The 67,677-nt window shown below is 57.2% G+C and overlaps 3 protein-coding genes and 1 pseudogene across 3 annotated transcripts in view; all 4 read left to right on the top strand.

Moving 5' to 3' along the window:
• The window catches only part of THEG (theg spermatid protein), a 12,556-nt gene extending 183 nt beyond the window's left edge, over positions 1-12,373 (top strand). The window contains exons 1-8 of the mRNA XM_032847003.1: positions 1-110; positions 947-1,060; positions 1,342-1,413; positions 1,910-1,971; positions 2,854-2,923; positions 5,694-5,811; positions 8,679-8,838; positions 12,037-12,373. The exon at positions 1-110 is cut by the window's left edge and continues 183 nt beyond it. Coding sequence (XP_032702894.1) covers positions 1-110; positions 947-1,060; positions 1,342-1,413; positions 1,910-1,971; positions 2,854-2,923; positions 5,694-5,811; positions 8,679-8,838; positions 12,037-12,275 — 945 coding nt within the window. The 3' untranslated portion in view covers positions 12,276-12,373. The remainder of the gene's footprint in view (positions 111-946; positions 1,061-1,341; positions 1,414-1,909; positions 1,972-2,853; positions 2,924-5,693; positions 5,812-8,678; positions 8,839-12,036) is intronic.
• A 9,021-nt stretch (positions 12,374-21,394) lies between these two features.
• Positions 21,395-37,715, top strand: MIER2 (MIER family member 2). Its single transcript, XM_032847011.1, has 14 exons — positions 21,395-21,444; positions 21,753-21,843; positions 22,973-23,115; positions 27,485-27,610; positions 28,015-28,138; positions 28,709-28,800; positions 29,122-29,191; positions 31,737-31,888; positions 32,776-32,857; positions 32,947-33,041; positions 35,098-35,222; positions 35,321-35,448; positions 36,256-36,685; positions 37,117-37,715. Exons 3-14 carry the CDS (start codon positions 22,981-22,983, stop codon positions 37,136-37,138), a joined length of 1,581 nt encoding a protein of 526 aa, XP_032702902.1. The 5' UTR covers positions 21,395-21,444; positions 21,753-21,843; positions 22,973-22,980; the 3' UTR covers positions 37,139-37,715.
• Positions 37,716-42,759: 5,044 nt separating this feature from the next.
• PLPP2 (phospholipid phosphatase 2) lies at positions 42,760-51,086 on the top strand. Its single transcript, XM_032847069.1, has 6 exons — positions 42,760-42,898; positions 45,674-45,825; positions 46,043-46,320; positions 50,170-50,227; positions 50,425-50,601; positions 50,748-51,086. Exons 1-6 carry the CDS (start codon positions 42,847-42,849, stop codon positions 50,895-50,897), a joined length of 867 nt encoding a protein of 288 aa, XP_032702960.1. The 5' UTR covers positions 42,760-42,846; the 3' UTR covers positions 50,898-51,086.
• Positions 51,087-54,204: 3,118 nt separating this feature from the next.
• LOC116860822 lies at positions 54,205-64,045 on the top strand (annotated as a pseudogene).
• The last annotated feature ends 3,632 nt before the right edge of the window (positions 64,046-67,677 follow it).

Genomic DNA, 67,677 nt, shown 5'->3' with positions numbered 1-67,677 from the left:
GAGGAGATGACTGGGGGAGAAGTCCCTAGCTCCCAGAAGCTAGATGTGGCCCTTGTGCAGCTGGACGGGGGTCCGGAGAAGGACATGGACGAGGGTGTCTCTGAGATGAGGTGGGTCTGCCCAGCTGGGGCGGGGGAAGTGGGGGGAGATCAGCGATCCCAGCATGGCCCCGGGGGTGTGCGTGGCCCCGTGTGTCCTTGTGAGGGACTAGGGTGCCCCGAGTGTGAGCTGTGCAGGAAGAGAGGGCAGCCCCTCACTGGCCTCTAAGGCAGAAGTGGGCAAATACATCTCTGTCCAGGGCATGGGGGTCAGGACTGGAAACCTTCCAAAGGCACCAATTTGGGGAGGTGGGCAGGCAGGGTTCAGATGCCAGAGCTGGGAAGTCAGGACCAGAGGCCCTCAGTCAGAGAGAAAGAGAAATGGGGAGAAACTTCCAACTCAAAGCCAAAACCATCCTAAGTCCCTCAGATTCCCCCAAGTGTCTGAGGCGGCCTGGCCGACAGGCCCCGGGCCTGGAGGGAACTGGTGATGGTCGATGGACCTGGGGGTAACCGAGGAGTCCTGGGGAAGCAGGTGCTCTCACTCCCCTGCGGGCCCCTGACCTGGGTTCCTCCGCTGGAACTGTGTCTGTCCCACCGACCCCACACTGGGTCCACCCTCGGGGTTCACTTGGTCAGTTTTGGCAGAAGAGCCTTTCCCCCTTGGCCCCTCCCCCCACACTGCAGAGGAACCCCCCCCAACTCACAGAGCCTGTGTCTCACACGCGCACGCGCGCGCACACACACACACACACACACACACGCATGATCAGTGTGGCGGGGGGTGGCCGGCACCATCCGCTGTGGGGGAAAAAGCACTGGCCGGCGAGAGGGGCAGACGGCACCCCCGAGAGGCCCCTTTTCACTGGGCAGGGCCCTGACCCACTCACCACCCACCTCTCCCAAAGCCGGCTGTCCATCTCCCAGAGGTTCCCCAGCGTCTCCTCCGTCGGAGGGAGGAAGAGGAGGAGGCTCTTGGAGCTGGCAAAGCCCAAGACCAACTGGCAAGTCTTGAAAGACAGGTGAGGCCTGTGGGTGGCGTCGCTGGAGGCTGGGGTGGGGCCCACGGGGAGGAGGACAGCCCCTGGGGGTCTGTCCGTGTCCCCCACCCCCTCACTGCTCGGCTCCCTTGTCCCATCTGTCACCCACACTATGAGCTGGGGACAGCTACAGAGGGAGGCGAGAAGTCAGGGTTCCAGAGGCAGGCCTGGGGTGGCTTCTGGGTGCTGGTGAAAGACAGTGAGGCCTTTGAGCAAACGGGGCCACAGAGCAAAGTCAGGGGCTCGGGCCTGTCTCATCGCAGGATGGGGTGCTGCTGTAAGGGCTATGCCTGGGTGTCCCCATGCAAGAGGAACTTGCAGTTCTGTGTCTACTGGTAAGTCCGAGGGGGCCCCTCCATCTCCTGCCGTGGTGGGGACAGGCCCCAGGGGATCCCTCCTCCTCACCAGGGCCAAGGACTGGAAGAAAGGGCTGCCCTGTGACGGGGACCTCCTGGCCTTGAGGCGCTTTCCCAGCTCCACCCTGGTGCTCTGGCCGTCGGCCCACCCAGCTGAGAAGTGGGTCTGCTCCCGTGATAGGACCCTGGGTCCTGCTCTTAGCTGTGCCTTTTTTTCCCAGCTCCCCCCTCTCTGAACCTCAGCCCTGCTCAAAATCATCTACGTTTCCCCACATGCCTCTCTGACCTACCCCTCTCCACGTTCTTTCAACATGTCTCTCCTTCCTCCTTCCTCAGCTGCCCTGACCCTACCTCACTATCTCCCTCCTGAGTATGTCTGTGTTTGTAAGGTGCCCTGAGCTCTGTTTCAGACCAGGGCACAGGAAGCCTGTGCCCCAGCGTCCTTGACCCCAAGCCACTCCTTGGTGTGTTCCAGGCCTTCTGTGTACTGGACAGAGAGGTTTCTCGAAGACACCACCCTCACCATCACAGTGCCGGGTAGGTGGCGCCCACCCACCACCCCCACTTCTCCATCAAGGGGTTGCCTAGCTCATGGGTGGGCCGGAGGTGGCCCTTGTCCCAGCTCTGGTGCTGGGTGACTCCCGTTCCACTCCGATCTGTATCCCAGATCCAACCGAGGAGATCAAGCTGGGGTCTCCCCTAGCCCTAACCTCACCAGGATTCCCTATTGCTGCCCCCCCACCCCCATCTCCCAGATATCTTATCTCTGGCCTGTGTCTCCTGAGGAGCCAGAAATGCCAGATGCTTGTCCTGGGGTGAGGGTTGTGGGACACACTCTCCTGGGGAAATCCCAATTAGCACTACAGCCAAGATGGGGGTTAGTATTTTATTATTTATTATTTATTAAATGACTCTTTTCCTTCCCTTCTGCAATGGTTTCTACACTTTTTGAGAGCAGTGGATTCCTTCAAATAAAACATTTCAAGAAATCTCTTCCTGGAGAGAAGTAATAGGGCAGGTTTTCTTGTGGGGGTTTTAGACCTTCCTGAGTGGACTCTAAGCTCCTGTAAACCCTAGGCGTGTACTAACTGCAGGCCAAAATCCACTTTCCCAACCAGTGGGTTCTTGGAGCCACACTGAGCTCTCTTGAGGAACTGATGGGCCTGAGATCCCATTCCAGCCCTGCTGCTCCTGCCCTCTGTGCCCTGAGTAAGGGACTTCAGGCCCCTGAGACCACTGTCCCCAGAGTGGGGATAGCGAAAGTCACTCCTCTGTAAGGTAACAGGTGCTCAGTGCTCTAGGCCCTCAGTGCCTCACACTGGGGCTCTCACTCTAGTTAGTGGAGCCCTGAATTAAGGCAGAGGGAAACCCCTTTGGTGGGCAGGTTTTTCAGCCAGGGCTGTTTCCTGTTTCGCGTAGAGGTGTCCCGCCGAGTGGAGGAACTGTCTCGACCTAAAAGGTTCTACTCGGAGTATTACAACAACAACAGGTAAAGGAAGGAGTCCTGGAAAGGCACTCTGAAGGAGGAGCTGGCAGAAAACCTCTCCCTGCCATTCCTTGACAGAGGGTGTCCTGGGGAGAGTCCAGGCCCTGGGAGTAGATGAGCTGACCTCCAGCTGGGCTGGGCTACTCCCCGACCGGATGCCTGTGGGCAGGCCCTTGGCCCTGTGAGCTCCAGCTCCCCCTGTGGGGTGCGTGGAGGTGGAGATCACACTCAGAAGGAACTCAGCACAGTGCCGGACCTAGCAGGTGCTCAGTAAACGTTACTGACCACCATTCTGGATTTTGTTGGCCCTAAAAAGCCAGCAATCCTAGGACCTTATTTTATGTACAACTTTTAACACAATACCTTCTTATCACTTTGAACTTTCCTGCTTGTAAATAGCGATCTATAGAGTTATTTAGACACAGATTTTAATTACCTATTTTTATGCACATAAAAGGGAAAATAATAACCGAGATATGTTAGCTAAACTGTGTCTGAATGTTTTGAATCATGTCTTGACTCAGACGCTGACAAGTCTCCTCACACTGTTTTCCTTGCCTGTCTTTGGGACGGGAACTTTTCCTTTCATTCTTGAGTCATTGTGCAATCTGAAGATGACTTAAACTGCAGTTAGACTGCATCCGTAGGTCCAGGAACTGCATTCAGACTTAACGTCTGTACGTCCAGGAACTGCTGTCAGGCTGACATCCGCAGATCCGGGAGCTGCCATCAGACTGATGTCCGTAGGTCTGGGGACTGCCATCAGACTGACGTCCGTAGGTCCAGTGACTGCATTCAGACTTGCGTCCGTATGTCCAGGAACTGCTGTCAGATTGCCATCTGCAGATCCGGAAGCTGCCATCAGACTGACGTCCGTAGGTCTGGGAGCTGCCGTCAGACTGACGTCTGTAGGTCTGGGGACTGCGGTCAGACTGACATTTGTAGGTCCAGGAACTGCATTTAGACTTGCGTCCGTATGTCCAGGAACTGCCATCAGACTGACATCCGCAGATCCGGGAGCTGCTGTCAGACTGACATCCCCAGGTCTGGGGAATGCCGTCAGACTGACGTCCATAGCTCCGGGAGCTGCCATCAGACTGACATCAGAAGATCTGGGAAGTGCCGTCAGACTGACGTCTGTAGGTCTGGGGGCTGCCATCAGACTGACATCCATAGGTCCGGGGACTGCATTCAGACTTGCGTCCGTATGTCCAGGAACTGCTGTCAGGCTGACATCCGCAGATCCGGAAGCTGCCATCAGACTGACGTCCGTAGGTCTGGGGACTGCCGTCAGACTGACGTCCATAGCTCCGGGAGCTGCTATCAGACTGACATCAGAAGATCTGGGAAGTGCCGTCAGACTGACGTCTGTAGGTCTGGGGGCTGCCATCAGACTGACATCCATAGGTCTGGGGACTGCATTCAGACTTGTGTCCGTATGTCCAGGAACTGCTGTCAGACTGACATCCGCAGATCCGGGAGCTGCTGTCAGGCTGATGTCTGTAGGTCCAGGGACTGCCATTAGACTGATGTCCATAGGTCCGGGGGCTTCGTTCAGACTGACGTCTGTAGATCCAGGGACTGCGGTCAGAATGACGTCCCCAGGTCCGGGAGCTGCCGTCAGACTGACGTCTCTAGGTTTGGGGACTGCGGTCAGACTGACATTTGTAGGGCCAGGAACTGCATTCAGACTTGCGTCCATACGTCCAGGAACTGACGTCAGACTGACATCTGCAGATCTGGGAGCTGCCGTCAGACTGATGTCTGTAGATCTGGGAGCTGCTGTCAGACTGATGTCCGTAGGTCCAGGAGCTGCTGTCAAAGTGACGTCCGTAGGTCCAGTGACTGCATTCAGACTGACGTCCGTAAGTCCAGGGACTGCTGTCAGACTGATGTCCGTAGATAGGAACTGCCATCAGACTGACGTCTGTAGATAGGAACTGCTGTCAGACTGACATCCATCTGTAGGTCTGAGAACTGCAGTCAGACTGATGTCCGTAGATCCAGGAACCTCCATCAGACTGACGTCCATAGGTCCAGGAACTGCCATCAGACTGATATCTGTAGACAGGAACTGCGATCAGACTGACGTCCGTAGACCCGGCAACTACATTCAGACTGATGTCTGTAGACAGGAACTGCCGTCAGGCTGATTGTCCGTAGGTCCGGGAACTGCTGTCAGACTGACGTCCGTAGATCCAAGAATGCATCAGATTCAGCTGAGGCCATTTCAGTGCCAACACGCACCCCAGAGTGCGCGCAGCGAGGGCGGCCATGGGTCCTCTGACGTTCGGCTGACAGCATTTACAAGCTGCATTCCAACCTCAGAGTTGTGAAAATAGGAACCGTCTGCCTCAGATCAATGAAACGTGGCTTTCTTTCATGGGCAGAGGGAGACATGGCATCTGCTTTCAGGAGATGTGGGCATGCACCCTCTTATCCTTACATCCAATCCTGACCCTGGTCCCAAAGGGGTGTGGACGAGAGGCCCTGGGAGCCACTGTCACCACAGAGGGGGACAGGGAAGCACCGAACAGGAAGATTGCCTTTGCACCCTGAGCTGGGACAACCTTGGGAGAGGGTAGCTCTGTCCTCGAGGGGCTCTCTTTTAGGGACTCTTACCTGAATCCCTTCCTGGAGGTGTTTTCAAAACACTCCACTGTCCCAGGTGTCTCTTATCCCTGGACTCTGAGATGGGCTGAGAGAACACAACATAGGCAGGAGACAGCCACACCCCGGCTGAGCTGCCGTGTCAACTGTGGCTGTCCCCTAGGATCACCCCCATCTGGCCCATTTCCCGGTCTTCCCTGGAGCACCACGCTTCCAGTCGCCTGAGGGAACTGGCCGCCCCGAGGATCCGGAATAACATTTGGAGCATACACATGTCTGAGGTAGGTGCCTTGCTGGCGTCTGCTCCCCTGGGGGCGGCTTCGGAGGGCACAGACTCCAGGGCTGTGGACGCATTGCAGCATTGCAGCTCTCCGAGCGAGCGAGCAGGAGTCGGGGTCTGTCTGCTGGGGATGGAGCTGGATTTCCTCTCCACACTGCCTTGAAGCCGCTCAGGGAGCCCCCTTCCCTGCCCATTTCAGAGCTCCCCGCCCAGGCTCGGGGCAACCGTGTCCGGTCCCCGTTCCCATGTGCTCCTGTTTCCTGAGTGCCGTGAGAAGGGTCAGATTCTCGAGCATCTCAGCAGCCATGCTTTTGGGGCACTGCTGGGTCACGGGGGGACTGCTCGGCCCCTGAAGGACGCTGGAGTTGTTTCCAGGTTTTGGATCTTACGAATGAGTCTGCTGCGAAGCTGGCATCTCGTTGTGGTTTTAATCTGCACTAAATACGTTGATGGGGTTTTTCACAGGCTGTTTCCCAGAACCCCCACTTCAAAAGTTTTTAAAAGTCAATCCAGACATCACGCCATTTCTCTTCTAACTCCTTCAGGATGCATTTTTAACTGACATCCATAATATCAACAATCACACTAAAACCTGTAACATGAACACTTTAATACCCAAATACCCACTTTTCCCTTGTCCCTCCAAAAGCCTTTTATGGCCAGTTTGGTTGAATCGGGATCCAAAGGAGGGCGCTGTCCTCGACTTGTCCCACCTCTTACTGGAGAGGCACCTGCTGTTTTCTGGGCTGCCTGCCTTGCCTTTGCCAGTTCAAGCCTGCCCCTTTGCCTCCTCCCTTCTGTGCACAAAAACCTTCCATGGTTCCCAGTCCCTGGGAAAGTCCAGATTCCCAAGCCAAGAACTGAAGGCTCTTTCTGACCTCTCCTCCTTCACCTACCTGCTTTGCTGGGCTACATGTGGGACCCTCGATGAGCCTCCAGACCTTTGCCCACACAGGGCCCGCTCCCTGGAATGCCTCTTCCCTCTCTGTCTAGCCCCTTTGCACTCAAGAACCCTCCTTCTCTTGCCCGACCCTCCCACTCCCAGCCAGGCTGGTGGGAGTCCCATCTCCAGCCTCCCAAATCCTGCGTGCTCCTTTGCCCTTTCCCAGCCCCTAGCACAGTTTCTGGATGGACGGTCGATTCTCCCACCAGACTGGGAGCAGCCCGAGGATGGGACCGCATCTTTCTTGCTCTGTGGAAATATTCCTGAGCTTATCCTACCCTGTGCGAAGCACAGAGCGGCCATCGGTATTAGCCGAAAGCATGGACAGGTGAATGCTTACCTGCCCTCCCAGCCCTCCAGGCAGGACGGATGTCAGGCTCACATCCACCCCAGGGGTCGAGGATGAGCTGGTCAGTGGTGGGGAGAGAAAGGAGGAGAAGAGAGGAGAAGGAAGGAGGAAATGCAGGGCTGAGTGGGATGTGACATTATAAACACCAAGATGTCTTTGATAAGAGGAACACCTGTGGTTTTCAGGGAAGACAATTTTTAGAGGAAAGGGACTCAAATTTCAGACTGACCCCTGGAGGTCATTTCAGCCAAGCCCTGCTTCCAAGAAGCCTCCTGCTAAAACTGCTGTGCAGAGTTCTTATGACTGGAAACGTTTCAAATACACCGGCACCATTCATGGCCCTGGACCTCCCCCAGCATCTCCACGGAGATGCAGACGGGCTCCTCCTCTTCAAGGAATAAAGCATTTCAACATCTAGCCTGGCTCCCTCCTTCCCTGTCCAGAAGCATCAGGAATGGCCAGCTCATCGTCCCCTCGTCACAGTCCCAGACGTTCAGAATGTGGCTCTGCCCGGTCCGATTCATCTCCAGGAGGCCTGCTGGCACACGTGGAGGGTGGGCGGGTCAGGGAAAGAAGGTGGACAGGACTCAGGCTAAAGAGGGGGCAGCCTGGGAAGAGTGGGTCTTGGGTGCACTTTTCTAGGGTGGGGAGACGATGATTAGCAGGCCTCTAACAGAGCTCTGTCTAGGTGCTGCCTTTGGCACAAGCATCAAAGTAGACAATTTTGGCAGTGCTTGGGTTCTCCAGAAAATGCGAAGCAGTTATCCATGGAGCAAGTGGTCACGTTTCTCAGTGAAATGTCATGAGGGCTCCCCTCCCCGTTTTGAGCAGCTTGGCCTCATTGCCATCACTTTAAGCTTTATTAGTATCTAGAGCCACCAACTATAATCATAGCATTTTGTGTCTTCACTACACATAGGTTCATGCTCTTGTTTTCCCCTCAATATCGGAGTTCTCGAGCACTGCATGTTTTCCCGACTGGACTGCATCCCACCAGATGAATATGCTCTGACTGGTCTCCCCAGTCCCTGCCTGACGGACAGCCTGGCTGTGTCCAAGCCTTTGCCATGATAGTCAAGTGACAGTGACTGTCACTGCTGTCATTTCCTTCTGCTTCAGGGCCGGGGGCTTCTCTATATGGTGGTCTTCAAGTGTCCACATATCCAGCTTGAGGACAACTGCTTTCCAATGTGTTTGTACTAATTTACTCTCCTACCTGTCATGCAGGAGGGTTGTCTCTCCTCCCTTGTTCTTGCCACGGCTTGATCATTTTTTCAGACTTTTCCATTTTTGCCAGATTTGTTGGCATGGAGTGATATTTTGTCATTTTAATTGATATTTCCATGGTCAACAGAGGATTATTGATCCTTTAGGTTTACTCGCCTATGGTTTTTGGGTTATTGATTTAGAAGAACTCTTTATATATGATAGCTATTAGTCCTTTGCTGAACCCATAGCAAATTAACTTCTTCGCAGTGAGTCCTGTGTCTCTTACTGTTGCTTATGGGGTCTTTCCGATCCAGGCGCCTATGAGGAATCATGGACGGTAGTACTCTTTCCCTGTAATTGTTTCCAGGTGTCCCAGGTCTCCAGGGCAGCCCAGATGGCCATCCCCAGCCCGAGGATCCTAAGGCTGGCAGAGCCCAGGTCCCCAGCCACCCTGTTGGAAGAGTGGGACCCCATTCCCAAACCCAAGCCGCACGTGTCAGATTACAATCGCCTCCTTCACTTAGCCAGTAAGTAGTTCCGTTGGGGTTTGGGTCCTCAGTAGGCTCTTGTGTCCTTCCCCACTGGCCACGGGTCTCAGGCTGGGATACAGCTGAAAAGACCTGGAGCCAAGGGGGCTGTTCCTGCTGAGCAGAGCTGACAGGGGAGTGGTGCGAGTGCATCTCCTGGTTAGGGCACGTGGATGCTGGAGAGCAAGGTGGGGTGCGGGCCAGGCTGCAGCCCTGGGGGCTGAGCCAAGAGGTCCTGAGAGGGACCTAAGAGGGCAGCCTGAATGCGGCAACGAGCGAGACCGTGATGAAAGTAATGCACCGACTGTAGAGACTTGGGCAGCAGGGAAGGGCATGGGAAGGGGGGTCTGGCCCAGAGACCATGCAGCTGGGTGTGCTCCCTTCTGGGCAGGCACACACCATGTGTACACAGATCCGCCAAGTCCTGGGGCCCTGGGTCTGTGTGCCCGCGCCCACCTTCCTGACGCTCCCCAGTCCGGCATTCCTGTGGCACCCTCCACGTATGCGGGACCCCTGTGGCCTGTGCCTTTGGAGTGCGCCTGCCACTGCCCCGCGTCCCTCCCCCCGCAGTCCCCTGGGGCCCATCATCTGTCCCTGGACCAGAGTTGTGACCTCTGCCCTGATCCTGGCACCACCTTCATCTGTCCCTGTGGAGCCATCAGAGGCATCCTGCTGGGCACAGCCCAGATTCCCCCTTCCTCTGCTCATGACCCTCCCCCCTGGGCTCCTGCCTCTATCACGTGGCCCATGGGACCAGGTGGTTTGTGCCCTGGCCACCTTGACCTGCCTCCCTTCTGCTTGGGCCTCCCCACCAGCCCTTCCCATGGCCTGGAATGCACTCCAGCTCTGTCCTCTGCCCCCTTGACGAGGCTCCTCCGTGCCCTATTTCACTCTGCAGCCCTCGCCCACCTTGGGGCACCTGTGAGCCCCATCACTGTTCCTGCTCCTTCCTCAGAGCACCTGCCCCTGCTAACATGCCCTACGGGGATGCATTTCTGGGTCTGCTTCTCGTGTGTGTGTGTGTGTGTGAGATGTGCCAGGCCCCAAGTGTCGGAGGCCCTGTGTCAGGCACAGTGCAAAATAACCTCTTCCCGGTGTCTCTCTTCTTAACGTGCTTATGGGATCCTTGGTTTGTTTGCTCACTTACCTGTCTCCCTCACCTTCCCTGACGAAGCGTCCAGTGGAAGGAAGCACGGAGCACACGTGTGCGTCTGCATCGGGCCGTCGTGTCCCTCTCACACTCACACATCGGACGCACACGCATGCGTGCCTCGTGTCCCAGATGCACACGTACACGCGTAGACCATGCTTGTCAGGGCGCTGTGAGGTGGTCTCCCTCACACAGCAGGCTTGTGCCCCCCGTGGCCGTGACCACCGCTTTCAGGGGAGATAGCCCACGGAAGGCTGTGCAGGCGTGGGAAGGGTCCACGGTGCTCGCCGCTTGGCGTGTATCCACAGTGTGCTGGGGGAGGGGGACTGTCACCACCCCGCTGTTAAGTCGTTATTGGCACAGTGTTTTTTTTTTTTTAATTAATCTAGTTGAGAAAGAGAGAATCGCCGACCGACAGACTCCACTCTGAGCATGGAGCCCGACACTGGGCTCGGTCTCAGGACCCTGAGATCACAGCCCAAGCCTAAACCAAGAGCTGGGTGCTTAATGGACTGTGCCCACAGGTGTCCTGTCATTGGCAGTGGTTTAAAGCCGGATGTCACGATGGTGGGAGTGCTCCTGAATTCTCGGAGCAAGTCAAAGAAGTCGGGAGTCAGGGCGTGGTCCTCCTGGCCCAAGGGGCCACCCCCCCCGCTTGGCCCCTTCTCTTTGGGCATGTCACCTCACATCTCTGTCCATCCCTGATGGCTTCCTCCCCCAGGCCCTGTGTAGATGGGTGCCTGCCTGGTGAGAGGGACCCTGTTTCCCTTACTCTGGGGTCTCTCCACGGAGGGCTTACCTGCTGAGAAGGGGATCAGCCTTTTCTGTCTGCACAGAAGCTCTGGACAAATGGGGCTTGGAAAGAAGACTGTAGCCTCCCTCCATCCCCAGGGTCCTGAAGCTCCCAGAGCCTGAAGGCTAAGGCAGTGACCACTGCTGTCTAACCCTCTTCCAGTCCCCAGACAGGCCACGTGCTGCCAGGGGTTGTGGGGGTAACAGAGGAGGGGCAGACCAGCATAAGCGGCCTGGGGGTGCCAGCAGTGAGAAGAGGGAGCCTGGCTGAGCCACAGGCCTCTGTTCCCGAGAGCGGTCAGTCCCCAACAGTAGCCAATGGGCCTATGTGGCTATTTCAATGACATTAAAACCAATCAATCAGTAGATCTGAATGAGTTAATCAATTTCATTAAAATTGAATCAAATAAAACTCCAGCCCATATCAGGTACTCTCATCACACATGGCTGGTGGCAGGCAGGCCACCCGGTACGGAAAGCTAGGACCCAGAGGAGCCAGGACAGCCTCAACCAAGAAGTAGGCACCGAGTCCTAGAGGGGCCCCGGCCTGGGAGCTGCCCCGTGGTCCCAGCCCAGGAGAGGATGTGCCTCCCACACCCGTCCGCTCGCCCCCTCCCCGCTGTAGCTTTTGAACAGGGAGGGGAGGAGGGGTAGGGGCGGATCAGGCCCTTGGCCACGGACTGACCCCTCTGTGTCCCCCTGTCTGGGACCTGTGGCCATTGGAAAGAGCCTTTTGTTTACAATTCACCCCTTTAAAGTGTGCAGTAGCGACAGTAAGAGAATGAAGTCCACAGTGTGGTGGTTCTCACTCCGTTCACGGGGCTGTGCTCCTGTCACCACAATCAGTTTTAGAGCTTTCATCTCCCCGAAAAGAAACCCCACCTCTGTTCTCCGTTGGTCATCACTCCTCGTCTCCCCCTCCCCAGCCCCGCCCCCACGGGCCCCCTTCCCATCCATGGAGGAGCCTGGTCTGGGCGTGTTACACGTGTGGACTCACACCCCGTGTGGCCTCCTGTGTCTGGTTCCCTCCCTGAGCGTCGTGGGCTCGGGGTCCGTTCCCAGGACTGCATGTGGGGGCCTCGCTCTTGTCCGCGGCCGGGGACGCTCCCACGCGTGGGGGACCATGTGTTTGTCTCCATCCTCCCGCCAGTGGGCATCCCACTGGACCTGGGAGCTTTGACCTCCATAGGCCTGGGCAGCCACACGTCTGAGGCCCCAGCGACTGACGCGGTCCCCCGCTCTCCTGCCCTTTCCAGCACCCAAGGCCCAGTCCAACCAGTGTGTTCCTGACCGAGATCCGCGCTGGGAGGTGCTGGACGTCACCAAGAAGGCAGTGGCCAGTCCCCGGATCATCTCCCTGGCCAAGCCCAAAGTGCGCAAGGACCTCAACGAGGGCTACGACCCCTATTACATTTCCCCGGCGTCCCTGGTGGCTCGGGCATCCCCTCGCCTGTATGAGCTCGCCACCCCCAAGAGCGTCACCAAGAAAGTGTGAGCGACCCAGGCCCGGCCTCTGAGACCCCATTCCCAGTAAACACCCAAGTGCATCGTAACCCTGTGTGGTCGGCTCTGAGTGTTTTGGCCTGAAGGTGGGAGGGCGGGCTGGACGGCCAAGTGGAGGAAGAGGAGGAAAATAATAATTATGTTTGCATCAGACCCGTGGTGTGTACGGGCCGTTATTTTCCACACCACTGTCTCCGGGCCCCTCCCACCCCTCAGGTGCCCGACTTCCGCCTCCCTCGACTCCAGAACTTTCCTTCTGAATCTCCTGAGCCCATACTTGCTTCTCCAACGACATCCTGGGTGTCTTCTGCACCTCAAACTGAGCGACCTCCGTGATAGAACCAGCCGATGCCTATTGCACGAGTTCTTGGTCTTTACAGTGAGCCGGTGAGGAGTCTGTAGACGCGCTGCCTCTACAGAGTGGGACACTGAAGCTCAGAAGTTGGGAAAGAGCGTCGTCCGCGCCTCCCAGGGCTGCTGGTGCAGAGGACCTCTCACACAGATTCTCTCACGGTTCTGGGCTCGGAAGTCTTAAAACCCCAGCGCGGGCAGGCTCGCGGTGTCGGAGGCTGCGCTGCTGGGGTGGCCCAGAACCCAGGCCCTCAGGGGCCCCTGTCAGACCCGGGGCGCCGCACACTCCCCATCAGACTTGGGCAGATGAGACCCAAGAGAGGCTGCACGGGCCCAGGCGCCCACACCCCTCAGGCCCGCAGGCCCCTTCCTTTGCTGTCCCTGCTGCCTGGGGTGCCCTCCCGGTCTCTCTCCCCTCCTTTAAGCCTCAGCTGAGGACACTGCTTTTTGTGTTCTTAGCTTTATTTCTTCTACTTTTTATTTTGAGGCCCATTCCGGTTTACAGGAGAAAGAAAGCTCACACGCCCTTTCCCAGATTCGGACTGAACGTTTCGCCCCATTGGCTTTACCCTTCGCTTTCCACACGTGTGTTTTGTGCATACAGATGACGCTTTTCTTTGGGATGCACTGTGGAGAGTGCCCCGGGCCAGGTGGGTTATGAACACCAGAAATGCATTTTTCACAGCTCCAGAGGCCGGGAAGCCCCAGATTGAAGCGCTTGCACACTTGGCGTCTGGCGAGAACTTGGCTGTCTTTCCGCGGCCGGCTCGTGGGCAGAGAGGCACGTGCGCTGCCTGCGGTCTCTGTTCCAGGGTCGCGGGTCCCGCTCCTGTGGGTTTCACCTCGTGACCTCCTGAAGGTCCCACTGCCAAATATGGCCATACAGGGGACGAGATTTCAATACACGAATTCTGGGGGGACACATTCAGTCTGTATCAACCCCTAAATATATCAGTGTAAGTCTTTTACAGAACCACAGGCCAGTCATCAATTTCAGTAAACTTGACATGGATGTAATACATTTATCTAATCCACATCTGAATCCCAGTTTTTAAAATTTAACTGTTTAAAGATGTTATTTATTTATTTGCTGGAGAGAGAGAGCACCCAAGCAGGGGGAGAGACAGGCAGAGGGAGAGGGAGAAGCAGGCTCCCCACCAAGCAAAGAGCCCGATGCGGGGCTCGCCCCCAGGACCCTGAGCTGAAGGCTGAGGCTCAACCCCTAGGCGGCCCTGGATTCCAGTTTTGTCAACTGACCCCATAATGCTCTTTATAGCCTCTCCCTCTGCACTGCTAGATCCGGGAGCCGTCTTGTCTGAAAGGCTGGTTTTTAACAGCATCAGTATTTCTGAAGAATACAGTCCTTCTTTGTTCCTGATTTGGGGTTTGTCTGCAGTTTTCTCAAATACAGATACAGGCTGTGCATTCCTGGCCGGGTTAAGTGGTGTAGTGTCCTTCTCAGGGCATCTTGTTGGGAGGACATGGTGTCCATCTGCCCCTCACTACGAAGCTCGTCTTTTCTCACTGGGTAAATGTCTCATTTCTACACTGTAACTAACAGTCTGTGGAGAGAGACTTTCAGATCTTAAAAAGGTCCTTCTCTTCATTAGGGCACCTGCCCTCCCCCTTCACATCTCTCTGATGAGTCTCGTCAAAGCCCTCTCCAAGAAGTCTTGTCTGGTTAGCCCAGGCTGAGTCAAACCCTTTTCCCGAGTTTCTGCCATGTGTTACAACACAGACACCCCCTCTCATTGTATCTTTTGGTCATCTCCCTGCCTCGCTGGACCCCAGCAACCCAGCACCTAGTCGAGGGCTGAAGGGGACAGATGCTTTGTTCATTGATTGACTAAATGAGCGGAGGCCCGCTGCTGTGTGATCAGTGAGGACGCTCCAACAGAAGCAGCAGGGAGCTCGGGGACTCGAGTTACCATGAAGGGCAGAACTTTCAAGGGCGGTTCTCCCTCCTGAGCAGAGGATTCTCAGGGGCTGGGATGATGGGGCTCAACATCTCAGTGCCCCACCGCCCACAGCGGGCGTGCAGGGGTGGTGGTGGGCGTGGGGGTGTGGTGGTGGAGAAGGACCAGGCTCTAGAGCTCCCCCTTCCCCAGTCTCGGTAGGAACCACCATCTACTCATTTGTGCGAGCCAGACACTTGGGACCTGGGCTCACAGCCCGTCCACCTTCACTACATCTGGGGTCCACCTTCCCAGCCTGTCCACCTCTGGCCCGTCCCCCCTCCACCCTCGTCAGCAGCTGACCTCTCTGCGGGCGGACGGCCTCCCCCCTGGCCTCCCTGCGTCCTCTCTTGCTTTCTTTGCAACCCTTGCGACCCTCTCGGGACACCTTGTGCCCTGATGCTCACAGGCCTTGTCAGTCTGAAATCTGAGATGCGCCGAGCCTTTCACGAAATTTAAGAAGTGAGCGCGGTCAGGTGCAAAGTTTCCCCCAGTGCCCGGCACCGGTTCGACTTTCGCCGATACACTGGAGACAAGGAACTTCAGAGCCAGATGGCCCGGGTTCCGTTGCTCCCCGGCCGCGGGACCTGCCCCGAGCCCCGGGTGGCCACCCCTCCAAGCCCGTCCTCAGGCGCATTTCCGCCAGCCGCCCACGAGACGGGTCCTCGCGGGGGCAGAAGTGCGGAAAGTTCCAGAAGCTCCCCGCCTGCCACTCCGGCTCCAGCACTTGCGGCCGGCGGCCCTGCGTCCCCAAGCCGGGGCTCCCCGTGCAGGTGCGGCCGTCCGCGGCCCGCGCCTGCCGTCGCCGCCGCCGCCTCGACCCGCGCCCGCCCGCGCCCCCGGGAAGCCCCGTCCGCGTGCCCGCTCCGCGCGCCCCGCACCGCCAGCTCCGCGCACCTACTACGCGCCCCCCGGCCCCGCCCCGGCCCCGCCCCGGCCCCGCCCGGAGGCCCCGCCTTCCCGGGCGCGGCGGCCAATGAGCGCGCGGCCCCGCATCCGGGGATCCCGGCGCGGCCGCCGCCTCCCGCGCACACACGGCCATGGCGGAGGTGAGTGAGCGGGCCGGGGGAGCCGGCCCCCCGCCCCTGCGCGCCCGCGGCCCCCGCCGCAGGGCCCGGCCGCGTCGCGGCTCCGGGCGCGGAGACCCCCGCCCCGGGGCGCGGAGGCTGGGCCCGGGGCGCCGCGCACGTCGGGGCCCGAGGGGCGCGGAGCTCCGTCGGCGGCCGCCCCCGGGCACCCCCCCCCGCCGGCTGCCACATCGCGGGGTGCAGTGCGCATGTGCGGGCGGGGGGCGGGAGCGCGGGGCGGGGTGCGGAGGGGTGCAGAGGGGCGGGGCGGGGGCGGGCTGGGGCGCGCGCCCCGCTGCCCCGGCGGCTCCCCGGGGCTCCGGCCCTGGACCCCCGCCCCCGGCGCGGCCGTCCCCGTGCTCCCGCCAACTTCGCGGAGTGCGCTCCTGGGGCGCGGGCTGGGGGCGCCGCGCTAACCCGCCGGGACCCCGCTCGCGAGCCCCCGCGGTGCAGACTCCCGGCGGACGGAGCCCTGAGCGCAGCGGCCGGGGCGTGGGGGCTTCCTCGGGGCGGCCGGCCGGCCTTGCTGCTCGGAGCCCCCCTGGGCCCGGGGAGCAGGCCCGAGACCCCTCACCCGAGACCCTGGGGGCCGGAGGGTGCCTGGTCTGCGGGCGCGTGGGGCTCGGGACTGCGACGCGCCGTCGGGCTCGCTGGGACCGTCCGGGCGGCTGCGCGTCACGTCAGACCCGGACGGAAAACTTTCACTCCGAGGTGGGCTTGCTCTCCCCGGTTTTCTCTTCCGACTTTGTTGGATGAGACAGGGCGGACCGCTCTCACCTCCGTAGGGCCCCGGCGGGGACTGGGGACGGTGCACCTGCCAGGGCCCAGGCACCGGGACTCTTAGGACGTGGCGTTTCAGTCTGGGCTCGCCAAGTTAGGGCCCACAGACTCCGCACGGGGTCCTGCCGAAACGGGCGGGGCCCCTGAGGCCGGAGAGGACAGGGTGCCCCCCAGACAGGCACAGCAGGCGCGGGGCGTGTTCTGCATGGTTCCGGAGCTGTGTGTGGGGTTAGGGTTTAGCACAACACGGTGGGAATGGCCGTTCTCCCGCACGAGTGAGGGGCAGCGGCAGGTCTGCATTTGCGCCGAAGAGGGTGTGGGTGTCTGGGTGCAGGGCTAGATCTCAGCAGCCAGTTGTGCTGGGTGGCTGGTTGCAAAGGGTCCTTAGACAGTTCTCCTTCCTTAGGGGGCGTTTAGGGAAACAGAGGCCTCCTGGGGGTGGTGGCTGACCTGGGAGATCAGAGGCAGAAGCCAGGTGGGTGTGTGGGCGCTCCTGGCTCAGGGGCACGGGGTTGTGTGGGCAGCACGCTTGCCCGCCTGAGCAGTGGGTTGTGGGTCTTGACTCTGCCTTGCAGGGGGCAAAGCCCCTGAAACCTGCAGAGCCAGCCCGCTGCCCAGGGTGTCCCTTTCCCACCTGTTGACTGTGTGCGCTGGTGCCCCGTAGGGTGAGTTTGTGTTGGTTTCCCAGGAGGAGGTCCGTGTGTGAGCTCCACGTGTGCCTGGCTCTTTGCGAGGCCCGGGGCTCTGGCTGTGAGCGCAGGTCCCACAGTGCCTGTCCTAAAGGGCCTGAGAGGCTGGTCACTAAAGGGTCGGCCGGTCTGGAGATGTCCGAAGTGATGAGCCACAGTCAGCCTCTGCCCAGGACGCCTGTGGCGGTGCCGGAGCCTCCCATGTTTTGTGACCTTGGGCAGGTGACTCAGTGTCCACAGCTTTAGTGCCCCCATCTCTGAAATGGGAAATGGGAGTGTCCTGGAGGCAGGCGGTCTCCTGATACCTTGGCCGAGTGTCTGATCCTTAGAAAGTCACTGGTAACGAGCGGTCTCTCACCGGTGAGGACGATGGTTTGTAAGCTGCCAGCACGTGCCCGACTTTTCTCATCGCTGGAGTCGCCGTCAGCGCCACGCGGGAAGGCGGGAGAGCTGCGTGTTGTCTGCCTCACGGTTCCAGTTGAGTGTCTGAAAGGCCCGCCGGCACTGTCTTGGTCTTGGACTTAAAATCCTGCAGGGCTTTCTTTCGTCCTCCCCGGGACCCTCGGCTCAGTGATGCGGTCCCCGCCATCTCCCCCGCCGCCGCTCTTGGGTTCCCTTCCATCTCCGCCTCGGAGGGACTCCTCTGTCTCGTCTCTGTGCTGTGTCTGCCTGCGCCCGCTTGTTTGTTCTCTGTGTTCTGCTGAGACTGGTGACTCGCGTGGGTGGGGACAGGCAGAACCTGTTTCCCCATGGACCGCGGGGCACCCAGGGCCTGTCTCCTCACCTGGCCCGGCGTAGGTGTTCCATGGACTGTGGGGCTCTTCCTCTTAGCTGTCGTTGTGTATCGCTGTCAGACTCGTGGTGTCAGAGCAATGACTGGCCTCACTCAGGCCCCTCACGCCATGGCCGCCATGGCCCTCGGTTGCTGGCTGGGGCTGGAGCCGGCCCCGGCGAAGGAAGCGTCCCTGCTCACATGTGGCTGGGACCCCTCCCCATGGCCTCTCTGTGTGGCTTGGGCTTCCTCACAGCGTGGCGGCTGGTGACTGTCCCAGACAATACCCGATGGAGACTGAGCTGCATTTTAAGTCACAGGGAGCCCCTGCCCCAAGTCCCAGGCCCATCTGGGTCTCCAGGGAGGGGGCCCAGAACTCTGCTTCTGGAAGGGGGAGGCATGCCCGGGTCCCAGTGGGAGGAGAGCACGTGGGGCCGCCATGGCGTCGCTATGGGCTATGCTGGGAAGGGCAGTGGGAGGAGGTGGACGCTGCCAGAAGAAAGGCCCTGCATTCCAGTGTCCTGCTGAGCCGTCGGGGTCCCGCGGGGTCCCACGTGGCGGGGCTGAGGAGCTCACTTGTCCTTGCGGAGACCTGGGTCCCCCACTCCCCTGGGGCCCCATCTCTACCGTTCCTTTTCTCCTTCCTCCCTTACCTTTTTTTTCCTAACCTGAAATTCCTTTAGCCCGCTCCCCGTCCTGTTTTTTCTTCCATTTTAGCAAAGCGGGTGGCTTTGGCTCTGCTGGAAACACCCGCAGTGTCCTGGACAAAGGCCGCAGAGGGCCTGGGAATCCCACTGTTGAGGGTGGGCTTATGTCTAGAGATCAGATGTTGGGGCAGGGGAGCGAAGAGAATCATGAAGTCAGTGTTCCTTGGTGAGTGTCGAGGAACCCCGAGTCATCTGGGAACGAACCTGGAGATCTGAGGCCACGGGGTGCTCCGAGCAGCACCCCCACCCCTGCCCCTGGGGACGGACCCCTGTCGTAGGGACGGAGCCCTGCTCCTGCTCTTCCTGTCACTCCCAGCTGTTTCTCTGCTTGAGCCTCCGTGCCAGATAAGGGCCTCGTCCTCTGCAGACCCTGCTGGGGACCGCAGACTTCCACACCTGAGGTCCTCCTGGGGGTGCCCGGCATGGGAGCAGGGGCAGCTCCCCCTAGACAACAGGCCGTCCAGACTCTGCCCTCGCTCCGTGTCCCCTGTTAGAGCTCTGGTGGCTAGAGACAGAAAGCCCGCCCTGGCTGAGGTGGGAGAGGGAGCCCAGGAAGGCTGCGGCTCAGCATTCTGGAGGGTTAGAGAGGGCCTGGGTGATTTCAGAGGACACGTAGGGTGCTGGCCCCGTGGGTGCACACTGTGTGGACTGATGACAGCCCCCCCTTCCCTGGGAGACGAGGCCGCCCGCAGCAGACCCCTGTGCTCCACTCCATGCCTGTTTCCAGCCCCTCCTGCCAGGTCCCAGCTCCACACCCCCCGACGGGCTCAGCCACCCTGCGGCTGCGCTTTCCAGGACCTGCCTGCTCAGAGCTCGGAGCTGCGTGTGCTCCTGGCAGAGGTTGCGCACACGCGCACACACGCGCACACGCACACGTACATACGCCACACGCACGCACACACGTGCTCACACTCCTCACCCCCAGGGAAGCGGGGCTCATTCCTTCCCGGCCTCGTGGTCCTTGCCTTTGTCGCGCGGTCCTCATCGGCCTCTGCCGGCCCTGCTTGCCCGCCCGTGGCTGGGCTCTGCCTCCCCGCTGCGGGCTGTGCCGTTGTCTGTGCAGCGGCGTCTGCAGAGGGTCTCTGAGTCAGCACCTGAGGGACGCGGCTTCTGTGCCGTGTGAGCTGGGTTAGTGACCTGATCTCTCTGAGCTGTGGCTCCTCGTTTCTCCTGGGAGGAGAAGGATCACTCGAGGGCTGGAGGTTCTCTCGAGGATCCAGTGAGGGCCTCCTGAGAAAGCTTTCTGCATGTCCTTAACTTGACTTCATTATTCAGATCTCGTGCGCGTGTGCACGTCCGTGTGTGCGTGTCCGTGTGCGCGCGTGTGTGCAGGTAGCTTAGCTGAGGTTTATTTGTACGGTTCCCTCGTTTTCGTGTGCAGAGTTCAGTGGTTTCTCAGCACATTTGGAGCTGTGTGACCATCAGCGGTCACCTTTGGAACATGAAATATCCCCAGAGCAGCCCCGTCCCATCAGCCATCCCCTCCCCCATCCCCGGCCCCCGCGAGCCCCCTTCCTGTCCGTGGACGAGCCTGGTCTGGACGTGTCGCACGCGTGGACTCACACTCCACGTGGCCTCCTGTGTCTGGTTCCCTCCCTGCGCACTGTGGGCTCGGGGTCCGTCCCTAGAGCAGTGCCTGGGGGCCTCGCTCCTGGTGGCGGCTGGGGACACTCATGGTTCTGCTTGTCTTCCTCAGCTGGTGGACATTTGTGTCCTTTCCATCTCTGGCTCTTGTGAAGGTCCCACCGTGGACGTCCACATGAGAGCTTTAGTGGACCCGTGTGTCCCTTCTCCCTTGGACATCCCTCCCCTCCTTGGTGTCCGGGTGGGTGCCTGGGGAGTTAGACTGACAAGGGCAGATGATCGAGAGAGAAGTAAGCGCAGTTGAGGGACGCACATAGCACATGTCCTGCAGGAGCAGCACAGGGCGTCACCCGGGGGTGGGCAGGGCTCGGGCTCCTGTGGCCATCTCTACAGAAGCGCAGCCCCCGTGGACTGTCATGACGCAGAAGGACTAGGAGTCTGTCTGGGCCCCAGGTCATGGGAAGCCGGATGCGCGGGAGCTGGTGGAAGGCCAGGCTGGTCAGTCAGGTGGGTCTGTGCAGGTGAGCTCAGTGCTGAGCTGCTCCCCACCTGGTTTGGGGGCGGGAGGGGGGCACCCACTCGGGGACCTACGCCTGCCTTGAAGTGGGCCAGGCCAACACAGACCCCATCCTGGGTCTCTTTGCTTGGTTGACTTTGTTTCTTGGTGACCCGTGTGCTGGGCTGACCCCTCGTGTCTGGCGAGTGGTGGATGTGCCCGGGTGGTCCATCACCGTGCTGGCCTTCTGCGGGGCCGCCGAGCGCCTGCCCGCCTTGCGTGCCCTCCTTTGCTTGGCTTCCTTCCGAGGAGCCCTTCTCCGTGTGCTCACGGGCCACCGAGTGTGTCTCTGGGGAAGTTGGGATCCTTTCCCCATTTTGCCTTTCCATTAGTGAGTCATAGCGGGTCCCTTTCCGTGATCCGCGGACCCTGACTGCCTCTGAGGGCTGTCTTCTCACCTCCTCGTTGATGTCCTGTCCGGTGGAAACTCTGTTGATGTGCTTTTCCTCTCGTTGCCTGTGCTTTTGGTGCTCTGAGAAACCGTGGTGTGTGTCCAGGGAGACAGGGTTATTCCTTTGTTTTCCTCTAAGAGCTCCGTGGTTTTAGCTCTCACCCTGAAGGTCTTGGGTCCATTCTGAGCTCACTTGTGTGCAGTGCGAGCAAGCACGTGGCCCTCCTGTCGTCCCAGCACCATGTGTCACAGACTCTTCTCCACGGAGCCGTTCTGTCCCCTTGTCGAGATTCAGTCGGAAGTGAGACGGTGGGTTTGTTTCTGGGTTCTCAAGTCTGTCCTCTTGATTCGTCTGTCCCCTTCATGTCAGCACCACGCTGTTCTGATCCCTCTAGCTTTGTTGTACTTTCAAACCAGGAACTGTTCTACCTCAAGATTGTTTTGGCTTATCTGGGTCCCTTGACTTTTCCTATGAAGTTTGGGATCTGTTCGTCAGTTTCTGCATGGAAGCCAAGGGGGCTCTCCCCGCTGAGGCCTCTTCCTGGGGCTGCCCGGGCCGTGGGGCTCTGCGCTGTACGTGCTCCCAGGTGTCCAACTTTGCTTCTCTTCCTCCGCAGGCCTCCTCACTGGAAAGGCAGAGCCCTGGTGTGGCCTCCTGCCTCGCTCACAGCCTGTGCCCTGGGGAGCCCAGCCTGCAGACAGCAGCAGGTACCCTCCTTGCCCTTCCCCTCCCCCGCCCAGGGCCACCAGGGCCTCTGGGTGTGAGAGACTGCATCTCGCCCAGCTGGGCAGAGCCGGACACAGTGTGCTGGCTCCCAGAGTCCAAGGACGGGTGTGAGCCGAGCGGCTGGGGCTCTCCCCTCATCCTCTGGTGGCGGCAGGACAGCCTAGGAGAGGACCAGAGGGCCTCCGTCCTGGGGTGGCCTGCTGGCCTGGCGGGCACTTACCTTAGCCAAGGCAGGAAGATGGGGTTTTGGTGCTGGGTGGGTACTCTTCCCGGGTGCTCTGCACCCCCCACCGCAGCTGGCCCCTGGCAGCTACTCCTCCTCCCGTGTGTGGCCCCGGGTGGAGGGAGGAGGCCAGCCTTGGCCTTCACGGCTCCCTGGCCTGGGTGGACAGAGCCCTTGCCATTCCCTTTTGTCTTTGTTTTCCTTAACGGTGACTTACCGAAGACCAGAATGGAGAGAGAGACGAGCACATCCTGGTTCTTTTGGGAAAACCAATAATCTGGTCACGTCTGCCACCCATTGGCCCGTGCCGCGGCTTGTGGCTGTGGCTCTGCTGAGCAGGAGGGAGGATGGGCGCTTGTCGGGCCTTCTGTGTGTCCCCCGCACCCTGCTGCCCCTGCGGTGGTGCGCGGGCGTGCCCGTGTTCCCAGAGCTGGAGGCCCCGCCCGACGGGGAACCGGGGCGGCCTTCTGCGGTTTGGGCCTCGCTGCCCCAGAACTCGTCTCTGCCTGGTCTGTGGGCTCCTCTCCGCACTGCCATAGGGGTCTGTGGTGATGGAGACCGAGAGGCTCCCCACACGTCCCGCATGTGTGTGTGCGGTCAGCCGGCCGTGCTCTTCCCTCCGCGGCCCTGCTGTCCCTCCCTCATGACTGCGTGATGCTGACCAGTGTGCAGCACCCACATGGGCAGCCGTGCACACGCACCTCACGGACACACAGCCCTTCCCCTGTGTATGCGTGAGCACACGAGTGCCCACGGCCGCAGGCTGTGGGGCTTGGCCCTGGTGACAGCCTGGCCACTGGCGTGTCCACTCTCCGGCCGTCCCCTGGCCTGTGCGATGGTTGGGGCGCGTGGGGCGAGCAGCTCACGCCGGTGCCGTCTCCTCGCAGTGGTGTCCATGGGCTCTGCGGACCATCAGTTCAACCTCGTGGAGATCCTGTCCCAGAACTACGGCCTCCAGGAGCCGTGCGAGCCGGCCGCGGGAGACCCAGAGAAGCCTGAGGGGGAGCTGGAGAAGGACTTCATCGCCCAGGTACTCGGCTGAGCGGGTCCCTCTGCCCTCGTGTGGGTGGGGCCTCCTGGGCCAGACCCCGTTGCTGCCTTTGGTGGAACCAGTCCCCCAGCTGTTCAGATCTCACTGCCTCTGTGTCTGTTTGGGAAGCACGAGGCGCTGTGCTAGGAGCTGAGGTCATGGGGGGTCAGGCCAGACCCGGTCGTGCCCCTGGGGCTTTAGGGCTCTAGGCATTAAACCCACTGTTGTTTTTTGGCCTCAGAATCCTCTTTATGTTCTTAAAAATTCTTGAGGATTTCAAAGAGCTTCGTAAAGGTTATACAGTAAATGTAGTGTTGATAGAAATACCAGATGTTTATGAAAATGAAAAAAGAAATCGGGATGATTGGGCGGTGTGGTTGGTGACGTCTCTGAGTCTCGGTTTCGGCTCGGGTCCTGATCTCAGGGTCCTGGGATCCAGCCCCGCATCGGGCTCCCTGCTTAGCAGGGAGTCTGCTTCTCCCTCTGTTTCTGCCCCTCCTCCTGCTTTCTCTTTTTCTCTCTCTCTCAAATAAACAAATAAATCTTTAAAAAATAAAAAATAGCTTTTCTAAAATAAAAACAGGTTGGGGATGCCTGGGTGGTGTGGTCGGATTTGAGTGTCTGACTCTTGGTTTCAGCTCAGGTCCTGATCTCGTGGTGGGATCGAGTCCCATGTCGGGCTTTGCACTCAACGGGGAGTCTGCTTGGGATTCTCTCTCTCCCTCTCCCCCTCTCCCTTGTGTTCTCTCTCTCTGGAGTCAATGAACTATTGGGACTTCATCAAGATCGAAGGCTTTTGCACAGCAAAGGAAACAGTGGACAAAACCAAAAAAACCCCAACAGAATGGGAGAGGATATTTGCAAATGTTTTATCACATAAAGGGCGAGTATCCAAAATCTATAAAGAACTTACCAAACTCAACACCCAAAGAACAAATAATCCAATCAAGAAATGGGCAGAAGACATGAACAGACATTTCTGCAAAGAAGACATCCGATGGCCAACAGACACATGAGAAAGTGCTCCACGTCACTCGGCATCAGGGAAATACAAATCAAGAGCATGATGAGATCCCACCTCACACCGGTCAGAATGGCTAAAATTAACCAGTCAGGAAACGACAGGTGCTGGCGAGGATGCGGAGAAAGGGGAGCCCTCCTACACTGTTGGTGGGAATGCAAGCCGGTGCGGCCACTCTGGAAAACAGTGTGGAGGTTCCTCAAGAAGTTAAAAATAGAGGACCCGGCAATCGCACTATGGGGTATTTACCCCAAAGATTCAAATGTAGTGATCCGAAGGGGCCCGTGCACCTGAGTGTTCATAGCAGCGACGTCCACAACAGCCAAACTATGGAAAGAGCTGAGATGCTGTTCCGCAGATGAACGGATAAAGGAGATGTGGTCCACAGATACAGTGGAATACTATGCAGCCATCAAAACCCCCCAAATCTTGCCATTTGCGACGACGTGGATGGAACTAGAGGGTATTATGCAGGTGAAATAAGTCAATCAGAGAAAGATGGTTATCATATGATCTCACTTGTGTGGAGTTCAAGAAACAAAACAGTATCATAGGGGAAGCGAGGAAAAAATAAAAATCAGAGAGGGAGGCAAACCATGAGCGACTCTAACGCGAGGAAATGAACCGAGGGGTGGGGGGATGGGTTAGCCCAGTGACCGGCACCAAGGAGGCCCATGATGTGGTGGGCAGTGGGCGTTCTATGCAGCTGAGGAGTCGTTAAACTCGGCTTCTGAAACTAAAATGCACTGTATGTTAACTAAAGTGAATTTAAATTTAAAAAGTACTGAAGATGGAATAAATAAATAAATCTTTAAAAAAAGAAAACCCCAAAACAGGTTGGGGGGAGGAGTGGAATAGCTTTCTATTTCTGTAAATGCAGAAGCAGATGTGAGACCCCAGCTGCTGTCTTTAAGGCAGACACGTTCATCTGTTGTCCTTTTGGTTGAAGTGTGAATCTGGCCCTTCCTAGATGAGGGGAGATAGTCACCCACCTTCTCAGACAGGGTGGGTCCACGTCCAGTAAGTGGTGCGGTGGTTGCAGAGGGCTTTCTGCAACCGTGTCCTGTGAGCTTTCTGGATGTGGGTGCGTTGGAACCCAGTGGTGGTGAACTTGGGGTGGCTCTTCCCCCGTGTGATCCTGTTACCTCCTGCATGGGGAGAGGTCTGCCCCATACGGGCTCTCCAGCCTGCCCTTCTTGCAAACGTAAGCTCACGCTACAAAATCTAGGAAACCACTTGTTAGTACCGTGGATGGGGGGGCTTTAAACCACGTAGCTATGGAGGCCAGCAGTCCGCGTTCATGTCTGGCAGGGCTGTTTCTGATGAGGGCCCTCTTCTTGGCTTACACGTGGCTGCCTTCCCTCTGTGTCCTCACGTGGCGGAGAGTGAGCACAGTACGCTGTCCGGGGTCTCTTCAAGGACCAACCCTGCTGGATCAGAGGCCCATCCTCACATCCGATGGCACTAATTCTTCCTGCGAAGGTCTGTCTCCAGATACAGTCACATTGGGGTTAGTGGCTTAGCACGTGACTTCTCAGTTCATGGCGATGTCAGCACTGATTTCACCAAACGGGTCCCAAGCGCTGGGAGCTTTTTATTAGCAGTAATCACGGGGTCGTCCTGGTCTGGAGCCACGTATTGCTTGGTGCCACTCGTCCTATAACCAAAGACAGAAGTCTTCTCTTAGAAAAAAAAAAAAAAAACAATTTAAAAAGTTTAAAATGAATTTAAAACGTCTCAAAATTCACCAAAAACTAAAGCTAGCCACATATTAAGTACATCTCCTAGGTTTTCTTCAGATAGAATTTTAAAAAACTGATTAAAATCAGAAAAAGATAAATGCTGCGTCACTCATATGTGGAATTTAAGAAACAAAACAGATGAACATAGGGGAAGGGAAGGAAAAAGAAAGTCAGATGAAAGCAGGAGACAAACCATGAGAGACGCCCAACTCCAGGAAACGAGCAGGGCTGCTGGCAGGGAGGGCAGGGCGAGTGGACCGTGAGCGCTCGGTGTCCCGTGCAGCTGACGGAATCTGAATTCTGCCCTGAAACCAAGGCTACACTATGTGTTAACGGAGTTGATTTTAAATGAAAAAAAACCAAAACCTGATTAAGAAAGAATATAATTTCCAAGATAAAGGCAGAAACACTGCTGTCCTCTATCAGCTTAAACGATACTGCAGGTTTACCAAGCTCCTGGTGTCAGATCCAGATTTTCCAAAATTCAAGTTTTTTACTCAGAAGCCCGAGTTTTGCTGTTACAGGAGGCACAGGTGGTCGTCTGGAGGAGACGCCTGTGTGGGGCCAGACAGGAGGCCCGTTGCCCCCGCATCACCCCCTTCCAGCCCGTGTGTCCTGTGAGAGCGGGGCTGCTGCCCCGGGAACCCTCGGGCCCTCTGGGCCGTGGCTGGCACCCCCGAGTGCCCCCTTTGCTCACGTGGGAAAGGAGAATGGCGTCCGGGGAGCACATGAGTGAGATCCGGAGCGAGGCCCAGGGCCCCTGGGAGGAGGGGACGCCCACCTGGACTGTGGGGTGCTGCGCCCCGGGACTCGCTCTGTCAGCCCGTGTGCAAGCTGGAGAACTGGAATAATGCTGTCCGGTCCCCGGAGCGTTGCTGCGGAAGGGTCCCAGGCACCCGCTGGGATCCCTGGGCCCCCGTTCTCCCCCAGCAGAAGCACAGAGAGCAGGAGGCGTCAGGAACGTCCCCGTCAGTGGGGTCCTGTGAAGGTGGGAGGGGTGAGGATGTCGGGGGACTGACGGGGTCCCGCGGGGGAGGACACAGTGCGGCCGGACGGCACCAGCTCAGGAGAGGAAGGTGACGGTCATGCCCGTCCTCCTTCCCAGTGGGCTTCGTGGGTCCCCGGAGCCTCACCCGTGTCCGTGCCCTGTGGTGGGCCGCAGCCTCATTCGTCGTTCAGCTGGGCTGGGGGTGCTGGGGGGGCAGGCCCGCCACGTCTCTGTTTTGTCGGTGTGGCCAGACCACTCCCTGCTTATGCTGAGGGCTTCTTTTAACCCGACGTGGCTGTGGGGTTTTACCAGCTGTCCCTTTCCCGTTGGTCAGGACGTCGGTCACGTTTCCCTTCTGAAGGAGTGACGTCCCGCGTCATGCTGGCTTTGCAGACGTCTGGGGTTAAGCCTGGGCCGGACCCTGTGGAGTGGGGAGGCCTGCCCTGGACCCGCCCCTTGCGTCTGGGGACCGGGGGCACAGGGCAGGGCTCTTGGGGAGCAGGCGTCTGGTCCCTGCTTCTCCACGGGCCGGGGGTCTCTGGCTGCGGGACCGGAGTCTGGCTGGGGTGGCTGCTGGGACCTTGAGCAGCCCCTCCTGACGCAGCCCCGACCCCGCAGAGCAGTGACATGCCCCTGGATGAGCTGCTCGCCCTCTACGGCTACGAGGCCTCGGACCCCGTCTCGGAGCGGGAGAGCGAGGGCAGCGACACCGCCGCCAACCTCCCAGACATGACTCTGGACAAGGTGAGCGGACGGGGGCAGGGCTGGGAGGACAGGTCAGAGCGGCCTTGGGCTGGGGCCGGGGGGAGGCGTGGAGACCAGCGAGGAGGAGGAGGGGGCGGCTCTGCTCTCCGGGTCCCGACAGGGCAGGGCACAGTGGGGTGGGCTTCGTCCCCGGGGGGGAAGACCCCCTGCTCCGTGGGGAGAGCTGGGACTCTCGTTCCCAGCCCGCAAGGCTCGCAGGGGCCCCTCGCTGGCGCCCGGTGCCCGGCCTCTCTGTTGGCAGAGGGGAAGGATGGCCCAGGCACACGGGTGTCCGGAGGGGGCCCGTGGTGTCGGTCCCCGTGTTTGTGCCATTGCTCGCTGTGACTGCTTTCTGGGGGCTGTGGAAACAAGCCACGGCCGGTTTTCTGCTTTCTCGTTACAAGGAACAGATAGCGAGGGACCTGCTTTCCGGGGAAGAAGAGGCAGAGACACAGTCATCGGCTGACGACCTGACCCCGTCCGTGACCTCCCACGGGGCCTCCGACCTTTTTCCCGGCCAGAGCGGATGTAGGTGTCTCTCTGCCCTGCCCTTGGCCAGGCGGGGCTCAGGGGCTGCAGGCGGGAGGGGGCCCCGAGCTGGGCCCGTGTGCCCAGACGCGTTGGACCCTGAGGGCGCCCTGGCCTCAGTGGGCGCTCCCTGGGGCTTGCTGCCTCCCCCTGACCTGTGAGCAGAGCCATAGGGGTGGTGGCTGACCTGAGGAGGGGGCAGGTTGGTTCCTGACACTGCAAGTCTGTTGGATCCGGGGCAGCGCCTGGAGACCGTCCTCCCCTTGGCCCTGGCCGCCGGCGCCGCCTGCGTGGCTGGCCGCGGAAGGTGCCGTGGTTTAGGACCCGGTGGGGTGGCCCCTGCCGTGGGGTGGCCCCTGCCGTGGGGTGGCCTCCCGGGTCCCCAGTCCCGTGCCCGTTGCACAGTCCTCTCTGGCCAGGGGTGGGCCATGCTCTGTCTCAGGAAGGGCACAGTGCGGGGGTCGGGGAACGGAGAGCTGGGGGGAGGTAGGGAGATGCGCCAGGGCCCGCTAGCCTGGGTGGGCCACCCAGGACCACGGGCGCAGCTCAGCTGCTCTCCTCTCCTGGAAGCCGGCTTCCTGGCCAATGCAGACGAAGAGCGTGGCTCCCCCACGTCGTCCGACACGGAGGAGGACCCCCTTCCTGCCAACAAATGTAAGAAGGTGAGTGGCTCTGACCCCCGAGCTGGGCTGGGGACTTGGGACTTCCGCAGCAGCTGTGGCCCTGTGCTGCGGCCCGAGCTCCCGTCTTGCGGCCTTTGGGCTGGACCTCAGCAAACTGGGGTCCTCAGGCCTCACCCTCCCTTGCCCTGAGACTGGCCATACCAGATAGACACTGTCACACCCACCCATGTTCTCCTCTGCCTCTCATGCTCAGGACCCCAGGACTGGTCTGTGGGCAGATGGCACAGAGGAGCCCTGGGCTCTGGCGGCCACCCTGGGGCCCCCATCAGCCCAGACTCTCTCGGGCCTTTGCCTTCATAGGAGATCATGGTTGGGCCTCAGTTCCAAGCCGATCTCAGCAGCCTGCAGTTGGACCGCCATGGTGAGAAGTGTAAGTGGGGCCTGGTGGTTGTGGGAGACGGGGAGGAGGAGACACGAGAGCCCCATTAGCCAGGAAGGGACTGGCTGCCTGCCTCCTGGAGCATTTCCCAATCCTTGGAGGGAATCTGAGGGGCGGGAGGACCTGGCGGCATCCCCTCCCTGCTCCCTGTTCCTCAGCTCAGCTGTGTGGTCCTGCCACCAAGTGCAGCCAGCACCCCAGTCCCCTGTCCTCGGCTCCCCTTGCCCCCGGCTCCGTCCACCCCATCCTGCCCAAGCCCCTGTCCTCGCCTCTGCGGGCATGCTCACCTTTCCCCGCTCGGGTCTTGCCACATCTGGGCCTTGTCCCAGGTGTCCTTCAGAGATGGGTGTCCCCCTGCCGTGTGCTGTCCTTAGGGGGCTTGCATCCCCAACCTCATGTCCCCGCTGGAACGTGGAGCGAGGCCTGTTGTCCTTTGAGATAGGCACTGCCGTGTTTGCTTACAGGCGAAGAGACGGGGAGTGAGGTCACCTGGCCGTTGAGCCGAGTCTTGTCTTCTGGCCCCACAGGCCCTGCGGGCTGGGGCCGGCACCCGGGGCTCAGGAGTCTCCCAGGATGATTCAGCCACTGAGACTGGCAGTGAGGGGGGGCAGATGGAGGAGACGGGGCCTCTCAGCAGAGACGCGGAGGCCCTGGGCTGGAAGCTGGGACGTGGTCTTGGTGGCATGTGCTTGCTGGGCCGTAAGCGGTGGTGGGGGGAGGCAGGACGGGGCCGGTCAGCCGGGTCGTGGAACCGTGGGGTGAGTCTCTATGAATTGAGGACGTGTGACACCCTCCCCCAGAAAAGGGCAGCCGTGCACACTTCCTAGCCTCTTTCTCAGAGAGTCCTGAGCACGTGCAAACCTCCTTCTGGAGCCCCAGCCTCTGGGCCTCTGCCTCTTCCAGGGAATGGGCAGCCCTTGGTCCCGAGGTGTCCCTCTGCCCCCCAGCAGAGGTTAAATCCATCTGTGTGGCACATGGGTCTCGTGGCCGTGGCGTGCTGTGTCCTGGAGTGTCTGTTGTGCTGGTGGTTGGTCGCACGGGTGTTTCTGTGCGGCTCCGAGTGGTCCGCGCTCCTTCTGGGATGGGTGATGGGACTTGTGGCCCTGTGGGTGCACGTCCCACACGTGCTGCGGGGTCTGTAGCTGAGGAAGGGAGACTCGTTGTGGCTTTAACTGGCGAGTCTCTGGGACTAGGTTGACCAGCTGCTGCAGACGTCTGCTCGGGCCCCTGCTCCAGGCTCTTTCTGCAGCTTTAAGTGGAATCGCCTTTCTCCTCCTGATCTGTGTGTGTCCCTCTGGCGTTCTGGACACGAAGCCGCCATGGGCTGTGGGCACTGCTGTCTGGTCGTTAGCGTTTGCTCCGGCCGTGCCGTGTGTGTGGGCCGTGAGGGCGTCCTCGCAGAGACCGTTGCCGCCACCTTCCCCGCTGCGCGGGAAGCAGTGGCCTCGCTTGCACGTCGAGTGTGTGGTTGGGGCGCGGGTCAGGAGGCCTCCAGCCTGTGCTTTGCTCCGGCCCCGCGCCGAGTGGCCCGTCGCACGTGCGTATGTTGGGCTTCTGCCCGCTGGTCTCTCGTGGGACCTGGCTGTCCCCGCGCTGTCTTTGTCATCGTGAGTGGCGTTGGAGACGATGTCTGTCCTCCAGCCTCGCGCCTGGTCGTGCGTCCGTACAAGCCCCTCGTGAGCTTGTCGGTGGCTCGATTTCGATGAGGGCTGTGCCGAACCCCGAGGTTACTTGTGGGTCGTCCTTATGGGGACGCCGTCGACCCCTGCAGATCCCGCGTGCCGTTCCCCTCCTGAAACTGGCGGTGGTGTTTCTGCCGCAGGCCTGCACGCGCCTCATGGCCCGTCTGTGCTGGTGCGAACCATCTTCGGAAAAATGTCACGTCGGTCGGTTTCTCTTAGTAGAGATGCGGTTTGTTGTTGCGGTTGTCCTGTGCTCGTGAATTTGCTGATCTCGCTTTTCCACGTGGGTGCTCCGCAGGTCCTTTTGTGTTTTCCTACGTCTGTGACCGCGTGACTTGTGAACGATGGCTTTACGTCGTTTCTTTGCAGTCTTCCCGTCTTTGATCTCCTTTCCTGGCCGTGTCATGCTGGTGACACCCCCGGACGGAGCGAGAAGAGAGGAGAGACTGCATTGTCTCGTCCCGGACTTGGGGGACGTGTCTGTGTCCCACATAGTACGTCCTTGGCTGTAGGCTGCTCGGGGCGCCCTTTATTGGACGAGAGCGTTTCCTTCTGTTGGCGGTGGGCGGTTTGAGTGCTTCTCTGTGCTCTGGCGCTGGTTGTTTTCTTCTCCTTCCCCCTCGTGTTGATGGGCTTTCAGATCCTAAACCAGCCCTGGGTTCTGGAGCGGACGACGCTACCTGGGCACGAAGTGCCGTCATCGGTGGTCCGGGTGTCCTCCTTCTCTGCCAACGTGGGAACCAGGAGGGCCCCCCGGGGGTGCCCTGGCAGGCGCTTCTGACACAGCTGTCCCCGGGGGAGCGGGAGAGCCCCAGCCGTGCCCGTGACGTGACCCCGGCCCTCCCTGTCCGCAGTCTATGAGAATGATGACCAGCTTCTCTGGGACCCCAACGTCCTTCCTGAGAGGGAGGTGGAGGAGTTCCTGTACCGGGCGGTGAAACGGAGGTGGCACGAGATGGCGGGGTCGCAGCTCCCAGAGGGAGAAGCTGTGAAGGACAGTGAGCAGGTGGGGCTGTCACCCAGGTGCGCAGCACCAGAGCGTCCCAGGTTGAAGGGCAACGGCTCACATGTCTGCGGGGACCGTGCAGGGGCAGGAGGGGAGGGGGTCAGGCACGAAGGGGCACGGGGAATGCAGGGCCACCCCAGGAGGGCGGTGGGGAGGACTGCCATGAAGGTCCTGCCCAGTGTGGTCATGTGATGGTGGCAAATGCAGATGAGAAATCCTCATTATGGGGGAAATGATGGTATGAGCACCCCAGTGTCCCCACCCCTGAGACTGGTGTGAACCCTCCCGACATTGCCGCCCCCGAGAGTGGTATGAACCCTCCTGATGTCCCAGCCCAACAGTGGTGTGAACCCTCTTGACCTCCTCGCCCCTGGGAATGGTGTGAACCCTCCCGACGTCCTTACCCCTGAGACTGGTGTGAACCCTCCTGACATCTCCACCCCTGAGAGTGGTGTGAACCCTCTTGATGTCCTCACCTGAGATTGGTGTGAACCCTCCTGGCATCCCTGCCTGACAGTGGTGTGAACCCTAACCCGACATCCCCACCCTGGGACTTGTGTGAACCCTCCCGCCGTCCTTACTCCTGACGCTGTTGTGAACCCTCCGGATGTCCTCACCTTGAGAGTGGTGTGAACCCTCCCATCGCCCCAGCCTGACAGTGGTGTGAACCTTCCCGATGTCCCCGTCCCTAAGATTGGCTGGAACGCCCCCATCCCCGCCCCTGTAGTGTGACCACCCTGTGACATCCCTGTCCCCGGAGGGTGCTGTGACTGCCCCCTGGTGTCCCTGCCCCACAGGGTGGTGTGAACACCTCTGGCTGTTTTTCTGGGGTGGGTGGGGTGGGTGGGGTGAGGTGGACAGGCGGGAAGTCTGTGGCTTCTCCTCAGGCGCTCTATGAGCTGGTGAAATGCAATTTCAACGCAGAGGAGGCCCTGCGGAGATTGCGGTTCAACGTGAAGGTGATCCGAGGTGAGCGTGTGGCCGCGGCCCTCCCTGCCCTTCGCTGTCACCGCGTTCCGGCTGCCGCTGACGCCCCGGTGCCCTGCCTCTGCTTGCAGATGGGTTCTGTGCTTGGAGCGAGGAGGAGTGCAGGAACTTCGAGCATGGCTTCCGAGTGCACGGGAAGAACTTCCACCTGATCCAGGCCAACAAGGTGCGGACACTGCCCACCCTCCTCCCGCCAGGTCTCCCAGGGGCGCTCTGGGGCTGGGCGGGGTTCAGGAGACCAGGCACCCGTCACCCCCCACCGTGGGTGCAGCTCACCTTGCCGGCCTCAGGGCAGGCTCCCCGGAGCTGTGGCTGAGCCCCAGTGCCCACCTCTACTCTCCCCATGCCCTTGGATGTCTTGTTCTGGTCTCTGCTGATGCCTGCTGGGCTACCTTCCCGTCCCCAAAACAAGGGCTCCAGATACTGCTTTGGGGGTGAATGTCAGTAGTCTTTTCTGTTTGAGGTCCTTTGGCCTGGCCTTGCCATCTCCTCGGTGCGGGGCCTAGGGCCCATGCCGCAGGGCTGACCCCTTAACTGTGACCCTACTCGCAGCCCCCGATCTCCTGATTTCCTCCAAGGACATGGTCCTTCTGCCATCTGCCGCAGACTGATGACAGGGGGCGCTGCTGACCGCAGGTTCTCCTGCCTTACCCTAGACCTGGGTCACCGTTGGCATCTGCACGTCCCATGGTGAGGCCGTTTGCCTGTGGCTCCGTGCATGATGCCCAGAGCCCTGGCCCCTCAGCTGTGCGGTATGGGACGTGTGCCTGGCGTGTTCCTGTGGCTCTGTCTCAGTTTCTCTCTGTCCCTCTCCCTGGGGCTCCCCCACCACACCTCTCCTCTCATTCTGTCATCCTGTCCTGGGGTCCGTCGCCCGGGCTCCTTCTCACAGCTCCCGGCAGTGTAGGGAGTTGGGAAGGCCCTGGCAGAAAGCGGGCTCACGTGTGGGCCTCAGTGCCTTCTCTCAGGAGCTTGGGGGTGATGGAGGGGCCTGCTTGGGGCTGCTGTGGGGACAGATCATGCTCAGCAGTCTGGGCCCAGCGCGGCATTGGCTCTGTGCCTCGTGGCCTTACGTGGTTCCCTGCGTGCTGTTTCCGCCACGGCCCTGGCCACTTCTGTGTCATTGGCACAATGCCTTTGTTCCCTTTGTGCCCACCCACCCTGGTGATGGCTGTGGCCTCCCTGTCCATGCATTTCAGGCTCTGCTGGAGCCAGCCCCGGGGAGACCACAGAGGACTGGACTGGCAGGACACGTGTGTTGAGGGGGCTCACTGAGCAGATAGATCATATGTGGGCCTTGTTCCTGCTGTGCTGCAGGCCCTCCCTGGGCCCCAGCGTCCTGTCCCTCATTCTGGCAAACAGTGCGGGGACTCCAGTGCCGTTGCCGGCCAGGTGGGGGGGATCCTCCAAAGTGGGAAGATGCCCCGAATCATTAGATTTCTACGAGTTTCTTCTGATTGAAGTGGGGTTGGCACACAGGTCCCGTTCGTGTCAGACCTGCATCAGGTGTGCGGGGTCGGGCTGGATGGCTCCCGGTGTCAGCAGGCAGCACGATGGGTGTGGTCACCCTCTGTGGCGTGCGACACTGTCACAGAGTCACCGAGTGTGTTCCCTGTGGTGGTCATTGGGTCTCCGTGATTTATATTCTGCCCTAAGAGGTTTGGCATGTGGGGTCCGGCTGCACGCTGGGCACGTGTTTGTGGCCACTTTTCCAGGGTACTTCACGCATGAGGAGTTTTTTTGGTTTTCTGTGTCATGTAAATATGATCTTGAGTTGGGTTCCCAAAAGCATAGTGTGTCCTCTCATGGCTTGTTCGCCCGCGTGAGCAGCTCTCCCGCAGACTGTCAGTGCGAAGCGTGGGCTCACACGCTGTCCCCTCTGGGCAGGGGGGCTGTCCTGGGGTCTGCACCGGGGTTGTCTCTCCCCGTCTGCTGCCTGTGAGGGGCGGGGTGATGCCGCTGTCTCCGGGACCTTGTGGTCAGGGGCAAGGAGGGTGGATACCGGACACTTGGGCCTGAAGTGAAGGACAGGGTGCCAGGTCCACGCCAGTAGGTGGGGGGGTCTCTGAGACAGGTGCCGTCCTGCTTTAGGTGAGGGGATGTGCCTCGGGCGGGTTGGAAGCCGGTGGCGGGGGCTGTAGGCGGAGTCTTGACTTGACCAAGCGCGGTGGTGCTGGGACCATCCCCACTTGTCTGGAGGTGACGCATCTCCTGTCCCGCAGGTGCGCACACGGTCTGTGGGGGAGTGTGTGGAGTACTACTACCTGTGGAAGAAGTCGGAGCGCTACGACTACTTCTCCCAGCAGACGCGGCTGGGCCGGAGGAAATACGGCCCGTCGGGAGCCACGTGCGTGCGGCAGGCTCCCAGGGCCCTGGGGTGGGGAGGGTGGGGAGGTTGGGCGTCCCGGGCAGGTGTCTCCCCTTCACATCGCGCTCTCCCCACAGGGACGCAGAGCAGGACCTGGACAGCAGTGACCCTGATGGCACTGGCCGCCCCCGCTCCTCACCACCCCTGGCCCCTGCAGCTGACGGCCTGGGCTCCGAGCAGGACCCCTTGGCACGGATGCACACAGGTGAGAATGTGGGGCAGGTCCCTGCCTGTGGGGGTGTCCTCTTCTCCTTGGTACCCTCATCTGGGCCCCTGGGCTCTACCCCAGAGAGTGGTCCATGCGGTGTCGTACGTGAGTGGCCACGGGGACTTGCTGGCTTATTGTGTGGCAGGGTACTTACTACATGTGACCTGTGGCCCTGGGTGCCACGTGGGAGGGCACGGGGGTGTCAGAGGCTCCCTGGCATCTGGGTTCAGGGCCACATAGGAGCAAGACAGGGCCGGCTCGGCACTGGAGTTTGTGCCCATGAGCATGGAGGTAAGCCTCAGGACTGCAGCTCTGAGTCTGCCGCGCGCTGGGGTTTCGATTGTGCCAGAACCTGGTCAGTTCAGTGGTTTGCTTAAAGGGGGCCACACCTGCCTACTTGTGGCTTTGCGTATCGCACGTGCGTGCAGAAGCGTCTGACGTCTCACTCACATTCACGTGCGTTTTGCCTTCAAGCTTCCCTTACTCTGTTTTGTTTGAATTTCTTTGAACCCTGCTGTGTTCTGGTCACGATACCCTCCCAGTTCGGGGCCGGTAGCCTAGGCGCACTGTGTCTGTATGACGGGTTTCTTCGGTGTGTGTGTGACGCCTGGTGATGGCACCTCCGTGTGGAGGGTCCTCAGGCTTGGCCGGACCCGTAGAGGTCGGGTCGGAGCCCGGTGCCGGTGGCAGCCTGAAGGCATGAGTGTGATTTTAGCCGGGCACGCTTCAGTTGGGAAGGCTGGGTCCCCGGGGAGCTGGCGTGGGTGCTCTGAGGGTCCAGCCTCAGCTGTGTTCTCCTCGCAGAGCTGCTCAGTGTGGCCAGCGAGGCCAGCAGTGTCGGTGAGCCTGGGGAGAGTTCCGACAGCCTCCTGCCCTCGGATCCGGGGCCTTGTCCGTTCCAGCAGCTGGATGCGCCCCCAGCCGTGCCCCTGCCCAGGCGGCCCCCTGGCCTGGTGGAGCCAGCCTTCTACCCCCCGGCCACAGCGCCTCCGGAGCCCGGCAGCAGCCCGAGACTGGCTGTGGACTTGGCCCTGCCTGGGGCCCTCCCTGAGGAGCTGCCCCTCATCGCCAGCCGCGTGGATGTGAACGGAGAGGCCGAGGAGGTCGTCGCTCCCGCCCAGGTGGCCTTGTCTGTCACCGAGTTTGGACTCATCGGCATTGGGGATGTGAATCCCTTCCTGGCCGCCCACCCAGCGTGCCCAGGCCCCGGGCTGCACTCGGAGCCCCTGTCACAGTGAGTGCGGCCCCTGCCCTGGGTCCCCCTGCCGCGGGTCCCCCTCAGCCTCGGGCTGCTCTGTGGAGAGGGAGGGCTGTGCCCCGAGGACGGCTTGGCCACATGCAGCATCCTCGGTTGGTTTCTTTACTTTTATTTTCTACTTTTAATTTGGCTTATTTATTTTTTTGACTAGGTAATACATTCATATGGTTCAAAATCCAAAAAGGTACAAGTGGGGCCAGTGCCAGGCTCCTCCCACCCCTGTCCCCACCACCAGCCCTCCCCAGGCGCCCAGGACAGTGCTGCCTCCGGGGAGCTTGTCCACCAGCACTAGTGAAAACATGGTCTGCTGGGGGGGCGAGGTCGGGAGCCACGGTTTCAGCCTCCGGCACCCAGGCTGTGCCGTCCGTGGGACCGCACTGACCCTTTCTCGGTCTCTCCCCCTGCAGCTGTAACGTGATGACCTGTTGATCCCTGGCCGCAGGCGGGCGTGCGTGGCCCGGACTGGACGTGGGGCCGCCGCGGGGCCTGCCTCCGCCAGTCTTCCCGACCCTTCCCCTCCTCGTGGGCCTCGGGTAGCTCCTCCTCTGCTCCAGAACGCAGCAAGGACATGGCGCGCGGCGGCCGGGCCTGCCCTGCCCTCACACACAGCCTGGTGCCCTCGGTGCCCGGCCCCACTGTCCGTGCTGTCCAGGCTGCTGCCCCCGGCGCAGTACCCGGTGGGCGGCCAGAGGTGGAGGGCCCGGCCCCATGTAGCCAGCAGAGGTGAGGACGGTGTCCCTGCTCCCTCAGGGAGGTGGGGAGATGGGGCAGGGTGCTGCCCCCACCAGCAGCCTCCGCCCGGGCGCCCTCAGCACTCCGCTTGACTCCATCTCCCTGCCCCTGGCGGGGTCATGGGCTGCCCCAGCCCGGGGGTCGTGGGCAGCTGCTACTCCGTGCCAAACCCCGTGGGGCACAGAGCCATATACCTCGACGTCGGCCACGCCCGCCCTCGACCTCCACCCTGCTCTCCACTTCAGGAAACGCCGCACTTTACGCCCCGCCCTCTGCCCCCCCTCCGCCCGCCTCCCTCTCCCCAGCCCGGAGCAGCCTCAGGTGTGGGGTCGAGGAGACAGGTGACCTCCACCCCCCTTGGTACCAAGGCACCGTTGCCTGCAGCCCCGAGCGGCTGGCTCCAGCCCGTTCCCCTGACCCTGTGGGTCGTTCTTCTGTTGAAGCTCCCCAGCACGATGGTTTGGGGCCCTGGTCCTTCTCTTTCCCAGCTTCCCCCATTTTATTTATGTTTCTGTTTACAAATTGGAGTGGGGTCCTCCACGGGGCCAGGGCAGCGCTCCCCAACCCCGGTGTCGCCAGGAGAGGGTTTTGGATCGAGCGCATCTGCAGTCGGCCTCGACCTTCCCTCACCCCACCAAGGACCACACTGTGAAGTGAGAACTGCCTTGAATCCCTTGCTGTTTTATTTATTAAACTTGATTTGAAACCCATGGGTGCCTCGTGGTAGATGGGGGGGACAGGGTGTGAGGAGGTGCTGGGGGCTCGTCACTTGGTGGACCCTGTGATCTGGGCTGAGTTGTGGCCGAGATGGCACAGGGCTGTAGGGGGCTGGTCATGATGCTGCTTTGATGTGAGGTGGGCCAAGCCACAGCCAGTGCAGGGGTGGGGAGAGCCTTGGGTCCCATGGAGGAGGCCCAGGATAGAGGCTCCCACTGCCTGCGGCCCCTCCAGCACTCGCCGGCGTCCGTGGTCCGGATTTCGGCCACTCAACACGAGCATGGTGGGAGCTCTTCTGTGGCCGTGGCTTTTGAAGATGGCTGTGTGCGCCTGGTGCTCGCTTCTCCTCGGGGCTGTGGGGCCACGGCCGAGCTGGTCTGTCCCTGGATGGCTCCATGGCCGCCGTGTTCCTGCTCTGCCGGCCGGAGAAGGCCCCGCTCCTGCACGTGTTGTTTGTCTTAGGGTGGCTGGATTGAGGACTCCTGGTTGATGTTTGGTCCTGTGTCTGTTGTGTTTGCGGGGGGCAGGGCGGGTCTGTCCCCAAGGGTAGGCAGGTTGGCACGGATCCCCTTGTTCCTTTCCTGAGCCTGGGGCATCCTGGCTGCCATTGTCCCAATGTCTCTGCTGCCCCTAGTGTCCAGCTGCCCAAGGGGATGCCAGCCTGACGTGCGCCCGTCCCCCACGTTCTCTTACTCACTGCTGGTATATTTTGGTTCTAGTACGTGTACTTGGCTTTTTCCATTTCTCTACTGAAATTCTTCATTTTCCACTTTTTCCTGTAGACACTTTACCTGAATCTTTGTTCTTTTTGCCTGGGGGTCATTTCTGGATACTCCTCTTAACTGTTGCTTCTGGATGGTGGGTCCCCCTTTCTCTGGTTTTGCTGGTTGCCGTAAACGAGTCATTTTCCTCGTGTTGATGCGCACACACGAGGGCCCCGGCCGGGCTGTCCCGTGACTGGCTGCTGTGACAGTTGGCTTCTAGCTTCCTCGTGCTGAGATGGCAGCTGTGGCACCGGAAGCTGCAGCTCGCCTGTGCCCTCCCCAGGAAGCACGGGTCTTTCCAGCAGCTCCAGTGGGAGCCCTGGAGTGAGACTCGTGCCTGGGACTGAACGAGTGACCAGCCAGGCCTGGGTCAGCTGCCCACCTGCAGGTGCAGAACCTGCCTCCCTGGGAGGGGACGGGCTGCCAGGGACGAGAGCCGGGAGCGTGGGAGCGCGGAGGCCTGGGGCCGTGTGGGCAGATGCTGGGAGGCATGTTTGGGAAGAAGAAGGAGCGGAGTTGTGCTTGAGGGAGACTGACTGGGGCTGGACATGGCGGGGTGGGGGCGCCGTAGGGGAGCCCTCGCTGCGAGGACTGGCCTGTAAAGGAGTAAGTAGCTCATGTTCTCTGGCTGTGACTCCGGGCCCAAGCTGGCCTGGAGGGTCCCCGGCGCAGGCTGTGGGTGCTCAGCCATTCTTCAGTCACTAGGCCGTGTCACTGCCTGGTATCTGCCGGGTGCTGGCCCTGCCCCTGGAGCTCAGGGCTGGGGAGGGGGATGATAAGCAGACACAGAAATGGTGCTGGAACTCAGAGGAGGTGGTGGACACGGGGGTGTGGGGCAGGGGGAGGACTGTGTCCGAGGTGGCAGCTCAGCCCGAGATCCAGATTCGCCGATGCTGGCTTCTGACTCCAAGGTGACCCCAGGTGCCTGCTGCACCGTCTCCTGTTCCGTTAACCCTCCAGGTGCTTCCTAGGGAGTTGGGCTCCTGGTTGGGCAGGTCAGTCCCATCTCAGGGCCTAGGTGCGTTCCGTGCCTGTGACGCACACAGCCAGGCTGAGGCGGTGTCCATGCAGATGTCAGAGCCCCCCAGGGGTGCAGGCTCGACCCCAGGGGCAAAGCCCCAAGTCTGGGAGAGCTCCCGTTGCGGCCTCTCTGAGCCACGAGAGCATACTTTCAAGTAATCTCTGCACCCAACACAGGGCTCAAACTTAGCCCCCGGAGAAGCACAGAGAGGCCGGGAGCGGTGCCCTCGGGGCACCTGCTCTGTGCCAGGCACCCTTCTGCCCACCTCCCAGGCATCTCTCCCTTATCCCCATGGCACTTCAGGACACCCGGGGGCCCATCACTTTGATGAGAGCTGACCACCTGAGCTCCACTCCCTGGGGGGTCACCAGGCACCCAGGACTTGGCTCCGTCTCTAGGGGACACAGATGAGTCCCTGGGATCCAGCTGGGGCCTCATTCTGCCACCTGCAGGTCGGGGAGGAGCTGTCCACGTCCGGCTCCCAGCCCGGGTTCTGTCCCTCAAGCAGGCCTCACTGGCGTCGGGTTCTCTCTGTAAAGGGTTAAAGCAGATTCCAAGTATGAGGACTCCTTGCATGGGGAGGCCCCCAGCTAGCAGGGATGGGATCCCTGACCCCGATCCTAACCTTAATCCTAATCCTTGCTGCCCTCATTAGATTTTAATCCTGACTCTGCCCAGGTGTTTTAAGGACAGTGTGATGGGTCAGCAGGGAGGGTTTTTACTCCAGACCATGCAGGCCCTCGAGCACGGGAACAGCCCACGCTCCTTCCTGCCCACGGTCTCTGTGCCCTAGAGACCACCTGGGTCCCACCTCCCCTAGAGACCTCCTGGGTCCCACCTGTGCGCAGCCCAGACTCAGCCATCCCCAGCACCACACCTCCTCTGGCAGGCTCCTCCCAGCCAGGTCCCCACCCCACACCCAGCAGGTGCTCCGTGAAGAACCCCTCCTCCTCTCCACTCCAGTTCTCGGCTTCACTTTCTCTGCCCTGAGAATGAGCAGTCATCCCAGGGGACAGTGAGCAAAGCTCAGTAATGAGGAGGTCCGGTAACATTTCTGGAACGTTTTGCCGGGCGTCGTGGGTCCTGTTCACATATAACTAACTCACCAGGTGATTCTCACAAAAACGATGATCTGTTACGCACAGCGTGACCGTGTGAACCAGAGTGAAGGAGCTGGAGCTCCCCCCCTGGGGTCCGCCCTGCTCCGTGAGAGGCAGCGGGAAAGCCAGTGAGCAGAGCCAGAGCCCACCTGGCGTGAAGTGCTGGATCCAGCTGAGCCTGAATGTGGACCCTGCAGCAGACCCCGCCCCCTGAAAACCCTCCTTGGAGGAGGTCTGGGGACGAGGAGGAAGCTGCATTTTTTTAGGATGTGTGTCCGCCTCCCCCCCCCCCCGCCCCCGGCCCCCCATCCCCTCTCTGCAGGCGGTTGGAAAGCTGGTGGTTACTGGGAATGTGCCTCCCACACACCGTCTCCCCGCCACACCGCAGATGGAAAATCCGAGTCCAGGAGTTTCCATGCCGGCCGTTGTCATGCCCTGGCGGCGAGGAGGGGGGAGGTTTGTGGGGGAGGGCCTCCGCCTGCTCCTCGGAGCAGGGAAAATTGTCTGGGGCACAGAGGAGCTGGCCCTCAGACATCCCACCCCCCCAACCCTAATGGCCAAAGAGCTTGAGATCTGCTGTGCACTGTCCCCCAACTTCCAACAGCTTGGCTCCCTCCTGGAACCCCCTGCACCCCACAAATGCCGATTCCAGTCACCCTCCCAGGGAGCAGGGTCAGTGGGGCTCTGCGTAGAGGTCCCAGCTGCCTGACCTTGGGTCAGGGGCTTCCTGTCTCTGGGTCTGACTCCCTTAATCCCTAGAAAGGGCTGAGAAACATCCTGTTTCATGATGGCTGGAGGAGCTGGGCTGGTGAATGTGTGTTCAAGGTCAAGAGAGCAGACCCTGGGGCCCCCCTGGGTTCAAGGCCCAGCTCTGCTTCTTTCCACTGTGAGACCTTGGAAGAGGGATAGAACCTCACGTGCCTGGGTTTCCTGCCAGGTCGGGGCAGGGCTCTCTCCAAGGGTTCTCAGACGGATTCGGCCCAAAGGGTCTAGTCATGGCCCCTTGAGCCTCCTTGCCCCGGTTGGGAGCTCCTGACTGTTGGGCACGTCCCAGCTCAGGGCTCCCTAGGACCTAGCGAGGGTGAGGGGCGCGCACTCTTCACTCGTCTCGTTGTGAAGCTGGGACAGTGAGTGTGCTCCACGGGAGCGGGGCCGGGTGCCGACAGTCGCCAGGGTGGGTGTCGAGGGACCCGACCTTCCGAAATGCCGCGCTTCCCAGGAACGCCGGGGTTTGCAGCACTAGGCGTGGAGAAATCCCCTGCACTGAAGCCAGGACACAGCAGGTTTTGGGCCCTTCCAGACCCAAAGGTATCAGATGTATCCAGCCCCTGGGTACGAGGAGACCTGGGGACACGTCCTGCCGGGTCTGCCCTCCCGCGCGCTCCCCCCGACTGTGCGTGGGGCCCTTCCTCCCTTCTCGCCACCCGCCCCTCCCCGACTCAGCCGACCCGCTCTGCGGGGGCGCCCTGGACCGCTCTGGGGGAGCGCCGGCCGCAGACGACCCCTCTCGCCTCCAGACCCGCGTGGGGTCTCCCGCCGTCCCGCGGACAAACCCTCCACCCGGCTCCTCCCGACTCGCGGCGGCCGGGCGGGGCGGGGCCGGGGCAGAGTCCGCCCCCTGCCCTCGGGCTGCTCCGCCTCCGCCCCGCCGCGCCCCTGCCTTCCCCTCCACGCCCCGCCCCGCCCTGGCAGAGCCTGGCTCCGCGGCCATGTGACCCCGCGGCCGGGCCCGGGCGCGACGGGACGCGTAGGGGACCGGCGTCGGGGGTCGCGGGCGCGGCCCGGGGCGGGGGCGGGGGCGGCATGGAGCGGAGGTGGGTCTTCGTGCTGCTCGACGTGCTGTGCGTGCTGGTCGGTAAGAGCCGCGGGGACCCGTGTGTTTGGGAAGGACCCCGCCCCCGGCGGTTCCGCGCCGCGGGCCCCCGAAGGTTGGCTTGTGGGGGCGGGTCCGGGAGGCCCCCTGGGGGCGGGTGACCCCTCGGACGGCCCGCGCGCCCCGGTGCCTTGCGTGCGCCCTCCCGGGCCTCGGTTTCTCCTGGCCGTGCCAGGACCCCCGCCCGCGGCAGCAGGAAGCCCCAGCCGAGGGGTTGCACGCGCCTCCGGCCGCGCCCGGCCGGGCCAGTGATTCACGAGGGCGGCGGCCGGGGTTTGGGGCGCGGCCTGGATCGCCCGCGAGGACCTCCATCCCCTGTCCCGGGATCGACGTCCCCAGCGGGCACACAGCTGGTCGGTGGGAGGCGGACCCCCTTCTCGGGCGGGGGAGAGAAGGAGAGAAAGTCTGGGCCCCCGGCTACCCGCGCACCTGGCGCCTCGGGCGGCGCGCGCCAAACCTGTCGGGCGGGTTTGAGGGCCAGGCTGGGGGAGGGGGCGGCCCGAGGCCCCCTCCCCGCCCCTCCCCCAGGGTCCCGGGAACAAAGGCCGAGTGTTTGCTCTGGGGCCGTGCGGACAATGGCCTCAGAATTCTACCCCTGGCGCAGGGAGGGACACCTCGGGCCTAAATCGCACCCCGCCCCTCTCCCTCCCCGTCCCCAGATGGGGTTCCTGCTTTCCGCCGGGGTCGGAGGGGTAATCCTGGGTGGGTTGCAAAGGCCAGGCTCTCCTCCTGAGCGCCAGACCCCTATACCTGACCCCTTTGGAGTGGGCTGGTGGGCAGCAGGAAGAAGTGCCGGGGGGCGTCTGGCCCTAGGCGTCATTTATTGAATGCCTGTTACTATATTTAAACGTCTGCGTGGCACCTACTGTATGCCAGACCAGAAGTGTCAGGCGCACAATGAAACTGTTCCCACCAAGCACTCGGTCAGGGAGGCTCCGCTTGTCCAGAGAGGTTCCGGTGCCTGCGGGAGGTCACACAGCAGCTGCCGGTGGTGCTGAGATGAGCTTGTGTGTTGGCTGCTTCTTGCTGCTGGGTGCTAGAGGCCCAGGCAGACCTGGTCCCATTCTTGAAGCTTCCACCCATAAAAAGTTGAGTTCCATGGGGTGACCACGGGGCCCGGATGAAGATACGGGGTGTGTGTCGGGGTGGGGGTTGTAGAGGCAGGGAGGTTCTGCAGGTGTCTGCCATGAGGGCATGAGCCAGTGTCTCAGGCAGAGAAGAGGCCCCAAATCCAGTGCTGGGAGCTGTGCTTCCTGAATCCACAGCTCCGGTTCCAGGCCGGGGTGACAGTCTCCAGTGGGAGGGGCTGGGGCTGGGGCTGGGTGGGGTGGCAGGAGCTGGGAGGCGGACCTCGCTGCCCAGGCCCCTTGTGCCAGCCGCTGCCCTGCTCCAGCTGCAGGGATGAGGCTTGACTTGCTGGCTCAGCGTATTGTGGCTCTGCCCTTCCTCAACCCCCAGCGTTGGGGGTTCTCCTCTCTGGCTTTTCTGCCTCCCGCCTTGCGCTCACTCAGGGCAACCAGAGGGACCCTACGAAACATGCTCCGTTCCTTTGCTCCAAACTGTCTGGTGTGTCCCGCTCACTAACTGCACCATTCCCAATCTTAGCATACCCTCCCCGCCCCCGCCACCCCCACTTCCGCCCTCCAGCCCTCCAGGCGTGGGCCCACCTCCCGACCTTTGCACAGGCTGGTGCTGCTGCCTGGCTTTCTTCCCCAGATCTGCCCTGACCTTCCTTAGCTCCTTCAAGCCACCGTCTGTGTGTGGCCCACCTGACAAGCCCGCAGCCCCCGATCCCAGTCGCCATCCCTCACTGTCACGGCTCCATGGGCAGACCTCTGCGTTTCCCCACACTCAGCGCTAAGTTTGGTCTTTGGGGAGGAGGACTTGGCCTTGCCCCCGCCTCCTGTGGTATTCAGGCCACGGAAGAGTCAAACCCTTTCCTACTTGTCCACCTGTCGTGCTGGGGGCAAAGGGCACTCTGCCCGTGTTTGTCACCCTCAGCTCAGCAGGGCCCTGGGACCCCAGAGCCACAGCAGTGCCTGTCATTATTCTGCCATGCTTGTGGCTCCTGAAAGTGTCTTTGGACCGAGATGTGGAGGCCCTTGGTCTGCCCAGCGGTCTTCAGGCATCTCAGCTCAGGGCCTTAACTATGGTGTGTCCTGGGCTCTCCCGCTGGCCTTAGAGCGGAGGGAGGGAGGTCTCTCTAAGCGGTGCTTGTGAAACACCTGCCCAGGCTGAGCCCCGGGAAGGCTCCGGGGACAGCCCTGAGCATGGTGGAGCCTGCTCAGTGCTCAGGGGACTCAGGTGTCACGCGGTGCACACACATGAACGGTGCCAAGGGACACACAGAACAGACGTTTCATTCTGGGAGAGTGGGGCCAGGGCGGGCGCTCAGGAAGGCCGGATGGAGCTCAGGTTGGAAGGACGGCTGTCAGAGCGGTTTTGGGTGGTGAGGACGTGTGCCGGGTTTCTGGTGCCGGGAAGGAGACAGGATGCCGGAGAGAAGTGAAGAAGGGGAGGGGGTGGGATAAGTGGGGTGGGGGCTGCGCGATGGGCCTGGGAGGACTTGGGTGTTTATCTGAGGATGATGGGGAATCACGAGGGGCTTTTGAGGGGCCAGCGGCCTCCCAAGTGTCAGGTTGGTGCGGAGGTGAGAAACCAGGGGTCCCAGGCGGTGGCCAGGGCCATGCGAGGGATGCTGGGGTCATGTCACTGGGGGGAACCGCATGGCCACTGGCTTCTCTCCCCTGCCCCCAGCCTCTCTGCCTTTTGCCATCCTGACGCTTGTGAGCGCCCCGTATAAGCGAGGGTTCTACTGTGGAGATGACTCCATCCAGTACCCCTACCGTCCAGACACCATCACACATGGGCTCATGGCTGGGGTCACCATCACGGCCACCGTCATCCTTGTAAGGCAGGAGAGGCTTGGAGGCTGGGGGGCGGGCTGGTCTTCGGGGAAGAGGACCCCTTTGGGCGCTCCCAGAACCCCAGCCGACTCAGGGGGGCTGGCAAGCCGGACCCCCTCTCCGTGGGGAGGGCCGAGGCCCAGGGAGCCAGGGCCGGTGGAGGCGCCCGCAGCTGGCGTCCCAGCCCGGCCGCGAGGCCCCTCAGCTGCTCGCTGTGCAGGTCTCCGCCGGGGAGGCCTACCTGGTGTACACGGACCGCCTGCATTCCCGCTCCGACTTCAACACCTACGTGGCAGCCATCTACAAGGTGCTGGGCACCTTCCTGTTCGGGGCCGCCGTGAGTCAGTCGCTGACGGACCTGGCCAAGTACACGGTCGGCCGCCTGCGGCCCAACTTCCTGGCCGTGTGTGACCCTGACTGGAGCCGCGTGAACTGCTCCGTGTACGTGCAGGCGGAGAGGGTGTGCAGGGGGAGCCCCGCCAACGTCACCGAGTCCAGGTGGGTGTCGGGTCAGCCCTCCTGGGGGCCCCCGGCCGCGGACACCCCCACCCCTGGGGGAGGGGCCTCAGGAGCTGGGTGTGGGAGAATGGGAGGTTAGGAGGCGACTCCCTGAGCAGAGGGTTAGGGGTGAGGCCGGTGGGGCTGGGCCCTGTGGACAGGCAGGTGTGGGGGCGTGAGGCTGGGCGGATGGCGGCCCTCTGTCCTGCTTCTCTGCTCTGCGCTCTCATGGTCTCTGATCAACTTTTCAATTAATTGCCGTTCTTATTTTCTTTATTATTATTATTTTAAAAAAGATTTTATTTATTTATTTGAGAGAGAGACAGAGTGAGAGCGCATGAGAGGGGAGAAGGTCAGAGGGAGAAGCAGACTCCCCGTGGAGCCCGGGGCCCGATGTGGGACTCGATCTTGGGACTCTGGGATCATGAGTCGATCAACATGGGATCAACATGCCGAGCAAGAGGCAGTTGCTTAATCAACTGAGCCACCCAGGCGCCCTGTTTTATTTTTTAAATAAGTTTTGCAACACATAAAGTTTTTTAAAAAGATTGCATTCATTGAGAGAGAGTGGGCACCAGTGGTGAGGGGGGAGGGGCAGAGGGAGAAGCGGGCTGAGCCCGACGGTAGGACTTGATCCCAGGACCCCGAGATCATGACCTGAGCCAAAGGCAGATGCTTAACCGTCTGAGCCACCCAGGTGCCCCCTTACTTTCCGTTTTAAAAGATTGAAATAAAATTCATGTAGCTTGGGACACCTGGGGGGCTGAGTTGGTGAAGCCTCTGCCTCTGGCTCAGGTCATGATCTCGGGGTCCTGGGATTGAGTCCCGTGTTCGGCTCCCTGCTTGGCAGGAAGCCTGCTTCTCCCTCTGCCTCTGCTGCTTCCCCTTTGCTTGTGCGTGCACGCCCTCTCCCTCTCTCTCTTTCTCTCTCTGCTCAAATAAACAAATAAATAAAATCTTTAAAAAATATTCGCATAGCTAAAATTCACTAGTTTAACTGTTTTAATGTGTACAGTTCTCTGGTTTTTAGTTATTCCCAGTGTTGTGCATCCCCACTCTCTTAGTCCAGAATATTTTCATAACCCCAAAAAGAAGCCCCATGTCTGTTGTTAACCAGCACCCTGTCAGTCCATGCCCCCCCTTGTCCCTGTCCCCAGCCCCGGGTACCCATGAGCCCCCTCCCATGTGGCTGTCTCTACCTCTCCTGACTAGTCACAAGTGTGGAGTCCCACACCACATGGCCTCTCGTGTCTGGCTTCCTGAATGTTTTGGAGCTAACCCGTTGCAGCGTCCATGTGATTTTGCTGCCCCCATTTTGGGGGTCTTGTTCAGGGGCTGTATCTCTGTGATTGTTTTGTCATCCTGACAGATGAGCCCTTTCTCACTGTGTAACACCCTTTGTCTCTCCTAGTGGTTTTGTTTTCCGGGGCTGTTTTGTCTCCCAGTGGTGTAGCCATGCCCGACGTCTTGTGATTGCTGTTTGCATGGAATGGTTTTCCCTTTTTTGTACTTTTCATCCTATTTGTGTCATTGAACCTAAAGTGAGTCTCTAGTATACAGGGTAAAGTTAGGTTGTTGTATAAATCTGTTTTGTAATCTCTGCCTTTTATCTGGAGAGGTTAATACGTTTACATTCATTGTGACTACTGATCAGGAAGGGTTCTGGTGTCTTGCTTTCTACAGGTTGTTGTTTCGCTGACTTTTGAATTTCTTCATTACTGCCTTTTCTGTGAAGTAGTTATTGACTATGCCAAGAGTTTGTGGCCATTATGGAGCTACCCTCTTAGGAGATTATTTTCACAAATTACATTTTTATAGATTGTTCATCAACTTAGATTTATAATTACTATGTTTCTCAGTTTTGAAACAGTTGAGGTATGATTGGCATGTGTCACCGGATTAACTTCAGGTGCACAGCATGACCCCATTTGTACTTAGCTTGAAGTGGTCAGCGTGGCAGTCTGGCGTACATGCGGCCCTGCGTACACAGTTACTGTTACTGGGGTCTTTCAGGTGTTTGTGGGAATCCGACTTACTGTCTAGCAGCCTTCGTTTCTCCTGGAAACACTCCCTTTTGGTTTTCTCACAGGGCAGGATTGGAGCACGGAACTCTCAGTTTTCGTTTATCTAGGAATGTCTTCATTCCTCCTTCACTGCTAGGGGATAACTTGGCCAGGTGTAGAATTCTTGTTCCTCTGACCATGTCGTCCTGCTGCCTCTGGCTTCCGTGGCTTCTGACGAGAAACCAGCCGTGACCCCCTCGTTCAGGAGTCGTCTCTTGTCTTGCTGCTTGTGTCTCTGTGAGTTTCTCCTTTTGGAGTTCATCCAGCTTCTTGGGTGTGTCAGTTAATGTTTTGGACCCAATTAGGGAAGTGTTCAGCCATTATTTCTTCGAAGACCCTTTCTGCCCCCATGTGCCTCGCACTCTTTGGGCTCTCACTGTGTGGGTGGTATCCCTGGGGCCACTTCCCTTTCTCCATTTTTTTACTCCCCACGTGTCCGGCTGACTCGTCCCCATCAACTGGTGTCTGTGGTCACTCTTCTGCCCGCTCAGATCTGCTAGTGATCTTTTCGTTTTGGATAGTACTGTTTTCTGCTCCAGAATTTCTGTTTGGTTCCTTTAGGTAACCTCTCTCTTTGTTAGTATTCTCTATTTAGTGAGACATCGTGTAGCTCTTTGAACAGATTTTAAGTGGTGGTTGAAACGTCTTTGTCCCAGAAGTCTAGAGCCTGGGCTTCCTCGGGGACAGCTTTGGTTAGTAGATGTTTTTCCCCTGTGTTGGGCTCCCTTTTTTCCCCTGCATGTTTTGTACTTATTTGGGTGGGAGCTGGGTGTTTTTTGTATTGTAATGTAGCAACTCTGGAAATCGCATTGAACTGCCTGCCCCCCGGGATTGTTGCTGGTGCGGTCCGCTGTTGCTGGTTGGCTGCTTAGTGACCTTTCTGAGCTTGGTTTGCAAATTCTGTATTCTTTGTCACATGTGGTCATGAAGTTCTTTCTGTTAGCCGAGTGCTCAGCTAGTGCTCGATGGAGCTTTCCTTAGACACCGTGCTCGGGAGAAATGAGTCTCCCAGAGTTTACCGATGGGCTCGCTGTGCTGCGCTGGGGCCTGCTGCCCGCACTCAGCCAGCCCTCCTGGGGACTGTGCTGCTCCTGAAGGTCAGCCTGAGGTGGGGGCTGAGGGCTGCTTTCTTGAGCTTCCCGGGGGTCTTTGTGCTCCCTGGACCGTGGTGATGAGCACTCGTTGCAGAGGTCTCCGAGCAGTGCCCCAGGGAGCTGCCTCAGTGCTGGGAGGGGGACAGCCCCTAGCTAGGATGCACCAGATGGGGCCCGTGCAGACTGTCACAGTTCTGCACGGAGAGGTCTGCTCTGCTCCTTGGTACATGTGGCCACTGTCCATGCGATTCTGTTCGTATAGGTGTTTCTCATTTCTCTTATGGGTGGCGAGACCTTTAGGGTTTCTTTATCTGCCACTTCCTTTTGTCCACTGATGTCCTTTTTGCTAAAACTTGTATTGAATTCTGGCGTCAAGTGCCGCAGAGGAGAGATAACTGTGGGGTTAACTGTGCTGGACACAGTTGTCTGCCCTCGTTCCGAGTCTGTGGCCCAAGACGTCCTTGTCAGAGACCGTGAGCTGCAGCTGGAGACTCTCTGTTGGTCAGAGAAGTGAAGAGGGGCCACGTTTCCCCCTAGAGCCCTCCCCGTGCCGGGTCCCAGACAACGGGAGACACAGTGGGATGCAGGCCCGGGGTTCCGAAGGCCGATGGGAGGGAACTCCCCCGCCTCTGAGCCTGGCCCTGGGCTGTGTTCTCGGTGCGGCCTCCTGACGCCGCCCTCCCCTTTCTCAGGCTGTCTTTCTATTCCGGACACTCCTCCTTCGGGATGTACTGCATGTTGTTCCTGGCGGTGAGTCCTTTCCCAGGATTGCCTTGTGGGACCAGCCCTGTCCCTGCCTTCCCTGGGCCTCGGTTTCTCTTTCTGCGGAAGGGGCGGGCTGACGGGTGCGGAGGCTCTGTGTTCCTGGCCTCAGAGCTCCCACCTGTGCCCCGGTGTGGGGGGAGCCCAGCTGGCTCCCAGGCTGACGGCCGCCCTCTGGCCCCCAGCTCTACGTGCAGGCCCGGCTCTGCTGGAAGTGGGCGCGGCTCCTGCGGCCCACGGTGCAGTTCTTCCTGCTGGCCTTTGCTCTCTACGTCGGCTACACCCGCGTGTCTGACTACAAGCACCACTGGAGTGATGTCCTCGTTGGCCTCCTGCAGGGGGCGCTGGTGGCCGGCCTCACTGTGAGCTCCTGGGCTTGCCACCCCCTGCCCCGCACCCTCTTGTCCCCTCTGCCCCAGTCCTCCCCCCTCGGAGCCCATCACCCCCCCACACCCCGCCCACTCCCTTCCCCTTCCGCTGCTCCAGCAGCCCTTGTCTTCTCCCCCAGGTTCGCTACGTCTCTGACTTCTTCAAGTCCCGGCCCCCACAGCGCTGCCTGGAGGAAGAGGAGCTGGGACGGAAGCCCAGCCTGTCCCTGACGCTGACCCTGGGCGAAGCTGGCCGCAACCACTGTGGGTACCCGGTCTCCTCTTCCTGAGGTGGGGCCCCCGGCTCTGGGTCCAGTGGGTATCAGGCTGTGTTCGGGGTCCTGGCCGGGCTCTCCCCTGAGGTGGGGAGGGGGGCTCTGGACCAGCTCCAGGGGCCCTGTGCTGGTGGCCGGCGGGCCACCCACCAACCCCACCTCCTGTGTGCTGGACCCACGGTCTGGGGGTGCACAGGGTGGCCCCAGCGTCGGGAAGGGGGAGGGACCCTGTGCTCTCAGCTCCCTCCGAAACCCTTTTCTTGGAGGAGAGGGGAACCGAGAGCCCCAGATAGATGCTGATTTTGTAAAGTGTAACGTATATGTGGACTTTTAGTAAAAGAGAGTGTTTGATGGACACGTGGTATCAGCCTCCGTTCTTTCCTGCCTTTCTGAGCGTGGTTCCTGCAGCAGAGTGGCCCGCGCCCTCCCTGGCCTCCCCTGCATGTCTTCATCTGGCTGCGGACTCGTGGGGATCACACCCTTTAATAAGCTGGTAAACCTCAGTGTTCCTGGGGCTGGGGGAACCCTAAGAGAGCAGGTGTCTAGTCGGGGGGTCAGAAGCCCCATCCCAACCTGGCGCTGCGGACGGCTTCGGGTGGGCGCGGTCTCGTGGGATGGAGGTCTTAACCTGCGCACCCTGGTGCCATCTGGGGGTGGGCTGCCCAGATTGTCCCGATGTCGAAACTGGGTCTGGAAGCTGAAAGAACTGTTTGTGAGCCGGTTAAGTCAACAAGGGAATGAGAGTAATAGCCGAGCCTAACCCTCGAGGGCTTCCTCTGATCCCGTCAGGGAGGGGGGAGGCCGGAGGAAGCAGATACAGCTCCGCCCAGTGCCCGGGGCAAGGGTCCCAAGCAGCTAGTGAGGCCCCTGCTGTTGTCCTGGTCCCAGGGAGGGCAAGGGTTGAGGCCGCTGAGTTCAAGTCAGGGTGCAGAATTTGTCTCCGTGGCCGTCCTCTCGCAGTAGGGAGGCCTCTGCTGAAAGCCCCCTCCTAGTACGGACCCCCGCACGGAAGCAGTGGGGCGGAAATGGAGATGGAGCTCAGAGCCGCCTCGGGCCTCCTCAAGGGTCCTGCAGGGCCTGGGTCCGTGGCCACGGGGCCTGAAAGCTCCCATTTGGGGTGTGGGCCTGAGGCTGGACTCCTTGTCCCATCTCTGCTCAGAGATATACTCTCTCCCTCTGACGGATGGGGACCCTGCCCTCGGATCCTGCCCTCAGATCCTCACGTCTCGCAGTGCCCACCTTTAACAGCCATACCTGGGGCTCCTGGGGCCTTAAGTCTGTCCGCGTCCGGCCTTCCTGGAGGACTTGTCCTGACTCTTCCCCTCTGGTCATGCAGATGGGGTCCAGGAGCAGCTCGTCTCACTCTGTCCTCGATGGACAACTCCCCACCACTCAGGGACGTGAACAGCAGGGCAGTAAAACAGACTAACTGTTAGAAATATATACTTTTAAAAAAAGGAGATGTGGGGGTCCCTGGATGGCTCAGTCAGTTAGGGGTCTGCCTTCGGCTCAGGCCATGATCTCAGGGTCCTGGGATCAAGCCCCAGGTCAGGCTCCCTGCTTGGGGGAGAGTCTGCTGCTGCTTCTGCCCCTCCCCCTCTGCTTCTGCTCTCTCTCAGATAAATAAATAAGATCTTTTAAAAAAAACAAGAAAGCTGTGTTCAAAACCTTGGTATAGGGAAGCCTCTTGTAATTGGGGAAAGCAGAGAAAGTGGAATTGAGGAAAATCTGAGGTCTGGGCCAGAGCAGCAACTCGAGAAACAGAAGGCGCTCTGAGTGGTGGGTCCCTTGTGCAGGGAGGACGCGTGTGAGGTGTTGGCCTCCGGAGTGGTTGTGGTCAGGCCGGCACCTCAAGACAGGCAGATCGGACAGAGCTCCCCTTTGCAAGGACAGTGTCAACGGTGGGTTTGATTTTTGGACTAAATATGTGTCAAACAGGTTACTTATTTTTAAGCGTTAATGTTTCATTTGTCCCCCAAAGCTGCTTTATTCCACACCCCTTGCACGGTGTTCCGGCCAGGCCTCGGAGAGAGGGCGTCGCCGGGGGGCAAAGACGCAGCCCCCTGGGCGCTGGATGGAGACGGTCTCCCTGGCTGCCATGAGCCTGCTTTTGCTGTGGCGGCCGGTGGGGAGGAGGGAGGCCGGACGCGGCAGCACGCCAGCACGCTGCACGCCAGCAACTCGGCCTCACCACCATGAAGCTGCCCGGGGCTGGGGAGCCTGGGCATCCCAGGACTCAGGAGAAGGCGGTGACCTAGCCCTGGCTGCATGTGGGGAGGGCATGCCCAGGCTCAGGCGGGGGGTGTCTGTCCGTGAAGGGGGCAATGAGTGAGTCACTCTGTGCTGTATCTTGAGGACTTTTATGTCCAAAAAAGGAAAATTCTGCCCAAGTGAATTTTCTTCAACAGTATCCATGCATTTCTTATTTTCCAAATGTCTCTATTTAAGTTACAACAACATAAAACCCTGAAAGAAAAACAAGATTATATTAATCTTTAATATAAATTAAATAAAATTAAGTGTAATGAAAAATTAAGGTTGGTTACCGTCTGATATAAGAAGGGAGTTTCCGCCGTTCATTAGCCGTAGGCAGTGGGGTGAGGGCCTCGTGCCCACATTACCAAACACCTGTAAATGGAGGGAGACATTGTGCTGTAGAATTTAAAAACCTCTGCTTTTTCTTAATCCTCTCGACACATTCTCAGCGGCTGGACAGCTCCCCGGGGCTCCTCTACCAGTCGGTGGACCCCAGCCACATCCTAGACAAACATGGCAGTATTTCCACTAGCTTTGTTTTTAGCAGTTGTGATTCGTGGGGAGAAGCAGCCCACTTCATACATTTGATGGCCCGGTTTTGGGTGAATCTGGGACTTTGGATGAGACTCACCAGTTGGTAAAAGGCTGGAACTGCCGGCTGTAGGCAGCTGCCCTGCCGAGGTGCACAGCTTCTCCCCATCGTGCCTTCTCCCTGCTCCCAGAGGAGCTGCTCACCTCTTCCGGTGTCAGGGCCAAGTAGCCACAAGGTCGTGGCGGCGGCCGCCGTGTGTCTGAGGCCAGAGCGGCCTCCCTGCAGGCCACATGGCTCAGGCCTAGAAACTGACCCTTGGTACGCTGCAGGAGACCAGCGGGAGCTTGGGTGACCTAAACGGGAAGAAACCACAACAAAAAAAGCACGTTCCGTTTTCTCTTCAGTCCAGTGAGGGTCTTTCTGGGACACCCACTTGAAAAATACACCTTCCTTCCCCCTCCGTGAAAAGTGCTCTGTGTATTAAACAGTTTTATTCTCTGGACGAAGCCAGGCCACGAGGGGTTTGTTCACGGTATGTTCCACGCCCGACGCCACTGTGAGGTCTACCCGGACGAGACCGCTGAGGAGCGGCTGGTAGGAGCTGCCGAGGCTTCCTGCAGCCTGTGGCATTTCCCTCGTCCCCATGGTCCCTGCCGGGGTGAGGAGCTCTGCACTCCCCGAGTCCTGTGCCTTCTGGGTTTCCTTGGTGACGGGGGTCTAAAGACACACTCTCCCACCTCTGGAGAGGACAGACTTCCAGCTCTGCCCCGCCTCACCTCATCTCCACTTGTGGGGTTTGCAGTTTGTCAGGGTCCCCATCTGGGAAGAAGCGGGTGGAGACTTCCCTGCAGGGACACGTGGGGCTTGAGGCTGGGGTTGGTCTGGCCGGGGCCTGACAGCCCCATCAGGGAGCTCTCCGGGCCTTTCCAGTCACTGCTATAGGCCACGTAGACCTGACTCCCTAGGGACACATTGGGCAGATGGATGTTTCTCTTGGTCTCCTTTGTGCAACCCCAAGGCTGGGACATGCACGTCGTTTCTGTGCTGCAGGGGGAGTACTCGGGGGGAAACTGATCTGTGCATGTGGTGCTTCTCTCCTGGGCCACTTGTAAGGCACCATTTGGTGCTTTGTCCAAGTAGAGAAGGCACTAGTGACATGTGGCCCTTTAAGTTAATTTATGAAATAAAGATCTGGTTTACCAGCCACGGGGGTCCTATTTGAAGCGTAAAATAAATGGAGGGTTAGATGAAGGGAAGTTCTGTTGTTGCAGGGCTTCTACTGAGAAGTTAGAGCAATAGTAAGGCCGTCCAGTTGGGATTAAGGTTAGTGCTGAGGTCAGGATGGGCCAGGGTCAAGGTCATTCTAAGGGAGTGAGGACTCATGTCCACATCCTTGGTGGCTGAATGTCTACATCAATTACTTGAAATTTTCCTGCATAAACAAAAGTAAACTGAAGGGAGAACTGGGCCACGGTGCTGTTGGGGGAGGTGCCAGATGGGCCCGCCGTGCACACAGACGTCTCTGCCCTCAGCCAGAGTGCACAGCCTTCTCCCGCTGAGTCCCTCAGGGGAGGGGATGACATGCGAGGGCACCGATGGTTCGACGACTTGAAGGAGATTGAAGTCATACCGATAACCTTTCCTGACCACAGTGGAATAGAGCCAGGAATCAACATAGAAGGAAAACTGGAAATTTTGCAGAGAGATGGATCTCACACACTGTCGAAACACCAGCTGGTCAAAGTGGAAATCAAGAGTGAGAGTGAGGGGTACCTGGGGGCTCAGTGGGTGAGGGCTCCGATTCTTGATTTCAGCTAGGGTCACGGGATCAAGCCCCATGTCATGCTCTGCGCTGTGCAGAATCTGCTTGAGATTCTTTCCCTCCCTCTGACCCCACTCCCCACTCTCTCTCTCTGAAATAAATAAAACCTTTTTAAAAAAGTGAAATTAAAAAACATCCCGAGACCAACAAACATGACGACACAACATAGCAAAAGATATGAGATGCGGCAAAAGCAGTACTAAGAAGGACGTTTATAAATGTCTGAGTTTATTCTTTTTATTTAAATTCAATTAGCCACATAGAGTACTTCATTAGCTGTCCACGCAGCGTTCGATTCGTCAGTTGTGTGTAACACCCAGTGCTCAACACCGCACGTGCCCTCCTTCATGCCCATCACGCGGTTGCCCCATCCCCCCACTCTTCCCTTCTGTGACCCTCAGTTTGGTTCCGGGAGTCCAGAGTCTTTCATGGTTTGTCTCCCTCTCTGATTTCTCCCCCTTCGGATTTCCCTCCCTTCCTCTGGGGTCCTCTGGGCTATGCTGCTTATGTTCAAGGTCTGAGTGAAATCGTACGATAGTTTTTTCTCTGTCTGACTTACTTCACTTAGCATAGTCCCCTAGAGTTCCATCCACATTGATGCAGAAGTTGGATATCCATCCTTTCTGATGGTTGAGTAATAAATAGTCCATCATATATATGATCCACATCTCTCTTTTTTTTTTTAAGGATTTTATTTATTTGACAGAGATCACAAGTAGGCAGAGAGGCAGGCGGAGACAGAGGGGGAAGCAGGCTCCCCGCTGAGCAGAGAGCCTGATGCAGCCTTGATCCCAGGACCCTGGGATCATGACCTGAGCCGAAGGCAGAGGCTTTAACCCACTGAGCCACCCAGGTGCCCAGTATATGAACCACCACATCTTTATCCATTCCTCTGTTGAAGGACATCTTGGCTCTTCCACAGTTCAACTATTGTGGACACTGCTGCTATGACATTGGGGTGCATGTGCCCCTCTTTTTCACTACATCTGTATCTTTGGAGTAAATATCCAATAGTGCAATTGCTGGGTCTAGGGTAGCTCTATTTTTAACTTATTGAGGAACCTCCATACTGTTGTCCAAAGTGACTGTACAGCTGGCATTCCCACCAGCAGTGTAAGAGGGTTCCCCCTCCTCCACATCCTTGCCAACGTTTGTTGTTCCTTGTCTTGTTAATTTTAGCCATTTTAACTGGTGTAAGGTGGTATGTCATTGTGGTTTTGATTTGTAGTTCCCTGATGGCAAGTGATGTGGGACATTTTTTCATGTGTCTGTTGGCCATTTGGATGTCTTCTCTGCAGAAATGTCTGTTCATGTCTTCTGCCCATTTTTTGATCGGATTATTTGTTCTTTGGGTGTTGGACACTAGCCCTTTATCTGATATGTCATTTGCAAATATCTTCTCCGGTTCTGTTCATCAACTTTTGGTTTTGTTGACTGTTTCCTTTGCTGTTCAAAAGCTTTCTTTCTTGATGAAGTCCCAATAGTTCATTTTTGCCCTTCCTTCCCTTGCCTTTCACCATGTTTCTAAGAAGTTGCTGTGGCTTACATTGAAGAGTTTGCCGCCTGTGTTCTCCTCAAGGGTTTTGAGGGATTCCTGTTTTGCATTTAGGTCTTCAGTCCATTTTGAGTCTATTTTTGAGTGTGGTGTAAGGAAATGGTCCAGTTTCATTCTTCCACACGTGGCTGTCCAATTTTCCCAACAACATTTGTTGAAGAAACTTTTTTCCTTTGGACATTTTTTCCTGCTTTGTCGAAGTTTAGTTGACCATTGAGTTGAGGGTCCATTTCTGGGCTCTCTATTCTGTTCCATTGATTTATGTGTCTGTTTTTGTGCCAGTACCATGCTGTCTTGATGATGACAGCTTTGTAGTAGAGCTTGAAGTCCGGAATTGTGATGCCACCAGCTTTGGTTTTCTCTTTCAACATTCCTCTGACTATTCAGGGTCTTTTCTGGTTCCATATAAATTTTAGGATTATTTGTTCCATTTCTTTGCAAAAAGTTGATGGTATTTTGATAGGGATTGCATTAAATGTGTAGATTGCTCTAGGTAGCATAGACATTTTCACAATATTTGTTTTTCTAATCCACGAACATGGAACGTTTTCCCATTTCTTTGTGTCTTCCTCAATTTCTTTCATGAATGTTCTGTAGTTTTCTGAGCACAGATTCTTTGCCTCTTTGGTTAGATTTATTCCTAGGTGTCACATGGTTTTGGGTGCAGTTGTGAATGGGATCGAATCCTAGTATCTCTTTCTTTTGTCTTGCTGGTGTTTAGAAATGCAACTGATTTCTGTGCATTGGTTTTATATCCTGACACTTTACTGAATTCCTGTATGAGTTCTAGCAGTTTTGGGGTGGAGTCTTTTGGGTTTTCCACATAAAGTATCATATCAGCTGCAAAGAGTCAGAGTTTGACTGCTTTGCCAATTCAGATGTCTTTTATTTCTTGTTGTTGTCTGATTGCGGAGGCTAGGACTTCTAGTACTGTGTTGAATAGCAGGGGTGATAGTGGACATCCCTGCCATGTTCCTGACCTTAGGAGAAAAGCTCTCAGTTTTTCCCCATTGAGAATGATATTTGCAGTGGGTTTTTCATAGATGGTTTTGATGATATTGAGGAATGTACCCTCTATCCCTACACTTTGAAGAGTTTTGATCAAGAAAGGATGCTGAGCTTTGTCAAATGTTTTTTTCTGCATCTATTGCGAATTTCATAGGGTTCTTGTTCTTTCTTTTATTAATGTATTGTATCACATGATTTGATTTGTGGATGTTGAACCAAACTTGTTGCCCAGGAATAAATCCCACTTGGTCATGGTGAATAATCTTTTTAATGAATCTTTTAAATGTTGGATTCTATTTGCTAGTATTTTGGTGAGAAAGTTTGCATCCATGTTCATCAAGGATATTGGTCTGTAATTCTCTTTTTTGATGGGGTCTTTGTCTGGTTTTGGGATCAAGGTAATGCTGGCCTCATAAAATGAGTTTGAAAGTTTTCCTTCCATTTCTATTTTCTGGAACAGTTTCTGGAGAATAGGTATTAATTCTTCTTTAAATGTTTGATAGAATTCCCCTGGGAGGTCATCCAGCCCTGGGCTCTTGTTTGTTGAGAGATTTTTGATGACTGCTTCAATTTCCTTACTGGTTATGGGCCTGTTCAGATTTTCTACTTATTTCTGGTTCAGTTTTGGTAGTTCATACATCTCTAGGAATGCATCCATTTCTTACAGATTGTCTAATTTGCTGGCATATAGTCGCTCATAATATGTTCTTATAATTGCATTTCTTTGGTATTGGCTGGCTCTCTCTTTCATTCATGATTTTATTAATTTTCATCCTTTCTCTTTTCTTTTTGATAAGTCTGGCCAGGGGTTAATCAATCTTATTAGTTCTTTCAAAGAACCAGCTCCTAGTTTCATTGATCTGTTCTACTGTTCTTTTGGTTTCTATTTCATTGATTTTTGCTCTAATCTTATTACTTCTCTTCTTCTGATGGGTTTAGGCTTTATTTGCTGTTCCTTTTCCTGCTCCTTTAGGTGTAGGGTTAGGTTGTGTATTTGAGACCTTTCTTGTTTCTTGAGAAAAGCTTGTTTTGCTATATACTTTCCTCTTAGGACCACCTTTGCTGTATCCCAAAGATTTTGAACAGTTGTGTTTTCATTTTCATTTATTTCCATGAATTTTTAAAATTCCTCTTTAATTTCCTGATTGACCCATTCATTCTTTAGTAGGATGCTCTTTAGCCTCTGTGTATTTGAGTTCTTTCCAACTTTCCTTTTGTGATTGAGTTCAAGATTCAAAGCATTGTGGTCTGAAAATATGCAGGGAATGACCCCAGTCTTTTGGTACTGGTTGAGACCTGATTTGTGACCCAGGATGTGATCTATTCTGGAGAATGTTCCATGTGTACTAGAGAAGAATGTGTATTCTGTTCCTTTGAGGTGGAATGTTCTGGATATATCTGTGATGTCCATCTAGTCCGTTGTGTCATTTAAAGCCTTTATTTCCTTGTTGATCTTTTGCTTAGATGATATGTCCATCTCAGTTAAGGGGGTGTTAAAGTCCCCTACTATTATTGTATTATTATCACTGTGTTTCTTTGATTTTGTTATTAATTGGCTTATATGATTGGCTGCTCCCATGTTAGGGGCATAGATACTGAAAATTGTTAGATCTTCTTGTTGGACAGACCCTTTAAGTATGATAGAGTGTTCTTCCTCATCTCCTATTATAATCTTTGGTTTAAAATATAATTTGTCTGATATAAGGATTGCTACCCCAGCTTTCTTTTGATGTTCATTAGCATGGTAAATTGTTTTCCACCCCCTCACTTTAAATTTGAAGGTGTCTTTGGGTCTAAAATGAGTTTCTTGTAGAAAGCATATTGATGGGTCTTTTTTTTTTTTTTTTTAATCCATTCTGATACCCTGTGTCTTTTGATTGGGGCATTTAGCCATTTACATTCAGAGTAACTATTGAAAGATATGAATTTAGTGCCATTGTATTGCCTGTAGGGTCACTGTTACTGTATATTGTCTCTGTTCCTTTCTGGTCTACTACTTTTAGGCTTTCTCTTTGCTTAGAGGACCCCTTTCAGTATTTCCTATAGGCCTGGTTTGGTGTTTGCAAATTCTTTTAGTTTTTGTTTGTCTTGAAAGCTTTTTATCTCTCCTTCTATTTTCATTGACAGCCTAGCTAGATATAGTATTCTTGGCTGCATATTTTTCTCACCTAGTGCTCTGAATATATCTTGCCAGTCCTTTCTGGCCTTCCAGGTCTCTGTGGTCTGCTACCAAACTAGTAGTTCTACCATTGTAGGTTACAGACCTCTTGTCTTGAGCTGCTTTCAGGATTTTTTCTTTGTCTCTGAGACTTATAAGTTTTACTATTAGACGACAGGGTGTTAATCTATTTTTATTGATTTTGAGGGGGGTTCTCTGTGCCTCCTAGATTTTGATGCCTCTTTCCTTCCCCAGATTAGGGTATAATTTTTTCCAATGTACCTTCTGCCTCTCTTTCTATTTCTGGGATCCCAAATTATTCTAATATTGTTTTGCTTTATGGTATCATTTATCTCTTGAATTTTACCTTCGTGGTCCAGTAGTTTATCTCTCTTTTTCTCAGCTTCTTTATTCTCCATCATTTGGTCTTCTATGTCACTCATTCTCTCTTCTGCCTCATTTATCCTAGCAGAAAGAGCCTCCATTTTTTGTTGTACCTCTTTAATAGCCTTTTTAATTTCACTTGGTTGATTTTAGTTCTTTTATTTCTCCAGAAAGGGATTCTCTAGTATCTTCCATGCTTTTTTTCAAGCCCAGCTAGTATCTTTATAATCATCATTCTGAACTCTAGTTCTGATATCTTACTAATGTTTGTATTGATTAGGTCCCTGGCAGTTGGTACTGCCTTTTGTTCCTTTTTTTTTTTAAGGTGAGTTTTTCCATTTTTTCATTTTGTCCAGAGAAGAATAGCTGAATGAGAGAACAAAATGCTAAAAGGGTAACAACGATCACAGAAAAATATACACTAAATGATTTAGAAGAGACCTGCAACCGGGGAAAAAGAAAGGAAAAAAAAAAAAAAAGAATACGATCAGGCTGGTGAATAGAACAAAGCCAGACACTAGATTTTGGGTGTATTTTGATCTGGTAGAAGAAACTGCCTCCCAGAATTTTAAAATTGAAAGAAAAAATAATATATATATAGATACACACAAAATAAGGGTAAATACAATGAAGGGATGGAATATGACTATAAAGAAGAAAATTAAAAAAGATTTTAAAAAGGGAATTGGTAAGAAGTTGGTTGAAAAAAGAAAGAAAAAAAAGGGGGGTGGGGGGAAGAACGTGATCAGGTGGGAGACTAGAACAAAGCCATACACTAGATTTAGGGTATATTTTGGTCTGTTAAAAGAAACTGTATCCTAAAATTTTAAAGAAAGAAAAACTCATGTATATACAAAAATAAGATTAAATACAATGAAAAGATAGAATATGACTGTAAAAATAAACATTAAAAAAGATTAAAAAAACGTATTGTTAAGATAAGATGTTAGTTAAAATAGGAGAGAGGAAAAATTCAAAAAAAATAAAGAAAAAAATTTTAACTTGGAAAACTAAAGAATCATGGGAAAAAAGCCATGCGTTCTATGTGCTGCATTCCCCTAGCTCTAGTTCTCATTGATGGTGAACTTGGCTTTGGCTGGATGTTCTTGCTGATCTTCTGAAGGAGGGGCCTTTTGCAGTGATTCTCAAATGTCTTTGTCCAAGGAAGAATTGCCCCATCCTTGCCAGGGGCCAGGCTAGGTAATCTGCTCTCTGGAGGTTTTGTTCCCTGAATGCTTTCAGTACCGCTTTGGAGGACAGGAATGAAGATGGTAGCCTCCCAGTCTCCAGCCTGGAGGAGCTGAGAGCTCAGGGTCCCACTCCTCAGTGCAATCTCAGAGAAAAGCAGTCGATCCCTCCCGTCTCCCTGGTCTCCGGCTTTGCTCCGTGCTCACCTGGCCTGTGACTGAACATTTCTGTCTCTGGCGCACAGCCCCATTTGGAGTTTCCAAACCCAGCAGGTACCTGCAGTGCACTCCTATGCCACTCCTCCTGGAGGAGGAAGGTGAATCTCCCTGGATCTGCCACTTGTGGTGTCCCTGCTCAAAGAGCCATGGCCCGACTGTGACTTGGATCACGGTTTAAGGTTAGTCAAGCTGAGAGCCCCTCCTCAGCTCCATCTCAGTAACCGGCTTCCCCACTCCGATATCCGGGAGCTCTGTCACACTCAGAAACCCCCGGTCTTTCTGTGACTCTGAAGGTCCTAATACCACACTGTTCCTGGGAGGGCTCCACCCCCACTTAGCCTCTGGAGTGATGTCCTTCCTTACTTCTAAAAGTCCGGGTTTTGTGCTCTGCTGCGCTCTCACTTCCTGGGAGCGGACTGACGGAGCCCCCCCACCCAACAGTCTATTTTCCTAAATATCACCTTGGATTCACTTCTCCACATGTCCTATCTTCCAGAAAGTGGTCACTTCTGTTCATAGAATTGCTGCTGTCCTTTTCTTTGATCTCCTGTTGAGTTTGTAGATGTTCAGAATGGTTTGCTAACTATCTAGCTGAGTTCCTGGGACTGGATGATATTTAGGTCTCCTGCTCCTCTGCCATCTGGCTGTTCCCTCGATAGTCTCTGCCTTCATAAACACTGCGTCCTGTTCCTTAATAGCTCTGTTCTTGTAAGAATCTTGATGATCCCTTGGTCTGGTACAGGTGTCTATTTCCTGATTCTGCAGAAAGACTTCCTGAAACTTGCTAACTTACTCTTCGTTCTCACTCACCTTTAATATTTATATTCACAATCAAATGATTTGTCTATAGGAGGTACTGGACTTGGTTTAAAGATCTGCAAGAGACTGAAAGACAAGGATTTCCAGTGACATAATTTTTGGGATCTCTTTTACCTTTCAAACTTGTATTGGTTTCATGGGGAATTCTTTGTTATTTACATTATATATGTACACCTTCTGAATTCTTCCTCATAAAAAGAAGCCTGTAGATATGTTTCATGACCACTTAACTTTGGCTGATGCCCTGACAGTCATATTTAGAAGGATTCCAATTATTTTTTTTATTTTTATTTTTAAATTTTATTTATTTATTTGACAGAGATCATAACCAGGCAGAGAAGCAGGCAAAGAGAGAGAGGAAGGGAAGCAGGCTCCCTGCTGAGCAGAGAGCCTCATGTGGGGCTCGATCCCAGGACCCTGAGACCATGACCTGAGCCGAAGGCAGAGGCTTAACCCACTGAGCCACCCGTCGCCCCAGAGGGATTCCAATTATAATGTCATCATTTGGAATTAGGCTGGAGATGGGTGATACTGGATGTAAAATAGTGCTGTACATTCCAAGAGTTCCCAGGAGTATTTTTCTGGGTACTACCACCTTCCGGAGTACATTTCAGGCAGTGACTATTACTCCAAGTAATCCTAAATGGACCTGGCTCAAATACAGAATTTCTACTTTCATTCAACCCTCTTTACTTTTCTTCTGAATGATCAATCTGGCCATCTATTCTGTGGTCATTTTACAAACTGTGGCCAACAGGAATGCCACCGTCAATGGACTTGGGTATTATAGTCCTTATTGCAAAAGCAATGCATCTGATCGTCATATAGCATCATTATTTCTAAGTATGGTATTCATTTGAGATTTGTTCTTTCTCAGCCTGATGACATGTAAGAGTATCTGCACAGTGAATATGCTTAACAGACACCACAAAACAGCCCTGAATGTTCACAATACCATCCAGTCTTCGTCACACTCTCCTGGAAAAAAAGCTACCCATATTAGTCTCATACTGGTGAGCTGCTTTTTTTTTTCTTTTACTGGACCAACACTTTCTTACTGTTTATTTATTTTATACAGTAAGAAAAAGCAGCAACTGTAGAAATTTAGTAACTTTTTTCCATCATGTTACCAGACTGTGTATTCTTTCCTTCTAATTAAAAATGAAAATAGAATTTCCAGAATAAATTTCATGAAAACAAGAATCAGAATTTTCTCTTCTTAAAGAAAACTCACTGGTCATAGGAACACTCCTTAGCATTCTGCTACACCACAGGAGTCATTTGTATGAATATACGTAACATGCTTATCAATGACATGAGTTATCCGTAGTCCCCATTGAACTGAGTATACAGTCTGATGAGCTGTAACAAAGTTACTGTTAATTTATGAAACATTTTAGATATAAATATAGGGTTTAGATTATGATGTCATGTATATAAGTTTTAAAATTTTATAAAATAGTAGAATATATGTAATGTAGAATGGTTTCAAACATAGGGAATATTATTTATCATAAATTACAGAAATCAATAAACCCCCCAAAGGGTAGTGGTTACTTTTGGTGTAAGCTAACCCTAATCCTAAGCGAAGTGATGAAATATGTGCGTTTATTAAATTGTGCTCTATACTTTTGTATGTCAGGAATATGTCATATTTAGTTTTTTAAATAAACAGAATTATTAATATTTGCATATAAATTCAGAAATATGTTCAAATTTGCAATTTTTTGGACCTAGTTTAGATAGAGAAGGAACACCAAGAAATAAACAAGATTCCAAAACAGAGCTCGGCCTCTGGCATAGTGGGGTAGTGCAGAGCAGATGGGTCTGGCATCTGGTTAGGAAATAAGATGTTGATTTGGGTTTAGGCTTGGGATAGAGTCAGGGTCTGGGGTTGGGTTTTGGGGTCAGGGTCAGGGTTAAGTTTAGACATAACTGGCCCTCTTCCCCTCCGCCATTTCCATGGGCTTCCAGGGTGGACAGGACTTGCCCAGGGTTACACAAGAGTCCAGGGTTGAGCTGAAGCCTTGGTTCTCTACCCTTCAGTCCTGGGCTCTAAGGGAAGAGTGAAACATCCCCCTGGTTACTGAGTGTTTCAAATCCAACCCAACCCCAGTCAAGGGTTGTGGAGGGTGTCAGAGGTCATGGATTGTTCTCCCACCTGGAAGAGTGCTGCTGGCCCCATTCTGCCGGGCAGCTCCAGGTGCCAGCACAGCCCTGACTTGTGAGGACTGTCAGTAGATATGTGTGGATTTATACAGGACCAGGTTCAGGGGCCTCATGTGCACCCTTCCTGCAGAGTGGTGGGGTCTTCCTTGCACCCTTGACTTGGATGCACCCCAGTTTGCTTATGGGTTCATCTGTTGAAGGACACCCTGATTTCTTTAAGTTTTTAGCTACAACGATTAGAGCTGCTGTGCAGCATTGCATGTAGTCTTTGTGAGGAAAGAGTCTTTCAAAGCAGTTGTCTGAACACTAGAAGTGGGATTGTTGGGTATTCGGGTGAGGCTTATTTAGCCTTGAGGAGACTGCCAAACTGTCTTCCAAAGCGGCCACATGTGTGTCCCCAGCAGGAAGGAGCGGTCCTGTCGTTCCCCACTGCCAGCAACCAGTATCCTCATCTGGACTTGCGCATTTCCCATCGCTGTGCTGCAGGCTCTCGCTGTTGCTTAAATTGATTACTTCTCATGATGGAGGAGGGAGAGCGCGTTTTGGCTTATCTTTTATCTACATCTTCTTTGTCCAGGTGTCTGTGCGGGTATTTTCCCAGTGTTAGTTCGGTCACTTGTGCTCTTGCTGTGGAGTTCTGAGAGTTTTTTGGTGTAGTTTGAATACGGATCGTTTATCAGGTGTGTGTTTGGGAAATATTTCTCACACTCCGTGAGTTGTCTTTGGTTCTCTGAGCAAGGTCTTTCATAGAGTAGGAGTTTTAACTGTATAAATTTCACATTATCCGTTTTTTCTCTCCTGGACCGGTGTTTGGTGTTGTGTGTTAACACTCATCACCAAATCCACGGTCGTGTAGATTTTCTTTCATGTTTTCTTTCTGATATTTTGAAAGTTGTATATTTTAAGTTTGTGCACAATTTTGAGTGGATTTTGGTGGAAGTTGTAAAGGTTTTATCTACATTTCATGTCCTATCATATGGTTTCCAATTCATCGTTCCTTGAGTGTTTCTGGAGAAGCCGGGATGTTGTACTCTATTTCAGTTAGAAATTTCCGAGATTATTGGGTTCAGCTGGACCCGGGAAGGGGCCAGGCGCGGCCACGGAACTGAGTGCACCGCCTGCTGCACTGCCTGCGCCGCCCACAGGGGGCGCCCCAGCCCAGCTCCGGATCCCTGAGGGGTTTGCAGGCTCAGCTGCGCTTGTCTGCCTGCAGGAACCGGAGCCGACCCAGGGGCGGGCGCTTCTGGAGGACATGGAGCCACGTTGGCGCTAAAGGAGCCCCGACCTCGTCAGGACATGCTGTGGGGGACATGGGGCCGTGTCCACGCTACAGGACCCGCTGTGGAGGTCGGGGGGCAGCGTCCACGCTGACAGGAGTCCGGCTTGGAGGAGGTGGGGCCGCGTCCACACTGACAGGACCCGCTGTGGAGGTCGTGGGGCCGCGTCCACGCTGGCAGGAGTCCGGCCCCTCAAGCCCCGTCGTAGGAGAAGGTGAGCAGAAGCCGCCGGAGCCGGCACTGCCGAGGGGTGCGGGGCTCGCAGGGCCTCGCGGAGGAAGGGCACGCTGTGTAGACGGTGCGGCTTCCACGGCTTTGTGTGCGGCGCGGTGGCCTCCCGCGGGGCTGAGCGCGGGGCTCTGGGGTCCCCCTTGTCCGGGCTCGGATGCGCCCCGGGTCGTGGCTGTGTCCGTGCGCCACGGACTCGGCTCCTGCGGCTCCTCAGACCGTCCCGGCGCGGCCGCCCCCTCGGGGCTCGCGCTCCCCCCGCCCCACCCCGGCCCCGCGGGTCCTTCCCGCGTCCACACCCGCCGCGGGGCCGGCCGGAGTCCGGGCGTCTGTCGCGCGCCGAGCCGCCGCCTTCCCGCCGCCGCCCCGGCTCCCCGGCCGCCGTCCCGAGGCCCGACCCGCTTCCTCACGGCTCCGACCGGGCTGTGCGGGCGCCGCGGGGACCTGGGACCCCGAGTCCCGCCGCGTCTGCCGCACGGAGACTCGGCCCCGACTCCGTCCTCCCGCGAGTCTCGGGCGGCCGCGGCCTCCTGCAAGGGCGAGTGGCCCGTCCACGCGGGGAACCTGGACCCGGTGGGCTCGGCCTCCCTCCCGGAGTCCGACGTCGTCTCTGCTCCTGCGACCTGGCGCCGCGGGGGTGTCGGGAAGCGCCGCGTCCTCTGCGGTGACCTCGGATCTGCGGGACCGCGTCGCCGCCGCCGCCGCCGCACAGACGCGTCATCCCCGCACGCAGACACCCCGCTGTCGCTTCCGAACACGTCTGTCGTGTGACACGGGCTGCTTCGGGCCGTTTGACCCCAAACAGGGACACTGTCCCGCGGAACCCCCACGGGACCCCAGGTGAGGAAACCCTGACGGCGCCCGCAGTGGCCCCCGGACCGCAGACCCCGTCAGCGGCCGCGCCCGCCGCACCGTCCGCGCGTCTTCTCCGGTCCCGTCCGGTTTTCTCCCTCCGGGGCCGCTCCCGAGACTCCCCGGCGAGCGCGACCCTGACGGGTTTCCGGAGCGCAGAGGCTCCCGTCTGGCGCGCATTTCCGCAGGGTTACGTCACTGGGGCGGTTTCCGGGGTCCGCGCGTGGGGACAGGCGGCATCCTTCGTGTTCTCACGGCGACTAAACACGACGACACGGACCGCTTCAGACGCGGCCGGGGGCAGTTCCGCAGCCTCAGCCGAGGTCACG

The sequence above is a fragment of the Lontra canadensis genome, unplaced genomic scaffold (genome assembly GCF_010015895.1).
Source record: "Lontra canadensis isolate GAN:19392208 unplaced genomic scaffold, GSC_riverotter_1.0 scaffold184, whole genome shotgun sequence".
In the NCBI taxonomy this organism is placed as follows: Eukaryota; Metazoa; Chordata; class Mammalia; order Carnivora; family Mustelidae; genus Lontra; species Lontra canadensis.
Note: the sequence above shows the minus strand (reverse complement) of the source record. Positions and strands in the feature narration are given on the sequence as shown.

Coding starts and splice junctions, on each gene's coding strand:
- PLPP2 (XM_032847069.1), top strand. CDS start 42,847: ATGGAGCGGAGGTGGGTCTTCGTGCTGCTCGACGTGCTGTGCGTGCTG. Junction 50,228..50,424: donor ACTGCATGTTGTTCCTGGCG/GTGAGTCCTTTC, acceptor TCTGGCCCCCAG/CTCTACGTGCAGGCCCGGCT. Junction 50,602..50,747: donor CGCTGGTGGCCGGCCTCACT/GTGAGCTCCTGG, acceptor CTTCTCCCCCAG/GTTCGCTACGTCTCTGACTT.
- MIER2 (XM_032847011.1), top strand. CDS start 22,981: ATGGGCTCTGCGGACCATCAGTTCAACCTCGTGGAGATCCTGTCCCAG. Junction 31,889..32,775: donor CTGTGAAGGACAGTGAGCAG/GTGGGGCTGTCA, acceptor GCTTCTCCTCAG/GCGCTCTATGAGCTGGTGAA. Junction 36,686..37,116: donor CACTCGGAGCCCCTGTCACA/GTGAGTGCGGCC, acceptor CTCCCCCTGCAG/CTGTAACGTGATGACCTGTT.